General features: G+C 43.5%; 1 protein-coding gene across 5 annotated transcripts; it reads left to right on the plus strand.

Annotated features, from left to right (window-relative positions):
- Positions 21,315–31,488, plus strand: LOC8064919 (ent-copalyl diphosphate synthase 1, chloroplastic). 5 transcript variants are annotated; one of them, XM_021454536.1, is made up of 13 exons: positions 21,315–21,768; positions 22,364–22,561; positions 26,405–26,505; positions 26,649–27,354; positions 27,465–27,585; positions 27,736–27,848; positions 28,108–28,334; positions 28,507–28,622; positions 28,736–28,834; positions 28,928–29,164; positions 29,887–30,013; positions 30,097–30,342; positions 31,071–31,488. In XM_021454536.1, the coding sequence occupies exons 1-13, from the start codon at positions 21,696–21,698 to the stop codon at positions 31,293–31,295; spliced, it is 2,589 nt and encodes an 862-aa protein (XP_021310211.1). In that variant the 5' UTR covers positions 21,315–21,695; the 3' UTR covers positions 31,296–31,488. The 5 variants fall into 5 exon arrangements, with proteins under 5 accessions (XP_021310211.1, XP_021310208.1, XP_021310213.1 ...); XM_021454533.1 differs by having other exon boundaries at positions 21,316–21,768; positions 26,646–27,354; XM_021454538.1 differs by having other exon boundaries at positions 21,316–21,768; positions 26,414–26,505; positions 26,646–27,354.

A 72,089-nucleotide genomic window follows, 5' to 3' on the forward strand; every position in this document is an offset into this window, starting at 1 on the left:
ATCTTTGTAGCAGTAGTTATGGCTTGTTTACTGAGCTGATCTGTTTATGTGCTTGCTGTTATAAGTTAACTTGTTTAGTTTGTTTATTCATGTGGTTTTCTTGTAAGTTAACTTAGAAGTTTACTCCGTAAATGAGTGTCCAGTGGTCACTTATGTTATCGAGCATCCATTCTTTTGTATGCACACCTTCTCATTCACCGAGCATGCAATAGGTGTATCGGACGTGGCAGCCTCATTCGATCTGCAAGTGAATCCCGAAGGCCAGGAGGGCAACCCGAAGGTGGAGGCCCAGCAAGTCGGACTCGAGGAGCCCGAAGAAGCGGTTGAGTGCCCAAGTCACGAGCCAGCCTCGTTCGTGAAAGACAAGCCCCGGAGCATTCTAAGCCTCCCTTTACTTTTGAAAGTTTACTTAATATGTTATATCTATTGGTGCATTAAGTATAGGAGTTGTGATGAAACCTTTGCTGCATTTTACTCTATCCTTGTCCAGATAACTTACTCTACCCTGGTTATAGAGTTAGGATCGAGTAGCAGCTTAGCCATGCTTAAACGGTAGAAGTCGGGTGATTTCCTGTCACCTGCGCGATATAGGGTTATGTTGGATCACGATGGTCTATATGTGCTATCGTGGATGGAACCTGATTAAGTTGACTTAAGCCGGGCGGAGTTTTGCAAGTTTGTAGTAACTCCGTCTGTGGCAGCTAAGGACCGATCGTTGTACGTCCTCTTGTCATGTTGAACGCATGCCTAACACTTAGTTGGCCGGATAACTCGTTCCGACAGCGAAGCCGAGTAGTATGACTCAGGCCGGAAGACCGGCAAGTATAAAGCGCGCACTACCGGAGGAAGTGCGGTGTGCGGGGGACCATTGGCGTAAGCCCAAAGGCAGGTGAGTTAAAATTCCTGACCTCCCTGGCAGATTGGTAGCCCTGGGAGTGCGGCGCTGATCGGAGCTGCGATTCCTGAGTCGTACCAAAGGTGACCCGTTGGCTCTCCGACGGGGGATGCTTGGGTGAGTGCTAGGAATAACCCTCCAGCTGGATAGGAATTCGATTCGAATCGCCGTCTCTCCCGGTCAGTGAGAACTTGACAGAGCAGCGGCAAACGTAGCATCCACTAATGAACTTGGTTCATGATAATGATGATAGCAAGAAGAACATATGATGAACTTGATATGGTTATTATTGCTTGTAATAATCAAGTGATGTGTTGTAGTACAGGTGCCAATCTAGTGGTAGGCTGATGATAAATAAATATGATGCTCTTACATTGTGTTAGTCTTAATAAAGGCTTTTGGCAAAAATGTCGAGTCAACCAGCTCTACTTGTATATCTGAGCCTTGCATGATCCTTGGTGTCTTTTATGTTCTACTAGACGGGTAAGTCTAGCTGAGTACATTCTCGTACTCAGGGTTTATTTCCCACCTGTTGCAGATGACATCTTCTATGACGGTTTCTGCAAGACCTGTCTCCATCCCGCTGGGGATGAGGACTAACCGTTGGGCACGGTTCTCTAACAACTTCGTACCTGTTGCTTTTGGAAGGACGGTGTAGACTCTGGCAGTAACTCAAACTTATGAACTGAACTTTGGAATGTGTGTGTAACTATTTTGCTTCCGCTACTTTGGACAAGTGTTGTAATAACTTAAGACTCCGATGTGGTGCCGCTTCGACGGCATTGTTGACTATGTAACATTCGCTGTGTTTATGTTGAATTATTACGATCTTGGTTTGTTGCGAGTTGGTTTGAAATCCTTCGTGATTTCAATTGACTACCGGGATTATATGGGCTCAAGTTTGGAAACTTGATTGCTGGGCGATCGTTTCTACACTTGAACTCTTATAATTTGGTCGGTTCTGTGACACGATGGTAGAAGCTCAATCGGCTTGCCACTCCTGCTGACCGATGGTGGTGTGTCGTCAACCTGTATGTGACAAAGAAAGGGGATTACCGATTGAAAAAGGCAGTGAAGAAATTGAAACATCGGTTTTGAAATACTTACAGTATTATCAGGGACTTTGTACTGAGGATCGATCATGCCGCGGTATGTGAGAGCCCATCTGCAAAACAGATGTTCTTTCCATTCTTCCCACCACTGTTTGTATGCCTGAGTGATGAAGAGGGCTGGAATCCAATCTGAGAGATCGGCATCTGTATCGGCGGTTGATGGCAGTTGAGCTATTACGATCCACTCGAGAAGATTAGTGATGGTTTCCCTTGGTTTTATCACATCGGCATAACAAAGTGCAATTGGCAGTTGACCGAAAGCTAATTGACGAGCTAGTGCCGATGGGTTGTAGAATTCATAGGTCTGGATAGAAGCTTTTCCACCACCAAAGAAGTTCACTGGTATGGCTCTTGGGGTGATGATTGCCATCATCACGTCGTGATCCTTGTTGAGAGCATCATTGAAGGGATGGAAGACCAAAGGAAATCTGGTGTCTAGATCTTCATAAGGCATCCATGCTCGTTGTTCTCTGGTCAGGCCCTCGTACAGAGTCTTAAAGAATCAGCTAACCTGGTCTGCGTGACCACCTATGCTAGGCAAAACTATAGCAGCTTCACCAAAGTTTAGAGGAGAACGAGTTGCCGATTCTTCTTCATCCAGTTCATAATCCTCGGCTATATCCCTGGGGAAGCGTTGTGCAAAGAGGTCGAACTCAAGGCGCTTGTGCATGTGGAGGCTAAGCCACATGTTGATGAACCACCAGGGACCCCCTAAGTTGCCGATGGGTTGGCCGAGCAGGAGTTTCCTGGCTACTTGGTGGAGGAGGTGGTAAGCCGAGCCAAGAAAGTATCGGCCGAGGGGAAATCGGCTACCATTAGCTAATCTTTCTGCTGCTGCTAAGTAGAGAGAAGTTGGTCCTGCCGATCGACCATAGAATACAAATTTGTCCAACCACATGTTCAGGAAGGTGGTCTGTTCTTTTATATTGACAGGGCCTGTTCGTCGGTATTTCTGGATGTACCCTGACCAACCGCCGATGTAGCGAGTTTCTACCTTAGCACTGGGATTGGTGTCAAATAGGTGGGTGCTATCGGCAGTAGATACATCTAAGCCGGTGAGCATAAGCACATCGGCAAGTGTGGGGGAAGCAGGACCATGGCCGAACATGAAAGCATTGAGTGTGTCTGACCAGAAATACGATGCAGCAATCAACAGTGATTCGTTCCTATCCATATTGGCAAGGGACAACCTAATGCATTGATCCAGTTTTCGCTCGCCCCATTGAACCTCATTTGAATGGCTGACTCTCAAGAACCAATCCTTCCACCCCTTGGTAGGACTGGGCCAGGAACGGAAGGCATCTTTCCACAGATCTAGAGAAAAATTCTCGGTTCTAAAGGGGATTCTGTTTGTCTCTGCGTTTATCAGATCGGTGGGATCTGGGTCCCCTAGTGGGCCGAGACATTGGAGGTGTGGTTGATTAGTAGGGATGGCAATCTTATTAGACAAATCCTAGAAGTTTTTAAAGATAAAAAGAAGAACAAAAGAAAAAGGAGAGGAATGTTCAGTAAGATGAATTGCGGATGAACAAGGGTATGGTAAAAGTAAAGGAGACGGGGTGATGAACTAACCTCAGGAACAACGAAGTTGATGGCCATCTCCTCACAAGGAAGACGATCGAAGACTTGGGGGTCGGTGGAGAAAGGCCTTCGTTGGGGATCTTGGAAACCTTGGGTGGTGCCGCCGCCGGGAAAGTAATTTTAGGGTGTAGAATGACAAGGTGGAGAAGGAGTACTCAAGAAGGAAGTATTTATAGGACAAAACGGGCAAGGGCAAATCTGACTTATCTCTTTGCCGCATCCGTGAAATCCGAGAATGTTCAGATAGATATGGTAACTGTTTGCACGATAATCAAGGGATTGCACAGGTGATTTGACACTAGGCGGTCGTGGTTTTGGAGATATTTCACTGTGCAAGATCTCCTGGTCGGTCCATCAGCAGCTCACTCTAACGGTAATATTGCCGATGGGTAAGTAAAGTGGAGATGTCCAGTTTGGGAGGTTGAGGAATTTGAGGAATCTGCGGAAGAATCGGGTCAGGGTTGTTCGGCTTCAACTGTCGGTTACCAAATTGATAGAATTAATTGCGGAAAGGCATCATTACTGCAGAGAATTTTGGAGTATTAATGATTTCATACTCCGAAATTGGGGGCATGTGTTGACACCGTTTTTGGACACGTGCCTAGGGATCGGTAAAGTATAGATCGGCAGATGGGGCAACAGTAATTAGTCTGCAGGGGAGTTGCCGATGAGGACGGTTGCCGATGAAGAGATAACTGAATGTGACTAAGTCCAGAGATGGTGACGCGTTCGTGCCGATGGTCAGTGTTAGTCTTTGCCGATGGCTATGATGAAAAGTCTGCCGATGATTCAGAAGGGGAACGTGAAGGTTGCCGATTGACCTATGGCGGTGTCCCGGTTTGTCACGGGAGGATAATTTTATATTTTCCATAGACATTTAAATTCGTTTTGTATATGGATTCTGTTTAATTTGGAATTCGAGTCCTAGTCGTGTCTGATTGTAGCTCTTTGAGCAGGATATAAATGTAGACCCTAGGGCTTTGTAATAATGAATCAATCAATCAAACACAAGTTTTTACTCATATTCCAGCATGTACTTTTTCGACGACTTCGTCATATTTTTCCTTTTCATTATGAGTTCTTAGGAGTTCGTCGACTTAAGCTCGGCGTATTCTCAAGTTCCGCGTGAACACCTCTTGGCCGTGACATCCGGGCGCATCGCTGTTGTCGGGACCAAAGTGTTCGAGTTATCACCTTTGCCGATAGTAAGGTGAAATTGGCTGGCACACCTTAACGTTTGAATCGGGTATTAGCCCTTTGTGTTTGCAGATCTACTTTTGCATCAACAACTATGTAATACTTCTGGGTAAGAGTTATAATGATATCAATGTGCTTACAAAATTTTGTGTGTGTTAACAAATACAAACACGTGATATATGATACACTAGCTAGCAAGAGGATCAAGGGTGGCAAACTGAACCGAGCGAAAGTAGAAGGATCTGTTACAAATATTTTATCCGGGGTGATCTCATCTCCTCGGATTCTCTTACGGGAGATTTATCCTAACCGTGACTTCCCCCACGACCACCTACGGGATATCACCCACGACTCCATACGTACCGGTTCCACCTCCGTGATATCACCCACGACTCATCGTGGGCTCGAGCTTACTTGGGGGGAGAGGAAATACCATGATCAATGAATAAAGAAACATCGAGTTCATTCTACTTCCTCTCTGTTCTCGTTCTTTGGCATTCTACTCGTAACACGTTATCAGCACATCGCTCTTCCCTGCCCCCAGAGGGGAATATAGCTCGGTTGGATAAAACATCATTGAGGGATCGACCTTCACCCAGGGCTTCACCCAGAGGTATAATCATGTCATTCCCTCGCTGAAATTCCGCCTCAATGGCTTCACTCATCCTACAAGTCGTCTGGATGGCGATGAACCGAGCCCGGACCTTGGGCACATACTTCGGGGACAGTCTCGCGGCTATCGCTTTTAGGGTAAACGCCGTGACCTCGACAGGAACCCCGGGCATTTTCCTATACGACGTCGTTTTGGGGGACACCGACGTGCAAACGTCGCCCCTCTATCACGGCGTTCGGTGGTGTCATCCGCGGCTCCGCCCGTGGCACCACCGTCGAGGGCACCAACTCTACTGGTGCCTCCAGCGCCGGTCCTTGCCGTGCCGGCTCCACCCTGGCCAAGGTGCCCGCTCCACGGCGACGGCCCGTGCCCACCACCGCCACCATCCATGGTGGCCAGCCAATGGCTGTCACTGGGCATAGAGTCGCTGTCGCCGATCCGATACCCGACGCCGACACTGTCTCCTGAGCGGGCTGCGCAAAGTCCGCCTCCGCGCCGTCCATCTCCACCAACCATAGCGGCGCAGATGTCGGCACCGACTCAGCTACCGGCGTACTTCGTCGACCCGGCGCTCACTGCTCCACCACCACCGCCACCAACTGCGCCCCCGCGTCTCCACCACACGTGGATCAGCGTCCCCCACGGGCCTTCGGCTCGGGGACGCGCTCCTCTGGCTTGAGTTTGTCCATGGGGAAAGGGGCGAGGAGGAGGCAGCGCTGCACGTGGGCTCGACGAAGGACGGTTCCTCGCGCGGACGGCCATGGCACCACCGCGCATCCTCGCGCGGCCTAGCCCGGTGCGCACCGCACCACGGCACAGAGACGCTGGACATCTCGCGGCCACATTCGGCCCCGCAACGCACGCGTGACGGCCTCAGCGCGGCAGCTTCAGGCCCGCCCGCGACCGCAAACCGCCCCGGTGCCTCCGTCGCGGCACGGCACCTCGCGGCCGGCCCGTGCGCGACCTCGCCCACGACCGAGAGGCCCCCGGCCTCACCCGCCTCCACGCACGACCTCAGGCTCAGCGGCGTGGCACCCTGCTACGGGCGCCCGCACGCGCCCCAACCGCGCAGCGCACGCGGCTCCGACCGCGACCGCCTTGGCGTGGCGTTGCTGCCTACGGACGGTGGCCAGCCCCGACCACGGTGGCTCGCCCCGACGCGCCGCGACGCTCCTCTGCGAGCGTGAGCCGCACGCCCTGACCGCGGCCGCTCACTCCTCTATCGTGGCCACACACACGCGGATTGAGGTGGCCCCGCGGGCCCACGCGCGCACAGGGGCGCGCCCCCTGTTTCCAGGCGGTAGCGGTTGGGACGCTGCCCCTGGCGGCGGTGGCATGGCTAGTGCCCTTGGTGGTGGGCGGCTGGCTGGGGTTGGCCCAAATCCCCCCTTCAACGGGCCAAAATAACGGCCTAGGCCTAGGTTGGGGCCTGCGAGCTTCAGCCTGGGCCAGTTATCATTGGCTTTTTTATTTTATGAATTAGCTAATTTATTTCTTTATTTACATAGCATTTATTTTTCATTCCCTAAATTACATCAGCTTGTTAGTCTAATTTTTTTGTAAATTTAGACTCTGATGTACATTGCATTGTAAATATTTTTACATTTTGCAATCATATTATGAATGAAAAAATTGTTACATGTCGAATGTGTTTTGTTTTTACAATTCCCTATCACATGTACATATGTAATTATTTTTATGGTCAATTTTTCTCTCTATTTGGAATACTATTTTTCGCTAGATGTCACCTTACTTTATTATTATTTTAGCGACCACAAGGTAGTACTCATACTACTGCGGGATTTATTCCTCAAAGTGCTCTCCCAAATTTAATAATAAACATACAAGGACTACATCCCAAAGTGAAAAATATAAAATGGTCTACACCTCCATGGTGACTACCTATGTTCCACAAAATGAGAAAACAAAATACCATAAAACATATGCAAGTTTACCTTACTACACAAAAACAAGTCTATCTTGTTATTTACATACGCAATTTTACATTGCTTTACATACACAATTTTATATTGCTTTACATACGTAATTTTACATTGCTTTACATATGCAATTTTACATTGTTTTTATATACGCAATTTACATTGTTATATAAATATGCAATTACATTCTTGTTAATTTTACAACCCTGCAATTAATTAAATTTATACAAATAAACATGTAGGCAATGGCCACCAAAGAGTCTGATGCCCAAATTTCTTCTAAGAAGGAATTTACCGAGCTAGCTCTTGATGGACACAACTTTCCTACATGGGCGATGGATCTCAAAGTGAGTCTATTGTTACGCGGAATGTACAAGGCAATTGACACTCCCAAACAGGGAGATGCTCCATTGTCTGAACCATCCAAGTACCATATCTTATACATAATAAGGAACCACATCCATACAGATCTCAAAGCTGAATATCTGATGGAAGAGGACCCACGGGCTCTCTGGCTTGCATTGCAACAGCGGTATGAGAAACAAAAGGCAGTTATTCTCCCGGAGGCCACTGATGAGTGGAACCACCTCCGCATTCAAGATTTTAAATCTGTGAATGAGTATAACCATGCTATGCACAAACTCAGTTCTAAACTAAAATTTTGTAAAAAGGAGCCATCTGACGTGGAGAAAATTAAAAAGACTTTGTCTACCATGCTTCCTCCTCAAATGATCCTCCAACAGCAATACCGTGAGAGAGGATTCACAGTCTATTCTGATCTCAATTAAACATTACTTCAAGCTGAGAGGCACAATGAGCTCCTCATATGGAACTCAAATCAAGGCCCTATCGGTGCCAAGCCCTTGTCTGAAGTACATGCAAATGCCCAGAAACAGACACCAAAGGATGCGAACAAGAAAGGCAATCCTAGATCCTCCAAAGGCAAAAACAAACGAAAGAGACCCCGTAAGCCTCGAGGTGCTAAAAGCAAAGGCAACAACACTAAGTCAAAATACAAGTCCTCAACTTGTACAAAGTGTGGTTGCTACAACCACCTGACTAAGAAATGTCGCACCACTAAGCACCTTGTGGAACTGTACTTACATTCCGTGGGACCAGGACACTCCAACCAAGGTGGACAACCGTCTGAAGCACACTTCAATAATCTAGCAGCCCTAGGATGTTCCAACCCTGCCCCAGTGGGACCGAGCAACACAATGGCGCATCCTCCACCTGATGGCATGGAAAATGACTCCAACAACAACATGGTCATCGAATACACTTCTGATGATCTGTTCGGCGACTACAACTAGATTGATAGTCATTTGAGATTTTAATTTTATCATTTGCCTTCGGGATTATTGGGTATTTTAAACGCAAATAGAAAAATCCGCAAGCGCACGGATAGCGATGTAGCTTTCACCCGGGAGTATTCTAGAGTATCGATTTTCCACAGGGAACGTGAGTGTACTAATTAAGATTCAAGATCACCCAAGGATAACAATATAATTATTTTTGGTGGGAAGAAAGGAAGTTTCCTGAGAGTTCTCTAGTTGATCTAAGAATCAAGAATTACTTCAAAGATTATTTATTTTGGGACATCAGAACATTAACCACAGAAAGAGATGAGAAGGGGGGCTAGGAAGCTCTGACTACGGTCCTACAAACACCGATCCGAACGAGGTGGAATACGTCGACCGTTAGGGCTATCACTACCCTAGGGCTACCACAACAATCCGTAGGATTGGGTGCAATTCCAAGTAATTGCAAGACTAAACACCACGTCTAATCTATTAATTACTACTATAGCGTTATAAAGACTAGAGCACTTGATGCAAGCGGGAATCCAGTAAATAACTTAAATGTAAATAAAAGTAATTAAAGAACTTAGGAATTATGAATTGAAGAAGTTGGAGAACGATGAAGAACGAACCAGTTGCTGCAAAAGTACAATGTTGAGGAAGATCCGACAGATCCGGCTCCTCCTCCGCTCTCCTCTTCTTTCTCCCTATTTTTGAGATTACAACTAGAACTAGAACTAGATGAACTAGAGGGATCCTCTCTACTTGGATGAATAATTGAAACCCTAGCTTTGATTCTGTAGAAGAGGTATGTTCTCCAGGGGCCAGGGGGCGTGCTTATATAGCCCCTCCAAATGAATATGGGTCGTCGGATCAAACCGATCTTAATCGCACGGTTATTCTTGAAGTTTAAAGGCGGTGGAGCACGATCCGCGAGACCTGCCCTGATTGGTCACCAGGGCAGGGCGGGCGCACAAGGGGGGAGGGCGGGCGCCCTGGCCCTGGGCCCGCTCGGCCTCCCGTTCGTTCCCGTGGCTTCTGAAGTCTTCTAGATGATAGAAAATTGCGGCACAAGTTAATATCTCTATGTAAACCCGACGTGTGGGCCTTTCCTCCGTATTTCCTGATAACCCCCTGTAGAAATAGACAAACACCAAAACTCATGGAATTCTGTCAGATAGAACCCTAAGTCTGGGTGTTGGTTGCATTTGGATCTTTTTCTTTATTTATTTGATGATTATATTTGGTACTTAAGGACCGTCAACAAGCTCCCCCAAGCTTAACCTTTGCTCGTCCCTGAGCAAAGCTAAAATTAGCATAAAATAGGGGTTACTTTTATGCCTCTTACTACAGGGTTTTTAAGTTATCACTAAGGTCTTAAGTGATTGAAAAACAGAACGATCAAGTCAAGCACTATGTCTCAAGTTCTTCTGTCTTACCTTTATTCTGGAGTTTTTTTGTAAGTTTCCAAAATAAAACTGAGGCATTTGCCTTCTTCTCGAAAGATATATAAGTAGAGCTTTAAAAGTTTTAGCATACTTACTTTGCATTTTGCTATGTCAATGCTCGGAGCAAGGTAGAGGAATGTCATACTCCTAGATCAAGACCTTTGACCTTTTTAAAAAGTTTGTCATCTCTTACTCGCATATTGCTTTTTAGAGGGACCATGGGCTAGTCCATCCCACTTACTTCGTAGCTTACCATGCCCAAAGCGCTTAACTCTTGAATTGAATAGTAGAACCTTATCTCCAGGCTTAAACTCCTTGTGCTTGATTCTCTTATCATGCCATCGTTTTTTTCTCTCTTTATAGATCCTTGAATTGTGGTAGGCTTTCTCTCTCCATTCTTCTAGCTCAGATAGTTGCATCAGACGATTCTCGCTAGCGAGGTGGAGATCCATGTTCCATTTCTTGAGTGCCCAATGAGCCTTAAACTCTACTTCCATAGGCAAATGACAAGTTTTTCCATATACAAGTTGATAAGGTGACATGCCTATGGGTGTTTTGAATGCAGTTCTATATGCCCAAAGTGCATCAGGAAGTTTGTCCTTCCACCCCTTACCCATCTCATCTACGGTCTTTTGTAAAATATTTTTGATTTGTTTGTTAGATGTTTTAGCTTGATTGCTAGTCTGAGGATGGTATGGTGTTGCGACGTTGTGTCGAACTCCATGATCGGCTAGGTACTTCCGGAAGATTTTGTCGATGAAATGGGAACCTCCATCGCTTATAACTATCCGAGGTATACCAAAGCAAGGAAAGATTACTTCATGGAACATTCTCTTGGCATGTTTTGAATCAGCTGATCGACAAGGTAGGGCTTCTACCCATTTGGACACGTAGTCCACAGCTACTAAGATATACTCGCAATTCCCGGACATAAGGAATGGCCCCATGAAATCATTACCCCATACATCGAAAAGTTCTACTTGAAGATTATTTGTGAGAGGCATTTCATTTCCTGAGTTGATATTCCCATGTTTTTGACATCGGTGGCATCTCCTGACAAAGTCCTTTGTATCTTCATACATCGTAGGCCAGAAAAAGCCACTTTGCCAAATTTTAGCATGTGTCCGGAATACTCCGTAGTGTCCTCCATATGGCGAGGCATGGCATCTTTCCATAATTTGAGAAGCCTCAGCCATAGGAACACACCTTCTCAAAAGTCCATCAGCGTAGACTCGGAAAAGATATGGCTCATCCCAAAGGTGGAAACGACTATCGTGAAGCAACTTCCTTTTGTTTGTACCAGGTAGGACATAGCCTTTTACTATAAAGTTTACGATGTCTGCGTACTATGGATCTGCATGTGTTATCTTAAGCAGGGTGTCATCCCTTAGGTAATCATTTATAGGAAGCTCATCATGTGTTTCCTTATATTGAAGCCTAGACAAGTGGTCGGCTACGGAATTCTCTAGTCCCTTCCTATCTCGGATTTCTATATCAAAGTCTTGGAGTAGAAGAATCCATTGAATTAGACGAGGCTTAGCATCTTTCTTAGTGAGGAGGTACTTGAGAGCAGCATGGTCTGAATAGATGATTATCTATGCCCCCACTAAGTAAGATCTAAACTTGTCTATAGCAAAGACAACAGCCAAAAGCTCTTTTTCAGTTGTAGTGTAATTGAGTTGTGGTCCAGACAAGGTTTTGCTAGCGTAGGATATGGCATAATGCTTTTTATCCTTGGTTTATCCTAAAACAGCACCAACCGCAAAATTGCTAGCATCACACATGATCTCAAAAGGACGGTTCCAATCAGGTGGTTGGATAATCGAGGCTGAGATGAGTGCTTTCTTAAGAGTTTGAAAAGATTCATGACACTCATCACTAAAGATGAAAGGTGCATCCTTAGCTAGGAGACTAGTCAGGGGTCTAGCAATTTGAGAGAAGTTCTTGATAAAGCGTCTATAGAACCCTGCATGTCCCAAAAAGCTATGGATTCCTTTCACATTCGTGGGAGGTGGAAGTTTTTCAATAACTTCAAACTTTGCTTTTTCCACCTCTATACCACGTTCGGACACTTTATGTCCTAGCACTATTCCTTTCTGAACCATAAAATGGCATTTCTCCCAGTTCAGGATTAAGTGCTTTTCTTCACATCGCTGCAAGACTCTATCTAAATTCTCCAAACAATGATCAAAGGTTTTGCCATAGACGGTAAAATCATCCATGAAAACCTCCATGATCTTCTCAATCATGTCTGAGAAAATAGACATCATGCACCGTTGGAAAGAAGCTGGAGCATTGCACAGTCCGAACGACATTCGTCGGTATGCATAAGTTCCATACGGGCATGTAAAGGTAGTCTTTTCTTGGTCATCTGGGTGGATTGGGATTTGGTCATATCCAGAATAACCATCAAGGAAACAAAAGAAAGAGTGGTTTGCAAGTCGTTCCAACATTTCGTCAATGAAGGGTAACGGAAAGTGATCTTTCTTTGTAGCTTTGTTGAGTTTTCGATAGTCAATACACATACGCCACCCAGTGACAATTTGTTAAGGGATGAGTTCATTCTTCTCATTCCTAACGACCGTCATTCCTCCTTTCTTTGGCACTACTTGGACAGGGCTAACCCACTCACTATGTGGCACAGGATAAATAATCCCAGCATCATAGAGTTTGAGGACCTCTTTCTTCACAACCTCTCGCATAGCATTGTTAAGTCTCCGTTGTGGTTCCCTTGAAGGTGTAAAATTGGGATCAATAGGGATACGATGAGTGCAGAGAATGGGACTAATGCCCGTGAGATCTTCGAGAGAGTAGCCAAATATTGATCTATGCCTTTCAAGAACAGTGACAAGTTGTTGTGTTTCATAATCGGAAAGCTTGTCACTGATAATTACTGGAGTTTTTGGGTTGTTGTGCAAAAAGACATATCTAAGGCCAGAAGGAAGAGGTTTTAATTCTACCGAAGGAGGTGAAGGTTGTTCATTTTTGTTTAGCTCAACGGGTTCTACCAACTCTTCTTCTTCTTGAACAAGGTGTTCATAATTAAAGAATGGTTGGGCCATCTCTTCTTGAGTCAACATTAAGATCTCCTCAATAGGATCTGGTTCAAGTTTGGGTTCCACTATCGTGTTAATTGATCTAGCAAGAGGAACAACAATAGTGGAATTCCCAACCTTGAAGTCTAAATGACCTCGTTGTGGTTGTTCTTGTAGAAGTTTCATGATTGGTCTGCCAATCAAGAGAGGAATCTCTCGTATGTCAAAAATGTAAAAATCTAGACATATTCCAGAGTCCTTGATTCTAAAAGGAACTGCCCTTAATACCCCATGGCTTTCTAGAATTAATCCAGATGGACTTTGTAAAAGTTTCTGAGATGGGGTTATGGACTCGTTGGGATAAAGAGTGTCAGCTAACTCCTTGGAAATAACATTTATCCCAACATATGGATTGTAGTGGACCTTCCTAGCAGACCTTCTAATTTGGCACAGAAGAATGGTTGAAGGAGTGATGATTCGAGCTACCTCAGGAGACAGCTCAGCTTCTGTTAGCCATTCATAACTCAGAATAGCTGAAAGGCTTTTGATGTGTTCTATGTCAAGAGATTCTACTCTTAGAATGGATTGAGTGGTCCCTGCTAGAGGTCGTGTTTGGATAGGAAAATTTGAGGTGTTTCCATAATCTTCAAAAAGATCTTCCTCAAATTCAAAGGGATGCTCTAAAGGTGGTGGTTCATCATCCCTTAGTTGGTTTTGCATTCCCTTATCAGGAGGTTTCTCTACAACCAAATTAATAGATGGGTCAGGTGGAATTTCTAACTCGGTTGCAAGTTCCTCATCTTTTGGTTTAGGATCAGGCTCGACTTCTTTTTCTTCTTCAGGAGACTTATCATAAATGCCTCTGTAAGGGGTATTTTCAAGGATTCTCTCTAGGATAGCTCTCCCCTCATCTGTGAGTTTGTGTGTGAATGAACCTCCTGAAGCAATGTAGAGGTGAAGAGCAGCTTCCTTGTTTAGACCACGATAAAAGTGGTAGTACAATACATGGTTAGGCAGGGTAAGGTTTGGACCGGAATTGCTAAGGCTTGTGAACCTAGCCCAAGCTGCTCCTAAAGTTTCCTTCTCTCTTTGTTTGAATGTAAGAATTTCGATTCTAAGGTCAGCGATTCGAAAAAGTGGGAAGAAAGCGAGACAAAAGTTGTCCCGAAGTTCATCCCAATTTCCATTAACGCCTCCTACAGAATGAGCATACCACTTTTTTGCTCTTCCCAAAAGGGAGAACGGAAATAATTTCCATTTAAGGGTTTCTTGTGTCATGCCGGAAAATAATTTCCATTTAAGGGTTTCTTGTGTCATGCCGGAAATAGATCGGCAAGGGCACAACTGCTCGAATTCTCTAAGGTGGGTGTATGGATCTTTATCTACTTGCCCAGGGAAGGGTTGCTCCTGAATCATGGCTATTAGATCAGGCCCGAGGTCGTAGCCATCTGTAAGAATTGGATGTGATGATGGTGGTGGCTCTAATAAATCACCCTTTGGAGCAAAGAATTTATAGATAGGAGTGAAATCCATGTGGTATGGTGAAAATGGTAAGGTGAGTGTGGTAAAAAAAGGAAAAGAAAAAGGATACACGGACGACTTGGTTCGAAACTAGCACAGCTACTGTTCCCCGGCAACGGCGCCAGAAAGCTTGTTGGGTATTTTAAACGCAAATAGAAAAATCCGCAAGCGCACGGATACCGATGTAGCTTTCACCCAGGAGTATTCCAGAGTATCGATTTTCCACATGGAACGTGAGTGTACTAATTAAGATTCAAGATTGCCCAAGGATAACTATATAATTATTTTTGGTGGGAAGAAAGGAAGTTTCCTGAGTTCTCTAGTTGATCTAAGAATCAAGAATTACTTCAAAGATTATTTATTTCAGGACATCAGAACACTAACCACAGAAAGAAATGAGAAGGGGGGCTAGGAAGCTCTGACTACGGTCCTACAAACACCGATCCGAACGAGGTGGAATACGTCGACTGTTAGGGCTGTCACTACCCTAGGGCTACCACAACAATCCGCAGAATTGGGTGCAATTCCAGGTAATTGCAAGACTAAACACCACGTCTAATCTATTAATTACTACTCTAGCGTTATAAAGACTAGAGCACTTGATGCAAGCGGGAATCCAGTAATTAACTTAAATGTAAATAAAAGTAATTAAAGAACTCAGGAATTATGAATTGAAGAACTTGGAGAACGATGAAGAACGAACCAGTTGCTGCAAAAGTACAATGTTGAGGAAGATCCGACAGATCCGGCTCCTCCTCCGCTCTCCTCTTCTCTCTCCCTATTTTCGAGATTACAACTAGAACTAACTAGAACTAGAACTAGATGAACTAGAGGGATCCTCTCTACGTGGATGAATAATTGAAACCCTAGCTTTGATTCTGTAGAAGAGGTATGTTCTCCAGGGGCCAGGGGGTCTACTTATATAGCCCCTCCAAATGAATATGGGCTGTCGGATCAAACCGACCTTAATCGCACGGTTATTCTTGAAGTTTAAAGGCGGTAGAGCACGATCCGCGAGACCTACCCTGATTGGTCACTAGGGCAGGGCGAGCGCCCTGCCCCCGGGTCCGCCCGGCCTCCCGTTCGTTTCCGTGGCTTCTGGAGTCTTCTAGATGATAGAAAATTGTGGCACACGTTAATATCTCTATGTAAACCCGACGTGTGGGCCTTTCCTCCGTATTTCCTGATAACTCCCCACAGAAATAGACAAACACCAAAACTCGTGGAAATCTATCAGATAAAACCCTAAGTGTGGGTGTTGGTTGCATTTGGATCCTTTTATTTATTTATTGGATGATTATATTTGGTACTTAAGGACCGTCAACGGGGATTGTAATAATTGACAATTTTTTTGCTACACTCTGTTTGATGTTCATTGACTTATGCACAATTTAACATCAATAAATGTTTATATTTCATAATATTCATGTTGAGAATTTCATTCTCTATTATATTCTCTATTTTCATAGATTGTACGGGAGTCAATCCGATGGATGAGGAAATGTGCCTAATGGACAGTGGCACCACTAACTCTATACTCAGGGAAATAAAATATTTCCAAACTCTCACAAAGAGCAAAGGAAATGTTTTAACAATCGCTGGACGCGATGCCGTAATAGCAGGCTCTGGAAGAGCCATTATTACGCTCCCTATGGGTACAACGATTACAATCGAGGATGCACTTTTGTATCCTGATTCAACTCGTACCTTATTGAGTTATAGAGATATCCGCAAAAATGTGTATCATATAGAAACCCATCACCAAAATAATGAGGAGTTCCTCCTCATTACAAAGGATAACGGATATGGCAGAGATACTCTCGAAAGAATTCCCTCAACCTCGTCTGGATTGTACTATTTATACACAAAACCCGTACAACATGTTGCATACAAAGTAATTTTTCAGAATGTCAATGCATTCCAAACTTGGCATGATCGCCTTGGTCACCCTGGCATAGGATGATGAGAAAAATTACTAGCAATTCTATTGGTCACTCGCTAACCAATAAAAAATTTCCCCAATCCTCAGATTATACTTGCACCGCATGTGCAACATGAAAATTAATTTTGAGGCCCTCTTCCCTCAAAATAAAAGTTGAACCACTCAAATTCCTTGAACGCATTCAAGGGGACATATGTGGTCCGATAAATCCTTTATCGGGACCGTTCAGGTACTTCATGGTTCTAATAGACGCATCCACATGATGGTCTCATGTGTCTCTGCTATCGACACGAAACCATGCTTTTGCCAAAATAATTGCGCAAGTTATCAAACTCAAAGCGCAACATCCTGAACATCAAATAAAATCCATTAGGATGGATAACGCTGCTGAATTTTTCTCTCGTGCCTTCAATGACTATTGTATGGCATTAGGAATACAAGTACAACATTCTGTCCCATATGTCCACACACAAAATGGGTTAGCCGAGTCTCTCATCAAGAGAATCAAGCTCATCGCTACACCGCTATTGCAGAATTGCAATCTACCAACCTCATGTTGGGGTCATGCAGTCTTACACGCTGCTGAACTGATTCAGTTGCGACCAACTGCATACCATGCAACGTCCCCGTTGCAACTAGTACATGGAAATCCCCCAAGCATTTCCCATCTGCGAAAGTTCGGTTGCGCTACATACGTACCGATCTCACCACCGTAGCATACAACAATGGGCCCCCATAGAAAACTGGGGATCTATGTGGGATACAAATCTCCGTCGATCATAAAGTATCTGGAGCCCACCACAGGGGACCTCTTTACGGCCCGGTACGCTGATTGTATCTTCAATGAAGATCATTTTCCGGCATTAGGGGGAGACTTACCACATCACAAACAATGCCAGGAAATCAATTAGGATGCCCCAGACATACCCAACTCAGATCCACGTACTTTGGAGTCTAAACTCCAAGTTCAGAAAAATCATAAATTTGCAATACATTGCAAACAACGTGTCAGATGCATTTACTAATTATAAGGGTGTTACAAAATCCTATAATCCACCAAGAAATGTACCGAAAAGAGTAGAGGTACCAAACAAAACTACTCAACTCCCTAGTAAGAGGGGGAGAAGTACGGCTATCTCCACGGATACAGCTCTAAGCAAGCAAAGGAAACGGAAGACAAAATCTTCTGACCCAGTAAATGCAGCTTAACCTCATGTTGAGAAACACCCAGTGGAGGTTCAACCTTGACATCCCACATCAACAGTGCACTCAATTACTGATGCTGGGACATCAGAATACCCTGATGCGACCATCTCGGGAAATGATGATGCATCGGAAAGGGTCCATGAAATTTCCATCAACTATGCAGAAACTGGAGTCATTTGATAGAAAGACTACAATTGTCGACTCATATTTCTCCGCAATGATTGCCGAAATCCTTGAAAATGATCCAGATCCTAAGACCATAGTAGAGTGCAAAACGCGCACGGACTGGAACCAATGGAAGGATGCAATCCAAGCAGAAATATCCTCGCTCACAAAAAGACAGGTATTCTCACAAGTAATACCTACACCTCCACAAGTATTCCGTGTGGGATTCAAGTGGGTTTTCATCCAAAAGCGGAACGAGAACAATGAGGTGGTGAGATACAAAGCGAGGCTTGTAGCACAAGGGTTCGCGCAGAGACCCAACATTGACTTCAATGAAACATACTCTCCAGTCATGGGTGGAATAACATTCCGATACTTAATCTCTCTGGCTGTACAAAATCGTCTATCTACGCAGTTGATGGATGTAGTGACTACATATCTCTATGGGTCACTCGATTCGGACATATACATGAAGGTTCCTGATGGAATCCCAATACCGAATCAAAACGCAAATCGCAACATGTATTGTGTAAATCTACAGAAATCACTCTATGGCTTAAAGCAGTCGAGAAGAATGTGGTATAACCGACTCAGTGAGTACCTTCTGCAGAAGGGCTACTCTAACAGGGATGATTGCCCATGTGTCTTCATCAAGAAATCCCAAACAGGATTTTGCATCATATCGGTGTATGCTGATGATTTAAATATCATCGGCCACAAACAAGATATTGATGAGGCATCCAAACATCTTAAGACGGAGTTCGAGTTGAAGGATTTGGGTAAAACCAAATTCTGCTTAGGCCTACAGCTTGAACATCTTTCAACTTGAATCTATGTGCATCAATCTGCATATGTCCAGAAAGTATTGGAGAGATTCAATATGGACAAAGCATATCCTTCCCAAACCCCTATGGTTGTTCGGTCTTTAGGACTAAACACTGATCCATTCAGACCACAAGATGAGGGGGAGGAAATCCTAGGACCTCATGTCCCATACCTTAGTGCCGTTGGAGTACTGATGTACCTTGCCAATAGCACCAGGCCTGACATCGCTTTCGCAATGAATTTGCTAGCAAGGCACAGCGCTGCTCCTACCAAGAGACATTGGACAGGAGTAAAACAGATCCTCAGATATGTTAATGGCACAAGGGATCTTGAATTATTCTTCCAAAGAGGAACAAATTCTAAGATGATAGGATACACCGATGCTGGATATCAATCAGACCCCCATAATGGCAGATCACAAACCGGTTTCGTATTCTTACAAAATGGAACCGCCATATCATGGACATCATCCAAGCAAACCTTGGCAACAACGTCCATGAATCATTCTGAAATAGTCACACTATATGAGGCCTCACGTGAATGTGTTTGGCTTCGCAGAATGATCAACCACATACAGTAGTCGTGTGGTATTAAAGCTATCACAGCTCCAACCATTATCTATGAAGATAATGCGGCTTGTGTTACACAGATGGAGACAGGCTATATCAAGAGCAATATCAACAAACACATCTCCCCAAAGTTGTTCTATCCTCATGAATTACAACAAAATGGAGAGATTGATATCTTGAAAACCAAATCATGCGAAAATCTCGCTGATCTATTCACTAAGTCCCTACCAACTTCCTCATTTGAAAAATGTGTCAAAGGAATTGGTATGCGATGACTTAGGGATTTGCAAAGTTCAGGGGGAGAAATCCCCTACACATTGGCCTGTCTACACCGTCATATTATACTCTTTTCTCTCTATGAGTTTTTCCTCACAAGGTTTCTCATAAGGAGTTTTTAATGAGACAATATTAACACAAAAGTGTCATATTCCTTGTTTTCCCCACAGGGGTTTTTAAAGGAGTATCAAAGACACATATTGTCTTCTAAACTACAATATGAGTTTTCTCCTGTAAAGGTTTTCTCATATTAGTTTACAATGAGGAGGCAATCATTAAGTGCTATAACTTTCTCCTTATTTTCCCAAGCGGTTTTAAGGAGTTTTACTATAGCACATATACACACGTATTTTTCCTCGTTTTTATCCTATAGGAATTTTTGGAGAAGCAATACGATTCATTGATCTCAACAAGTGATTCGATCATGGGAGAGTGTTACGGATATTTTATCCGGGGTGATCTCATCTCCTTGGATTCTCTTACGGAAGATTTATCCTAACCGTGACTTTTCCCACGACCACCTACGGATATCACCCACGACTCCGTACGTACCGGTTCCACCTCCGTGATATCACCCACGACTCATCGTGGGCTCGAGCTTACTTGGGGGAAGAGTTTCCTCTCCCCCCGACTTGTATAAATACCGTGATCAATAAATAAAGAAACACTAAGTTCATTCTACTTCCTCTCTGTTCTCGTTCTTTGGTATTCTACTCGTAAGAGGATCAAGGGCGGCCAACAGAACTAAGAGAAACAGGAAAGAGAATCAGCTGCCTCGTATATTCAGCTGGCTGAAAAAAAGCTGCTGCTGATGTTAATGCTAATTTATTATGAGAAAAAAATTATTATTTTATAGCTAAAAATAATGCTGATAAGTTCAAACTAACAGGGCAACACTATGTTATTGGATTGCGCTGCGATCGACAGCGCATTGGCAGTGGCACCTCACCTCTGCTGCCCAGCCTTTTTCTGCTTTGGCAACTGGTTGAGTTCGGTTTCAATCAGGTCCATACCGTATCTGCTGCTAAAGCAAAAATGCATTCAGCGGCAACGGCGTGTGGGGGGATGTCCGACTCCAATCCCTTCCTTCCTCCTTGCTTTTCTGCTGCTGCTGCCTGCTGCATGCACCTGTCGCTTTTTTTTCCTCTCGTCAAAATAAAGCAACCAGCAAGCTTCCATTGTTGAGTTAAAGAAATATTATTTATCCGTCCCACTGTACGTCCTAGTTTGCCAGGCATCTTCCCTAAAACAAAAAGGAAAACACCCGTCTCAGTTTCGCGATCTTGCTGCTAGCTAGCTTTTGGTGTCGTCGTCATTGCGTGTGTATACGTACGTACGTGTGTAACTGTATATATATACTCTATTTTTATATATCGGCTAGGCTAGCCGTGGACGGATTATGGAGGGTATCTTGTTGTGACTGGGTGACGAATGTCCGTCCCTCACCACCCGTTCACAACACAGCGCACGCAGCGAGAGGAAGCCGGGAGCAAATTAGGGAAACGTTGGTGTGTTTTTGTCCACTAGCCGCTGCGTCCCCGCACGAGAATCATTCCGGCTCCGGCCTATGCTGCTGCTCCTCCCAGTCACAGTCCTCCGTACTCCTCGCATCGCAGGCAGCACAAGCACAAGCACACGCGCGGGCACACTCCCTCGGTCGCTCCCTCTGCTCTTGACTCGTGCTATATATACACACACACACACACGCTATATGCTAGCTAGCTCAGAAAGAAGCTCACACATACCAGGAGAGTATCCAATATCATCCTCTCTTTGCTGGCTGCCAATGAAATTGAATGAAATGATTAGTTGCCATACTTGCTCCGCCTATTAATAGCTAGCGCGCGTTTTTTTTGCCTTTTAACCAACTTCCAGGGGGGAGTTTCTGTGTTTTACCTGGCACAAATTAAGCATCCATCCATCCATTCATCGATCCTTATCGTCTCGCGCGCGGGGCCGTCGTCGGCCGTGCCGGTGCCGGTGCCGGTGCCGGAGCCGGCCGGTGCGTGCCTGCATTGCAATAATTGCAACGATCGATTGAGGGGCGCGGGCGCTCCGGCGGCGGCACCATGCAGCTCCTCTTGCCGGCCGCATCACCACCCTCGTCACCTTCCTTCCCTCCTCGCGTCGTCCTCAAAGCAGGTACGTACGGTGAACTAGCTCCGCCGCGCCGGCCGGCCACCCGGCCGGTTCCATGTCTATATCTATATATATGCCTGCGCCCCTGCTTGCCTGTGTCATATATTTTAGCATGGCCGCAATAATCCAATTCCAATCCAAACGACAAAACCTCGATCTGTTTCATCAAAGTTCAACTTTGCAATTTGCATATAGACACTGCTATACAAAACATTCTCTTGGCTGGGTTTAAATATAAATAAATATAATATAATTAAGTTGTACGTTTTCTCTAGATTTGGTTCGTCGTCGTCTTAGGTTAGGCCGATGAGCAATCGGACAAAGAAACAAACATAAGCATGCAACAGACAAGCAAAGAGGGGAGGCAGGGAGGCCCTGCGCTAGCTGCTGGCTGCTGGCGCTGTTGCTGCCCAATCAATATCTCCTGTAGCTCGCTCGCTAGTCTCCTGTAGTGCTAGGAGATGCTTTGTGCCTTTGTCTGTCCTGATGAGTCCCTCCCTGCTCGACCTGCTCCTGTTCCTGACCGTCCGGCCTGCTTCCTCACCATTGCTTTTTTTTTTTGCTTTCTTTTTTCTGCTTTCACTTGATCATCAATCAGGTCCATCCCGTATCAGTATCCATGGCAAAGCAGGTGCTGGTGCTGGAGGGGGAGGTGCGGGCGCGACGGGGCCCCGCGGCAACCTCAGGCTCGGCGGGCTCGCCGGGTGGTGGAGACGGCAGCAGCAGCATCCGCAGGCCCCGTCCCCTGCCCCGGCGACGACAACGCAGCAGTCCGACAACGTATCCAGTGCTAAAGGTATAAATTTAATATATAGTTGCATGGTCATTTGACTCTCATCATCCTATTCCTATCGTCCCAGTCCCAGTCAGTCACACACACACATAGATAGACAGATAGATGCTCTCTCTTCTATTTTTTTTTTTTTGGAATTCTTTCTTGCATTATATTACGTACGTACGTATTGATGAACGAAACACTCAGAGATGCTGTGCTGCGCCCGTAGCCTCTCTCTTTCTCTGCCATGTCCTCCTGCTGCTTTTCCTAAAGCCCCAGAACAAAAAGTTATGCTTTTCGTAATTTCGCTTTTATTATTAATCAACCTGTTTTGTTCATATATACGACTCTATTATTAGCTTCTAAAGTGGGACTACTTAGGTCCTATTTGGATCCATTATCTGCTAAAAGTTAGCTTGCTAAATAACTCATATTTAATATTAGCTACCAATTAGTTGGAGGGTTTTAGATGTATATATATATATAGCCAGTGAAAAATGCTACTAAGATAACTATTATAGTTGCTATTATCTAATTTGTGCCGACTATAGAGAGATAGTTATTATCTAGATGTTCAGCTAACAATTAGCTATTTTATTAGGTGCATCTCTATTTGGATCCAAAAAAGATAACTATATATTATAAGATAGCTATTATCTCTATAGGGATGTAAAAGGGTATAAGCAAGTCAAACTGCTTGTGTGTTTTCACCAACAAAACTTAGGGAACTATATAGGATTGGAGTTGTATTCCCCAACAAAATCTAGCTAATTAATTATTTTGTCTTTCTTGTTGGCCGTGTCCATCTCCCGCTTTGTTTTCTTTGTTTGTTTCTTTTCTGTTTTTCCAAGTAATATACTCCCACCGTTTCACATTGTAAAATAGTTTTGAATTATTCTATATACATTGTTTATATTATTATGTATCTAGACATAGTGTATTTCTACGTGTATAGTAAAAACTATGTATATATCCATAAAAGCCAAAACGTCTTATACTTTAAAGTAGAGGAAGTATAATAATGGGACTAGCTGGTACATCCCTCCCAAAAATACTTTCATCTGTTAGCTAGCAACAAGGGAGCTAGATACTGCATAGCCAGCATCCTACTTGATAGAAGCACTTAAAATATACTCCCTTTGTTCCAAATTAAAAGACGTTTTGGCTTTTCTAGATACAAATATGAGGGGGTTGCTTACGGTTTTATGCAGGTCGAACTTTTTAAAGTTTGTCTAGATTCATAGAAAATATTAGCATATTATTTGTACCTCAAATAAGTTTATTACATGAAAATATATTTAATTGTTAATTTAATGATACTTAGGCCAGTCTCAATGTAATTTCATCAGAGTTTTATGGACATTAAATATGCTGATGTGGCACCATATTAATGAAGTGAGAGATAATAAGAGTTTTATGGGAGAAGAGAGAGTTTCATCCCCATGAAATTCTTATGCACGGTTTCTAAAATCAAATGTGTTGGAAACTGGGACATGAAACTCTCCATTGAGACTGGCCTTATTAAGCACTTTTTGGGAATGAGAATGATACTTTCTGTGGGACGAAGGAAGTAACATGTACCATGTTTACTACTGTTATGGTAACATGAATATGTGGTATCCTGCACTATATCGATAAATTAAAGATTTTCTCAATAAATTAAATATTACTGCAAAGATTTCAATTTTTTCATTAATCTCACAAGGTTCATATTTTCATTATTTATTTTTAATAAAAAATCTGCTAGTTTTTTCAATTTATTTGAAAAAATATCTTCCAATTTATTTATGAGCTAGGTCCATAAGGTTCTAACGTAAAAAAAGGAACTTTAACCCATTCACGGCGATCGTTCGATGCATGTATGGGTGATGGAACGTCGATTGCTATCAACCGTACTGCTCAACAGTAACTGACTGCGAAATTAAGATTCTTGATGTGTGATTGATTCTAACTGTCCTCTTTGTTTCTTGACCCCAAATCCTTAGGGGATTTTGCTCTCAATCACAAAGGTATCTCTATGTGTGGATGCAGCATGCTAAGGGATCCTGTCCTCTTTAATTGTACCCCGCTGTTCTTTTTAGCCAAGTGACCAGTGGACCAACTTGGTGATTGATGAAAACAAAGATCAAATATCCGATCAGGAATATCATAGATATGGGCATATGGCACTTACAACTAACTGTCCGATAGAAATGATTAGACTGGACCGCAGAGGTATCTTTAGGCCTTGTTTAGTTCGTAAAATTTTGGTTTTTTGGCTACTGTAGCACTTTCGTTTTTATTTGACAAACATTGTCCAATCACGGAGTAACTAGGCTCAAAAGATTCATTTCACAAATTTCAGATAAACTGTGTAATTAGTTTTTATTTTTATCTTTATTTAATGCTCCATGCATGAGACCAAAGATTCGATGTGACGAGGAATCTTGAAAATTTTTGCGAACTAAACAAGGCCTTAGTTTTTGCCAAAAGATCATGCTACTCTGATTGGGTATATAACTGTAAGGCCTTGTTTAGTTCCCAAAATTTTTCAAGATTCCCCGTCACATCGAATTTTGCGGCACATGCATGAAGCATTAAATATAGACGAAAACAAAAACTAATTACATAGTTTGTCTGTAAATCGCGAGACGAATCTTTTGACCCTAGTTAGTTTATGATTGGACAATATTTGCCACAAACAAACGAAAGTGCTACAGTAGTGAAATCTAAAAATTTTCGCGAACTGAACCAGGCCTAAGTGATGAGCAAAGAATTTTGTAAGGAAAAAATTTTAGAGACGGGTCTGGGACGTAAACTAGAAAAGTTAAATCTAATTGATTTTGGTTTCTTATATCAGGCGAACATAAGTTTTTATAATTATTGGGTTCGTTCAAGTCTAGCTTACTACTTGTATGGGGAGAAAACAAGTGAAAATGGGTAGTGGATAAGGATGGCAACGGAGCGGGTTCGGATCGAGCGAAGTCTATGTGCACCCGAACCAGAAACCCGATCGAAACCCGAAACCGAACCGAACACCGATTCGGGTAATAACCCCTCCCCAAAACCAAACCCGCGGATACCCGAAACCCGAATGGATACCCGAAACCCGCTTTCTATGTCAACATAATAATAGCAATAAAGACTTTTTATAAATATATACATAATATATATGTACATATTTACATGTATAAACAAGAGGCAATAAAACATAAATATTTTTATGAGTTAGCTTAAAATAAATTTCATAATCTAAGTAAAAAGTTATTATTATCATATTATAAAATATGAAAATTAATTCTAATGACTTATTTCGGATATCCATTGGATATCCACGGGTGGAAAACCAAACCCGAAACCGAACCCGATGGGTTTCGGGGCCCCGAACCCGAAAACCGTGGGTGAAAAATCATCCCAAAAACCGAACCCACGAGAACCGAAACCCGCGGATATCCGATCCGAAACCGCCCCACTGCCATCCTTAGTAGCGTAGTGCTGAATGTTCTGATGCTCCAATGTTATACTATAGTTGGTAGTGGGAATTGGACGGCACTACTCTTCTCAGGCCAGGTTCTTGAACCTTTGATGCATGTCGCATGCTGAACAATTACTAATACAGATGTAAGTGGGTTTGGGTACCCAACACCAACTGACCAACAGTAGCTCGATGTGGTCACTCCTTTAGATCATTTTCTTCAGTTTTCTTGCTTGGAAATTAAATCCAGTTTAGTTCATTTCAATGAGTTTCAGTTTCAGGTCAGCCCAATGGCCTAGAAACTACTTGTAATCAAAACTTACTTCCCGGCAAAAACTACTTGTAATGTACAGAAATGTTTCAGTGTTGGTGTTGGGTTTGAAGAAAATAAACTAACTAAAAGTTGTCAGGACCTGCAGTGTTCCAGACCACCCGTGTCGAAACCGAGACTGAAATTACGAAATGGCCAGGGAAACCACAAGATCTTGATGAGTACCAAGTGATCCCTGAGGTACTCTTCTTTTTACAGATGTTGTTCCTTTCTTTGTTTCTTTCTTTCTGGACGACATTTGTTTTCTATATATAACGATAATAATCATTCCCATAATTATATGTTTAGCTGTTGCTGAAATTAAATCTGCATCTATATAGCAGGCTGATGAGACAGAGTTGCAGCCACTTATCGATCAAGTGAGGGCGATGCTAAGATCAATGAACGACGGGGACATCAGCATCTCGGCGTATGATACGGCGTGGGTGGCGCTGGTGCCGAAGCTGGACGGCGGCGGGGGCTCCCAGCCCGAGTTCCCGGCCACCGTGCGTTGGATCGTCGACCACCAGCTGCCTGACGGCTCCTGGGGCGACCCGGCCTTGTTCTCTGCCTATGACCGTATGATCAACACCCTTGCCTGCGTCGTTGCACTCACGAAATGGTCTCTCGAGCCTGAAAAATGCAAGGCAGGGCTCTCGTTTCTCCACGAGAACATGTGGAGGCTAGCCGAGGAAGAGCAGGAGTCGATGCCCATCGGCTTCGAGATCGCGTTCCCTTCTCTCATTCAGACAGCTAGGAACTTGGGTGTTGAGTTTCCGTATGATCACCCGGCTTTGCAGAGCATATACTCCAACAGGGAAATCAAGCTGAAGAGGATCCCAAAGGACATGATGCATAGAGTTCCTACGTCCATTCTGCATAGCCTTGAAGGAATGCCTGATCTGGACTGGGCAAGGCTTCTGAATCTCCAATCAAGTGATGGATCATTCTTGTATTCTCCTTCAGCTACTGCATATGCACTTATGCAAACTGGTGACAAGAAGTGCTTCGAATATATCGATAGGATTGTCAAAAAATTCGATGGAGGAGGTAAGTCAATCGTCCATGACATAGCATGTGTAGGTGAATGCTCATAATATTAGATACTCATCTCAAATTGTACGTGTCTCGTCTCAAACTGTTTGTCATCTCCATTTCAGTCCCCAATGTTTATCCGGTTGATCTTTTTGAGCACATCTGGGTCGTCGATCGATTAGAGAGACTCGGGATCTCCCGCTATTTCCAACGAGAGATTATGCAATGCATGGACTATGTGAACAGGTTTTTGCTTCTGCAATCGATCCCCTCTTTTCACTACTATTCTTTTTCCATTTAAAGATAGATATATCATGCATGGCAACACTAAGCTTCAGTGACAGTGAGCACCGAACCTTATGATGAATTCCTTTGACTTGTCTTCTCATTTTGTAGGCACTGGACTGAAGATGGGATTTGCTGGGCTAGGAACTCTAATGTAAAAGATGTGGATGACACAGCTATGGCTTTCCGACTACTAAGGCTACATGGATACAATGTCTCCCCAAGTATAGACACCATTCCCCTGTTTAATTTAAATATCTCATTGACTTATGTTTAATTAGTTGAGTGCAAACACAAATTGAATAGGCTTAAAATTAGTAGCAAGTTTCTGGTGAACCAACCGATGCTCACCTAACTAGTGATGAAGTGATACATATAATGCACAGTATGATATAAATGTCGTATTTCACTCATCTATCCCCTCTGCTATTTAAACTTCATTAAGTTGTTACATCTCAGACATAAGTCGACCGTGTTCTGTAGGTGTGTTTAAGAATTTTGAGAAAGATGGAGAGTTCTTTTGTTTTGTGGGACAATCAACTCAAGCCGTCACTGGGATGTACAATCTCAACAGAGCCTCTCAGATAGCTTTTCAAGGGGAGGATGTATTGCACCGTGCTAGGATTTTCTCATATGAGTTTCTCAGACAAAGAGAAGCCCAAGGCATGCTCCGTGACAAATGGATCATTGCGAAGGATCTAGCTGGCGAGGTAATCCAAACTATTCTACCATTTGATGATCTTAGATTGATTAAAACATGAATAGAGGTGAAAATTATTTTCCATAAAGGTCATGATTGTCCTTTTATACAGATATGCTATGCACAAAGATATTTTCCAAATAATATATGACAACACATGTGTCTATTATGTTCATCAATAGGTACAATATACACTAGACTTTCCTTGGTATGCAAGCTTGCCTCGTGTCGAGGCAAGAACCTATCTAGATCAGTATGGAGGTAAAGATGATGTTTGGATTGGAAAGACCCTCTACAGGTGCACACTTATACTTCATAGCCAAAAAGTTGTTAATGAACTATGCTGCATATTCATTAATTAGTGAAAGTAAGAGAGATGCTTTACCTATATGTGCGGACCATTTTCGGCAGGATGCCTCTTGTGAATAACGACATATATCTTGATTTGGCAATAATGGATTTCAACCGTTGCCAAGCTGTACATCAGCTTGAGTGTAATGAGCTTCAAATGTAAACTCCATAATTTCTTTTTTTTCATTTCTTGAATTTTATTTTGGAAGGTTAACTTTCATTTAATTTGAAATATTTTGGCACTATGTTTAGGTGGTACATAGAGAATTGCCTTGACACTTTTGGAGTGCAACCGCAAGATGTTTTAAGAGCTTATTTTTTAGCTGCATCTTGCATTTATGAACCTAGCCGTGCTGCTGAGCGGCTTGCATGGGCTAGAACATCAATGATTGCCAATGCCATTTCTACACATCTTAATGACATTTCGGCAGACAAGAAGAGATTAGAATGTTTCGTCCACTGTCTCTATGAAGAAAGTGATGTATCATGGTGAGTACTACACCTTACCTTAGTTGAGCATTGTATCCATTTATGAATCATCATATGGCATATGTCATGTACCAAGCATCATTGAATATGAAAACTAGAAAAGTAATTTGAGTAATAGAACAAATAACTTCCATAATTATAGGAATATCAATAATGATCATTTTAGCTATTAGGAATTATGTACTTACATAATAGTGGTATACTCATCACATGATAGATATAACAATTAATTGTACCATTATTCTTTGATATTCAGAATGTGCATTGTTCTTTTATAATCCTCACACTTATCATTTATTGCATGAGCTAATACTATGGGCTTACATATATTACAAATGCGGTAAAGATGGTATCATATTCTTCGTTAGCCCTATATATTATGGTCAGTAGTGGTAGCTATTTAACCTTCCATTTTGTCAAGTCATGTGGATTGATTGTGCATTTGTGCTATACATGGCCAATATGGCAGTAAATTTTGATGTATTATGGACGCTTCATAAGTTGTGACCACCATGAAAAGTTGCATAAGTGTATTATTGGTATATACTCTAGATGCTTTTATATGGATGATGTAATTTTTAATTCACATTGCTTTCTACAGTGACCTATTTGATTGTTAGGTGTCATATTTAACATTTGTATTCCATTTTCACTATGGCACCTATTACGTACTATGTAAAATTGAGAAAAGATTATTTCACTGACATAAACGGTAAATTTAGGCTTAAAATAAATCCTAATGATGCTATTCTCGAGAGGGCACTTCGAAGACTTATTAACTTATTGACGCAAGAAGCATTGCCAATTCATGAAGGACAAAGGTTCATCCATAGTCTACTAAGTCTTGCGGTAAGTTATCCTCACTTGTGCTTAATTAGATTATACCAACGTCTTCTCAACAATCATTCTAATATCTTTGTCTACACTTCCAGTGGACCGAATGGATGCTGCAAAAGGCAAATAAGGAAGAAAACAAATATCACAAATCCAGTGGTATAAAACCACAATACATGATTCATGACACACAAACATATTTGCTTTTAGTCCAGGTTATTGAGATTTGTGCTGGACGAATTAGTGAGGCTATATCAGTGATAAACAACAAGGATAGTGATTGGTTTATTCAACTCACATGCAATACTTGTGATGGTCTTAACCACAAGGTGTTACTGTCCCAGGTATACCCTTTATCACAATAAAATTGTTTTTATTCTTTGTGCATAGCTAGATATATGTATGATATAATGATTGTTCCCTTAGGGAAAAATAATAATTTGAGAATCAAACCATTAAAGAGTAGAATTTATTCCTAGTTCCTTGCAACCTCAAGTTAGGGGTCATGTCAACTATTTCTGTAGATTTTCTATACCTTTCCATGGCTTAATGAGTTTAGAAACTAAGTTTATGGCTATGTTTAACTTCAATATTTCGTGAGTTCAGATCTTCAAAATTTCTACACTAGCAAATTACCTCAACCTTATTCAATGCAATATCGTACAAAAAAACTTTATTCCCTACAATTTAGATACTAATTAAATATCCATATATTGTTCTACTTTCATCATCGCTATCCTCACATGTATAAGTAATCCTTCCTTAATTCATATTTCAATCTAAGGACAAGAGAGTAAGTTTATATTTAAAATGCTATTAAATATATTTTTATTTACTTTTGAATCTCTATATGGTACATGACCAAAGTAATATCAAATGTTTCTTTTTTGTAATATATATTTAGAAAAGTATAGATATTTTCTTTCTTGACAATTATAGCAATCATGAATTCTAATATGTTATGTGACCACTAATTTAAAATTCTAATATGTTATGTAATATAAATCATGTTTTCCGTAAAATCTATTTAGTTTTGCATGCCAACATGTTGAACTAATCATACCATGCGCAGGATGCTGAGAAGAATGAAGCAACAATAAATTGCATTGACAAGGAAATCGAGTTGAACATGCAAGAACTTGCTCAATCTCTGCTCCTGAGGTCTGATGAGAAAACCACCAATAAGAAGACCAAACAAACTTTATGGGATGTCCTAAGAAGTTCATACTATGTTACTCATTGTCCACAACATATCATCGATAGACATGTTTCTAGGGTTATCTTTGAGCCAGTTTAAAAACATTTAAGTGGTAGATCATTAGGTTTAGGTGCAAATGTGTACATAAAGAAAGTATCTAAGGAGTAGCGGTAGTGGAAGCATGCAATTGTAAGTTTATTTGTAGTCACTTAGGAAGGAAATTAGTGTAGTTGTAATATCAAGAATGTTCTATATGAGTAATCATATTATAGAGGTGTTCATTTGAATAACAGTTTTGTACGGTAAGTGTTATTCTAGTTCATTCCTAGAACCTTTTGAATTGTTTGGAGAACTTCTCGGATTTCTTAGCATCAAAATACATTCCATAGTTATTAAAGGACTAATAAGAAAGATAACAGATTTATGAAAATCTTGCGAATAAATTCTTGGATTTTCTAGTATTTCAAGAGATATAAACCTTTAAACTAGATTTTTTTTTGTAGAAATCATTAAAATTTCTAATTTTTTTGTACAAAACCTTGTCCATAGTTAGAGAGAACCACAAAGCCATTTGCTTCTAGGTTGTGACAACAGTAATCTCTATCTTTAAATCACATGAAGCCCTTATCACATCGCCTAGGTCATAGCCCACTCACTTCAATGCACTACCCTTTGTAGCATCCCTTTCCTAAGTTTTTTCTTGTGAGAAAAAAACCACCATGATGCACTTGATGTACCCTAAGTGTAATTCACATTTATTAAACATTTGTAACGATAATATCTTCTTATGTCAATTTTTGTTTATTGATTTTTCTCACACATGTATAAGCTTTGTGCCATTTCATTATAAAAAAAGAAAGAAAGTACAAAACACAACATCAAAAGTAAAAGGAGCAAAACGATTATAAGAAAAGAACACATTGCGAGAACAAAACCAAGAAAAATAATATAAACAACATGACAAATAGAGGTTGTAGAGCAAGGTCATCTAAGCCCTAGCGCACTTTCATAGGACATTGTAGATGTCACACCCGGCCTAATTTAGAATTTAGCCCATAGCCCATGTGCATGTTATGAGATAATAGTGGAGGATTTAGTCCCACCTTGATTGATAAGGGTGGGTTAGACCAACATATAAGGCTTCCGGAGTCCATCCCACCATCCTCAGGTTAATCCTTTTACGCGAAGCGAGGATGAAAGCGTAAGTTGGATGATGATAGGTGTGGTTCGCTCAACGTGTAGAGTAGATCTAAGTTGTTTGGACTCCGGGGCATTACAAATGGTATCAGAGCCAACCTTTGTGCCATGGGCGTGTGCAGGTCAGGGGCGCGGACATGGGGTTTATTGTGCGTGTAGGCCCTGCGGGGTACACAGCATGGCACATGTGCCGCACTGGACATACGATCGAGTGTGCTAAGAGGAAACGTTTCTGGTCACTGTTTGCCTAGTTGTGGTGTGTTGGGTTGAGGGGGGTGTATGTCACACCTGGCCCAATTTGGAATTTGGTCCGTGGTGACCTATGTGCATATTATGAGATAATAATGGAGGATTTAGTCCTACCTTGGTTGATAAGGGTGGGTTAGACCAACATATAAGACTTCTAGAGTCCATCCCACCATCCTCGGGTTAATGGTTTTACACGAAGTGAGGACAAAAGTATAAGTGGGTTCGCTCAGCATATAGAGTGGATCTGAGCTATTTGCACTCTAGGGCATTACAGTAGAATCTTGTACATATATTCTACATGAGGGCTCTAATGAATATTGTACAATCATGTGGTAAGTACGTACATTGCAGACTTTCCCGAGTTCTCATGCATGCACCCATGCCAAATGAATCACCAGCAAGTGAGCACTTTTTCAATTTCAATGCTACTTATCAAGAATTGAACACGAAATACAAATACAGTGCATGGGATCCCCTCCCTCCCCATTTTCCATGCATCCCTTATCCTCCTATGTTTGTTGTAGGACCTCTAATATAAAAGCTACTACATGCACCCCAAAGTATATTATATACTAGATAACTCATGCATTCCTACAGGAATTTTGTAGTATTATATGAAAGGATTCATAGGGTGAGAAATAATGAAACCCTGAAAGAACATATGCACATATTTATTTTGAGCACTGTAACGATCGTATGTTGTCCCTTCGGCCATTCATTCAGTGTCTTGATTCGAACTACATGGATGAACACACAAGAAAGATGATATGTTATCATTGAGAGTTTCACAGAGTACATTTGTGATACTACATAAGAGAAACTGTGGAGTGGACGTCGATCTGTTCATGGAAGGTTTCCTCCATGGACTTGATCCTAATCATATAGACATTGTTTGGAATATATAGCTTATCATAGAATCAATTTTAGTTTGATTAAGATTTTCTGATAAGCTACGGTCTAAAAATCTACCATGTGAAAAACTAGGCTTTATTTAGCAATTTTGATTATTGTCCCAGGGATTTTTTGTCCTGACTGTAAAGAACTCATATGCCCTTAGGTTGATAATAAATAATTTGTTGATCAAATAATAGTTGAAAATGATGAGGAAAATATTTTTCTTATTTGTTACACCACATAACATAAATAGAATTTGGATAGAAGTTGAAATGAATAATTGATAAAATTCACGTACCTAGGTTCACTTATATATAAGGGTCCACTTCTAATAAAAAAATGACTTTGTCCCAGCTGCTGGCTCTGATCATCAATCTCCTTTGCAGCTCCAATTTTTTGCAATGGCGGCGGCGTCGATGAAGGAGGCCCAACTCAGACATCAGGTTAGGCAGCTTCATCGACATCCCCTGCGGGCAGCGGCAACTCCGATAGGCGGCGCCAGCGTCAAGGAGGAAGGAGGCCCAACTCTTGTACACGTCAAAATTCTGCAGCTTCATTGATCTCCTCTACATGCTTGCGTGGTCAAGCGGGGCGGCCTGATGAGCGGGAGGTCAGTAGGAGCGGACGGTCTTCCAAGCAGGAGCTAGTGGAGGTTGGGCGAGCGAGTGGCTGAGCGACCAAGCACATCGAGCGGGGGAGCCAAGGATTCAGAGTACAAAAATAGCATCTCAACTTCCTCATAGCTGCAGGTGGGGATGATTTATTTTATAAGAATGATTGGCCGTAGATGTCTCACATCATGATGCATGCGTGGAGCCTGGAGGAGAACCGCAAGCGTCAGGAAGTACCACAGTGGTGAGCAAGGCATGGATGAAATCTGATGACGTGGCTTCATGAGAAGCTAGAAAAATCACCTAGTGGGGATCACCTATTTAGGTATATATAGGAGATAGGAGATAGAAGATATGAGATTTCTAGCTTGTCAATAGGTCTGAGAAGATAATGGTGTCAAGCTATGGTACCAAAACATATTGTTGGCAAATCTTAACGTCGTCACTAGATATTAGCAACGACACCAGAAATGCCAGCTGGGTAATTCTATAACTATTGGATATTCCACAAGCGCACAGAATGTAGTGATGTAGCACTTCACCGAGGATTAGTATTCCAAGGTATCGTTATTTATTTATCCCAAAGGAAAGCGATAGCTAGGAATGCTAATAGAAAAGAGACCCCTATCTCAATTTAGAACAACTAGTGCAAGGGGGAGATAATCGATAGGTAGAAGGATGGTGGTGATTCAAAGATAATTGATTAAGACAACTAAAAGATAACTAGTGTAGATAGCTAGGTGGGAGAACAACGAGTGAGAAAGGTTCCTGTGACTCTACTTCTACTTTTGTGTTCTAATGTAATCGAACAATAGAAACAACTAGAATTGCTACCTTACTGCTTGGTTGCTAGGGATAGCCGAGAAAGCAGGAGACAGAACCCCTGCTAAAGCGACTATACTCTTATGGATGTCTTGCCTTTTAAGGACTAGTTTGTACGTGAGGAGATCCTAATGCCGAGCATGACCTGTCATGTCCTGCCAGTGCGCTCCTACCGTCCGTCCAAATCAGCGGCCACCAATGGTGAGCCTTAGCCTAAGCATCGCGCTTACACTAATTCCCACTACTCTAACCGAATGTACGATTCAACTAGAGCATCTTGTTATAGGCAATGGAAAACAACCAAAGAGTTATTTATAGGATCACAATCTAGCGTGTATCTACTATAAAACAAGATAGACCACTACAATACTATTGTAGGAATAATATTGCACAAAGTAAATACTTAGAAAAGTAGAATAAGAATAATATATTAAATAAGAAAAGTCTTACAAGAGAAAGATACAAGAGCAATACCAGACTCTCTAGTAGACGACTTTAGAGACTCCAAGCTTCGCTCGACTCAACTCTAACTCCCACACTAGACTATACTACAACTAATGAACTAAGAGAACCTTTTTGCTTGTTGAATCACTTAAATCACACCTTGAGAGGGTGGATACAGCCTCTATTTATAGGAGAAGATGAGGGGGTGCCACGTTAGCGATCCATGTGTTCCATGCTTCTCCACCCTTGGATAAACCGACCTTGTAACCGCCATGGATGGATTGCAGTGGTTAATCCAACACGTGGGATGCATGCTTGAGTCGGTGGGGAGACAATCGACCTAGCTAGGCACCAGAGGGGATTGGCCGATCCCCCTATGACAGGTGGGCCCAGCCAGGGTCTTCTAGAATGTGTCCCCATCTGTCATAGGAAGTGGCTCCTCCAAATCTTAAATGTTTGTCATGTTGCTTGCTTCCTTGTGGGCCCATGAATCCATGTGCAATGATCTTTTGCCCTTGGAAGTTGATCTGAGGGTGGGGAGTGACTTTGTGAGCCTTCACATGGATCATGCCACATCACCAAGCCTTGGACATCCCCATGGTGGGGTCGGCCAACCCCACCTTGGTGGGTCCAGGTGCTCATTTCCTTCTGATTTGCTTGCTCCTATATTCAAATACCAAGAGTACATGTGGAACCATTTATTGATAAAAATATATCTATGTCATGGTATTCTTCATCTATTTCCAAGACAGATGATGGTGTTCTGATGTGGATTTTTATGGTATATCCACCGTTAACAAGATCCCCCAAGCTTAACATTTGCTCGTCCTAAGAAAATAATTAAAATTAGTCTCGGTGGATCAGGAGTTGCTTCAATGTTCATATTGCTAGAGTACCATGTATGCAACAAAATATTTCTCATAAGCATGGAAAATTTAGCTATGAAAAACTCACTTACCTTAGTTCTTTATGGGGCTTATGGCCTTTCCTTTGTCTTGAGTGGTTGAGAGATAGAATAGTTAAACTTGAGCACTACTTTCTCATTCATTGCAAGTTTCATATCGGAGGTTGTTGCAATAATAATTTTTTTAGAAAACTTAATGTTCCTCATATGGTACTCTCATGTCGCTCAGATGGTGTATGATTCCTCACCAAGGCACAAAGCAAGATTGCCTTTTCCTAGTCTATCCTACTTCTAAGAAGGCTTATATGGAGCTCAAGGTAGGGATAAAAGGGGATAGCATACTTACTTTGCATTTATTGTAGAGTCAAAGCTCAGATTCTTGAAGAGAAGTGTCATACCCCTAGATCAATATGTGCAAGTGTGTGGTATATAATGGACTAGATTGCTCCTTTATTTGATAAGATTGTTGACACCGTTTTTGGACACGTATCCAAGATCGGTAGGATGTGGATCGGCAAGACAGGGTAATAGTCATTGATCTGCAGGAAAGTTGCCGATGAAGGTGGTTGCCGATGAGGAGACAGTTGAATGTGACTAAGTCCGTAGGTGATGATGTGCTTATACCGATGGCCGGTATTGATTGATGCCAATGGGGAGTCTGCCGATGACATGGGAGGAAGACTCGAAAATGGCCGGTTGATCCGTGGTGGTGTCCCAGTTTGTCACGGAAGGATGGTTTTATGTTTTCCTTAGTTATTTAATCATTTTGTACACGGAGTCTGTTTAAATTTGGAATTCGAATTCTAGTCGTGTCTGGTTGTAGCTCTTTGAGTAGGGTATAAATGTAGACCCTAGGGCATTGTAATACAGGACATCTATCAATCAATCAAACACAAGTTTTTACTCATATTCCAGTACCTACTTTTTCGACGACTTTGTCATATTTTCCTTTTTCATTACGAGTTCTTAGGAATTCGTCGACTTAAGCTCGGCGTATTCTCAAGTTCCACGTGATCACCTCTTGGCCGTGACATCCGGGCGCATCGCTGTTGTCAGGACCAAAGTGGTCGAGTTACCACCTTTGCCGATAGTAAGGTCAAATCGGCTGGCACGCCTTAACGTTTAAATCGGGTATTAGCCCTTTGTGTTTGTAGATCAGCTTTTGCATCAACACATCTTTTGGCACGCCCATTGGGACCAATTCAAGATCAAGATCAACATGTCGACTACAGAGTTCGATCAGGAGAACGTCATCCCCGTGACGGAAGCCAATCTCAAGGATGAGCAGAAGCAAGCTATTGCTAAAGCCATGGAGGATTACAAGCAGCAATGCCTGAGGTCCTTCAGCATGAACAGGAGCGGCGAAGTGATCCAGAAGGATGCGTTGCCGATGCCTCGGCAGGTTACTTTTGAAGCCAATCCTGGTAAACTTCAAGAGATGGTCGATAGTGCTATCAACCGTGCCTTGATCAACCAAGCTGGTGTGCTGTCCAATACGGTTTTCAATGCCGTGGCTAGAACTTTCAAGGAAGGACAATTACCACCAGATTATGTGGGCCCCTCTCATCATCAGCCAGGATCACCGGTGGTCATAGCTCCATCGGCTGCTATAGCCGTTGCGGGTACACAGACTACCGTTCCTCCAAGCACGTTGGGAGTCACTAATGCACAATCTACGCCAATGATAACTAATCCACCGACTTCAGATGAGCAGATTAAGCTCACTATAGATCTATTGGCATCGGCAATGTCAGGACCAGTCCCTCCTCCTAACTGGTGGGGTTTTGGTATGCCCCCGGAATACTTGAAGACACCTGGCACATCTCAGGCAACTGATATGAGAGGCAAGGCTCCTATGGCATCGGCACCCCCAAATATGCCGATGAATCAGAGTCCCCAGTATACCACAACCACCACTGCAAGACCTTACACTGGGAATTCTCAAGCTCCAACGTTCCAGATGCCTAACGCATCGGCAGACTCAATGCTGATGCAACAGAGGCTTATGACTCAGCCAGGGTATGTCAATTCAATGATGATACCCAATTATCAGTCATCGGCAGGGCCTATGCCGATGAATGCTAATAGTGGATGGATTGGACAGCAAGTTTTTCCACAATTGCCCCAAAAGAATCATCAGGCTACAGGGTTTCAGCAAGGCCAGATCTACCCCAGGTTCCAGAATCAGGGATTGCCCAACCAGCCAATGAATCTTGGGCAGCAGATCGGCGGGCAACAGTTTGGCGGTCAGCAGATGGGTGGCCAAATGATTAACCCAATGTTCCATGTGGATCAGGCACCAAATAGACACATGGAAGCTTACCAGCAGATGCCGGATCCGCAACCACCTCATCGGCAAGACGCCGATGCCTATTGGACCGATAAGATTGCTGAAGTAATGAGAGATCAATTTGGAATAAAACCCAAAGTCAACACTTACTCTTATCGGACACCGTATCCTCCTGCATATGATCTAATCCCGCTTCCAAATCGGTACAAAGTGCTAGATTTTACTAAGTTTTCTGGACAGGACGACACGTCAACCATGGAGCACGTCAACGGGTTTATCATCCAATGCGGGGAAGCTGCTAATAGGGACGAACTAAGGGTTGATCGGCTTTCATTTGGTTTATATCATTACCTCCCAACTCAGTGATTACTTGGGCCGATTTGGAAAAACAATTCCACAAATACTTCTTTTTTGGGGTCCATGAGAAGAAGATCACCGATTTGGTTAAATTAAAGCAACGCAATGACGAATCGGTTGAAAGTTTTGTGCAGAGGATACGAGAAGTCAAGAACAAATGCTATAGCCTGGTTCTGGATGATCGACAGTTAGCCGATTTGGCTTTCCAGGGTTTGCTGCCACATATCAGGGATAAGTATGCATCTCAAGAGTTTGAAAGCTTAAGTCATTTGGTGCAGAGAATTTCTGATCAAGATATCAAGCCTTTTGAGCCCAAGAGAGCATGGAACAAAAAGGTATCGTTCGTTGATGAAGCAACAAGCTCGGATTCTGATGAGGAACCAGTCATCGGCTTGGCAGAATGGGTGAAAAATAAGAAGCCGATGTCTTGTCCTTTCGGGCACAAGGAGCCAGAAAAGTTTGCGTTTGACATCACTAAAGCCGACAGGATATTTGACTTTCTACTTCAGGAAGGTCAGATCAAATTATCACCTAATCATGTGATCCCATCGGCTGAGGAATTGAAAAGTATGAAATATTGCAAATGGCACAATGCAACCTCTCACAGCACCAATGAGTGCAACGTTTTTAGGCAACAGCTGCAATCGGCTATAGAGTCTGGAAGGATCAAGTTCGACAGCTCCAAAACTCAGAAGCCGATGAAGATTGATCAACATCCTTTCCCAACAAACATGCTGGATGCTAAGGGAAAGGCCAAAGTCTTGACGTCGGAAGCAGCTGAAAGAAGTGCATCGGTACATCCCTAGCATGAGGTCACTACTGCCGATGCAAAAGGAAAAGGCTTAATCCAGGAGGGGACTAACTCAGGAAGGCCTCCCCGATCTGGTATCGTGATAACTCACAGAAGGCCTCGGGAAACTTGGCAACAACGTGAGGATCGGTATCGGCGCCAGCAGGAAGATTATCCTCGGGAAGAAGAAAGACGCCGACAAGAGTGGAATCGGCATAGGGATCACTGGAATTGTCAGTTCTTCATCCATTGTTGGGAGGAGAATATCAAGCTTCCTACTGTCAGAGATTGTCCTGAGTGCAACGGTTATGATCGGTATGACAGATCCGATAGGCGCTATCGCGAGAATAATCGGCGATTTAATGGGCCGATTAGGGGGAGATCGTCCGTTCATGATCGGTTGGGAGGCAAGCTCAGTGTGCACGACAGACTCGGTGATCGTGTTGGATATTTTCCCAGTAACCAGGAGGAACTTGAAGAGATGGCTAATGCACGGGTTCCCGATGAGTTCATCTTCTGCAGGGATGCCAATACTTATCGGATGGAGTCAAGAGAATATCATCGCCCATCGGTAAGGCAGCAGCAACTCCCTCCATGGTGTCCAGAAGGGTTGACCAGGACACAAAAGAGAAGGCTGCAGCGCGAAAGGCGAGAAGAGTTAAGCAAGGGTGAGAACTCTGGCCAGTCTGGGGATCATCAACAAGCAGATCCTAAGGGGAAAGGGCCATCGGCAGATGTCAACATGGTATTTATGTTGCCGATGGAATTCCTTGCACCGTCCGGCGATGACGAATTGGAGTTTTCCGATCAGATAGCTCAGTTGGCTCTAGATCCGATGACAGCTATCTTTGAAAAGTCTGTCGATGATGAAAGGCAACATCTTAAGGCTCTTTTTGTCAAAGGAAGGGTTGATGGTCAGCCAATGACCAAAATTCTAGTTGATGGTGGAGCGGCTATCAATATTATGCCGTACGCAGTGTATCGGAAGCTTGGAAAAGGAGATCAGGACTTGACCAAAACCGATATGATGCTCAAAGACTTTGAAGGCAACGTGTCTCCAGTTAAGGGAGCGATATGCGTTGAGTTGACCATCGGCAGCAAAACCTTGCCGACAACCTTCTTCGTGATCAGTGGAAAGGGGGCTTATAACTTGTTGCTGGAAAGAGATTGGATCCATGCCAATTGTTGCATCCCGTCTACAATGCACCAGTGCTTGGTCCAGTGGGTAGGTGACAAGATTGAGATTGTCCCGAGAGATTCTTCCTATGTTATTGCATCGACAGAGGCAGACACCTACGAAAGGACTAGGTGTATTTCAGGAGAAGTTTGGGAAAAAGATTTTCTCAAGGTTGCCGATTATGAGATTCCACCGATCCAAGCAGTCGGCTCTGACGAAGGTTTTTAATGGATAGGTTCGCCGATGATGGAAAGTTAGGCCAGGGATTCACGTCGACCGATGATTTGGTAGAAGTAGATATAGGTAATGGTGATAAGCCTAGGCCTACTTTTATTAGTGCTAAGTTGAATTCTGAGTGTAAGCAACAGTTAACTGATTTGTTAAAAGAATACAAAGATTGCTTTGCTTGGGATTATACTGAGATGCCTAGTTTGGACCGATCAATTGTTGAGCATCGGTTGCCTATTAAGTCTGGATTTCGGCCACATCAACAGCCAGCTCGCCGATGTAATCCTAATATTCTTCCTGATGTTAAAGCCGAAATAACCAAACTTATTGAGGCTAAGTTTATTCGGAAGTGTCGGTATGCCGAATGGATTTCCAATGTTGTTCCAGTCTACAAGAAAAATGGGAAGCTTCGGGTCTGCATTGATTTTAGAAATCTTAATAAAGCTACACCGATGGATGGTTACCCAATGCTAGTTGCTGATATGCTAGTTGATGCTGCGGCTGGGCATCGGATCATCAGCTTTATGGATGGCAATGCAGGATACAATCAAATATTCATGGCTGAAGAAGATATTCCAAAGACTGCATTTAGATGTCCTGGTCATGTTGGGCTGTTTGAATGGATAGTCATGACCTTTGGCTTGAAGAATGCTAGTGCTACTTATCAGAGAGCCATGAATTTTATATTTCATGAGTTCATCGGTAAGCTGGTGGAAATTTATATTGATGATGTGGTGGTTAAGTCTGGAGACTTCACAAAGCATCTTGCCGATTTGCGAAAGGTGTTGGAATGCACAAGGAAGCATGGTTGGAAGATGAATCCCAATAAATGTGCATTTGGTGTATCGGCAGGACAATTCCTTGGTTTCATGGTGCATCAGACGGGGATTGAGATTAGTCGAAGATCCATTGATGCCATCAACAAAATAGTTGCTCCTACCAACAAGACTGAGCTCCAGTCCTTGATCGGCAAGGTAAATTTTATCAGGAGATTTATGTCTAATTTATCTGGTAAAATTAGTGCTTTCAGTCCTTTGCTTAAGTTGAAAGCCGATCAATAATTCGTTTGGGGGAAGGAACAACAATTGGCCTTGGATGAAATCAAGAATTATTTGGTGAATCCTCCAGTCCTGATTCCACCTCAGCAAGGGAAGCCCTTCAGATTGTATTTGTCTAACGATGGGATGGTCATCGGTTCGGCTTTGATTCAGGAATTTGAAGGAAAGGAACGTGTGATTTACTATTTAAGCAGGAGGTTGTTCGATGCTGAGACTAGGTATTCGGCTATTGAGAAGCTGTGTTTATGCTTGTACTTCTCCTGTGTCAAGTTGAGACATTATTTGTTATCGGCCGAATGCACTGTCATATGCAAAGATGATGTGGTACGATACTTGCTGTCTATGCCGATCATGAGCGGCAGGATCGGTAAGTGGATTTTGGCGCTATCAGAATTTGACTTGCGTTATGAATCGGCTAAGGCGGTTAAAGGACAGATTATGGTCGATTTTGTAACTCAACACTGCGGTACAGTGGAGGTTTTGGAAATTGTACCTTGGACGCTCTTCTTTGATGGATCCATGTGTGACCGGGGGGCAGGAATCGGCATAGTATTAATTTCCCCTCGGGGAAGGAAGTATGAGTTTTCCTTGCCGATTGTTGCCACATCTACAAATAATCAAGCTGAGTATCAAGCTTTGATAAAGGGTTTGGAATTGCTGAGGGAAGTTCATGCTGATGCTGTTGAAGTCTTCGGGAATTCTATGCTGGTTATAAATCAATTGGCTGGAAGCTATGAATGCCGAAGTGAAGTCCTCATAACTTATTACGAAAGGAGTATGCAACTGTTAAAGGAATTCAAGGATTTCCGATTGGAGCATGTTCCTCGATTGCATAATGAAGAGGCCAATCGGTTGGCTCAACATGCCTCAGGATATCAGCCCGTGATTAATGCGATATCGGCAATCGGTGCCGATGATTGGAGGAAAGAAATCATTAATTATTTAAAGGATCCGTCCAAGAAAGTTGAGCGACGTATTCGGTTTCAAGCTACCAAGTACGTGCTCCATGAAGATGAGTTGTATTACCGAACTATTGATGGGATTCTTCGCAAGTGCTTAGGTGATGATGAAGCCAAGAATTTGATGGGAGAAATCCATGAGGGAGTGTGTGGAGCACATCAATCGGCGTTCAAGATGAAGTGGATGATCAGAAGAAATGGGTATTATTGGCTGACTATACTTGAGAATTGCTTTAAGTACTTCAAAGGGTGTCAACGATGTCAGAAGTTCGGCAATGTTCAAAGAGCACCTGCATCGGCCATGAATCCTATCATCAAGCCTTGGCCGTTCCGGGGATGGGCTATCGATTTAATCGGCCAGATTTATCCGCCATCCAGCAAAGGGCATAAGTTTATCTCGGTTGCCACCGATTATTTCACCAAGTGGGTTGAAGCTATTCCTTTGAAGAAAGTTACATCGGCCAATATGATTGATTTCGTGAAAGAGCATATTATCTACCGATTTGGGATTCCTCAAACAATTACTACCGATCAGGGTACTATGTTCACATCGGGGGAGTTTGATGAATTTGCAATCGGTATGGGAATTAAAGTATTAAATTCTTCTCCTTACTATGTTCAAGCTAATGGGCAGGCCGAGGCATCTAACAAAGGGATTATTAAGCTTATTAAACGAAAGATTGAGGAAAATCCTAGGAGGTGCCACACATTGTTGAATGAAGCTTTATGGTCATACCGAATGGCTTCTCATGGATCGACCAAGGTTTCACCTTACCAGTTGGTGTATGGGCATGATGCAGTGTTACCTTGGGAAATTAAAACTGGGTCTAGGCGATTATCTTTTCAAGATCAATTGGCTGCCGATGATTATGCTACTTTGATGACAGATGAGTTGGATGATCTAGCAGGGCATCGGCTAAGGGCTTTAATGAATATAGAAGAGAATAAGAAGATAGTTGCCAGATGGTACGATAAGAAAGTGAAGGCTAAGGAGTTTGCCGATGGAGACTTAGTATGGAAATTAATCTTACCGATCGGGACTAAAAGTTCAAAATTTGGAAAGTGGTCTCCCAATTGGGAGGGTCCCTATCGGATAAATCGATCGGCTCCTGGTAATGCCTACATTTTAGAAACTCTCGAAGGAGTTGAGTTTCCCAGAGCATTAAATGGCAAATATCTAAAAAAGTACTACCCCAGCATATGGGTCGATGCATAAAAGTTAAGTGCCGATAACATCCCTATCGACTGGGTCAAAATGTATCTGGGACCAGACTTAGTGTTTTAAAAGGTGCCGATAACAGTCCTATCGGCTAGACCAAGTATCAGGAAGGTCGGAAAGCAGAGAGGGGCAAGTGTGTTGCCCATGAAGAGCTCACATGTCTAGCAGCGCCTGGATGGCCGATATGGGACGCAGGCGGATTTGGTTGGCTGCTTCTATCTCCTTGATGTCTTCATCGGTAGAACCTTCCATCGGCTTCAACTTCTTCTTCAGCTGCAGTGCTTTACGGCCATGGACATTCCGCTCTTGATCAAGAAGCTTGATTGTCTCCAGCAGTTGGCTTTCGTCTTGTCGGGCTTGGGACAAGGCGTCCTCTACCTGCTTGAGTTCTGCCAACAAGGTTTCTCTTCTCGCCGATAGATCAGAAATCTTCTTCTTCAAAGCATCTCCTGAAGACTGTATGATGCCGATGCTCTTGTGCTTCTCATCGGCAAGGAGCTTCACTTTCATCATCTCTTCAGATAGTTGGGCATGAGCAGCTCTATCGGCAAGACGTTGGGCAGCCCTCTGGTACTGCAGCTGACGGCTTTCTAGGTGTGCAGCCTGAAAGAGGATTTCTTCGGCATCGGCAGGGATCTGGCCTCTGAGGGTCTTGAACAAAGCCTTGGCTGGGTCAGAGTCATCGACCAGCTAGGCCGTGTCTTGATGAAGGAGGGCTGATAACTCTTCTAGCTTTGCCCTGACTTCTGCCGATGTAATTCCGACTGCCCGGGAAGAACTTGCCTCATCACCTTCGTCTTCAAAGATGTTGATGGCGAAGGAAAATAGACTATTGGGAGAATCCTGTTCCTGAAAAAGGAGAGAGAGTGAGTCATTCCATGATCAAGTGTTGACAAATGATACCAATGGAGATTGGATAACTTACTTGCTTCAAGGCAATTTATCGCCTTTGACTGGAAGATGCCGGTGGAACTATAGACTGATCGGCCGGAGTTGCCGATGAGACTATGTCGGCTAAAAAAACAACAGAAATAATTGTAGAACAGAAGAAATGAGTTCATCGGCAGTGATTTTCTAGGAAGTGTGTTACCTTAGGGAGGTGCAGTGCTTGTCTGGATCGAGGAAACTACCGATGATATGATAGATCCTGCTGGATCGGTAGTCTGCTCGCCTATATCAGCCGATGTGTCTTCTGGCTGAGGTGCTTCTGGTTGGGGCTCTTCTGGTCGGGGTTCTTCCATTTGAGGTGCTTCTTGCGGCTGAGGGGAAGATGGTACTTGCTGTGTCTGTGTTTCTAGAGAAGAGGGAGAAGACTCTACTGGAATTGGAGATACCGGGGGAGGAGGAGGTGTACTCTCTGGCGCTTTGTTTGTGCTCTGGTACTCTTGGCACCTTTTCTCTTCGGCTAACTAGACTGGGGGGCATCGGCACTTTTGCTTCTGGTCCTTGCCGATGCGCTGGTGTGCTGATACAGAAAGAGAGATTCGTAAATACAGGTACATCAGATATAAGAGTGAGATCGGTATGAAAAAGTTTGAAAATGTACCTTGAATGCCTGTGCCAAGGTAGAGGCAGCTACCGATGGAGATATCTGAGTCCTCTTGGTGGTAACTTTCTTGAGGCGTACACCTCGATGCATGATGGTAGCCAGAGTGGGAGCATTGTTACCGATTGAAGAGATCGGTCCTGATGGAAATAGATCAATCGGCTTGCCGCTCCTGCTGACCGATGGAGGAGTGTTATCGACCTGCAACATAACACAAAGAGTATGTTACCGATGAAAATGAGAATGAAAGGATTATGGCATCGGTTTGGAAGTACTTATAGTATCATCGGGGACTTTGTACTGAGGATCGATCATGCCACGGTATGTAAGGGCCGATCTGCAGAACAAGTGCTCCTTCCACTCCTCCCACCATTGTTTGTATGCCTGAGTAATGAAGAGGGCTGGAACCCACTCTGACAGATCTACATCTGTATCGGCAGTCGGTGCTAGTTGGGCTACTCGGATCCACTCCAGGAGGTTAGTAATGACTTCCCTAGGTTTTATCACATCGGCATAACAGAGTGCAATCGGCAGCTGGCCGAAAGCTAGTTGACGGGCTAGTGCCGATGGGTTGTAAAACTCATAGGTTTGGTTGGAAGTTTTCCCACTGCCGAAGAAGTTCACTGGTATAATTCTGGGGGTGATCAGTGCCATCATCACTTCGTCATCCTTATTAAGAGCATTGTTGAACGGATGGAAGACCAAAGGAAACATGGTGTCTGGATCTTCATAGGGCATCCATGCTTGCTGTTCTCTGGTTAGGCCTTCATACAGGGTTTTGGAAGAATCGGCTGACCTGGTCCGCATTGCCTCCTGTACCGGGCAGAACTATGGCAGCCTCACCAAAGTTCAGAGGGGGACGAGTTGCCGATTCTTCTTCATCCAGTTCGTAGTCCTCGGCTATATCCCTAGGGAAGCGCTGTGCGAAGAGATCAAACTCAAGACGCTTGTGCATGAGGAGGCTGAGCCACATGTTGATAAACCACCAGGGACCCCCCAAGTTGCCGACGGGCTGGCCGAGTAGGAGTTTCTTGGTTCCTTGATGAAGGAGGTGGTAAGCCGCGCCATGCAGGTATCGACCGAGGGGAAATCGGCCACCATTGGCTAATCTCTCTGCTGCTGCTAGATAGACGGAAGTTGGTCCTGCCGATCGACCACAAAATACAAATTTGTCTAACCACATGTTCCGGAAATAGGTCTGTTCCTTTATGTTGACAGGACCTATTCGTTTGTATTTTTGGATGTATCCCAACCAACCGCCGACGGAGCGAGTTTCTTCCTTGGCACTGGGTGCGGTATCGAAAAAATGGGTGCTATCGGCAGAAGATACATCCAGACCGGTGAGCATAACCACATCGGCAAGTGTAGGGGAAGCAGGGCCGTGACCAAAGACGAAAGCATTGAGTGTGTCCGACCAGAAATAAGATGCAGCGATCAGCAGAGATTCATTCCTATGCATATCGGCAATGGACAGCCTGATGCATTGGTCCAGTTTTCGCTCACCCCACAGAACCTCGTTCGAATGGCTGACCCTCAAGAACCAATCCTTCCATCCCACGGTAAGACTGGGCCAGGAACGGAAAGTGTCTTTCCACAGATCTAAGGAGAAATTCTCAGCTCTAAAAGGGATCCTGTTTGTCTCTGCGTTAATCAAATCTGTGGGATCTGGGTTCCCTAGTGGACCAAGACACTGGAGATGTGGCTGATCAGTAGGGATGACTAGTTTGTTGGACAGATCCTAGTGGTTTTAGGGGTAAAAAGAAGAACAAGAACAAAAAGAGAAAAAAGGAGGATGCTCAGTAAAATAAATCGTAGACGAACCAGGACATGGTAAAAGTACACGAGATGGGGTGATGAACTAACCTCAGGGACTATGAAGTTGATGGCCATTTTCCTCGCGAGGAAGAAGGTTGAAGGCTTCGAGATTGGTGGAGAAAAGCCTTCGCTGGAGTTCTTGGAGTTCTTGAACAGCGCTGCCGCTAGAGAGGCAGAGTTGGGGCTATAGAATGGTATGATGGAGAAGGAGTACCCGAGAAGGAACTATTTGTAGGACGAAGTGAGCAAGGGTAAATCTGACTTATCACTTCGCCGTATCTGTGAAATCCGAGGATACTCAGGAAGATATGGTAACTGTTCGCACGGTAATCAAGGGATTGCGCAGGTGATTTGACAGGAAGCGGTCGTGATCTGGGGATATTTTACTGTGCGAGATTTCCTAGTCGGTCCATCGGCAGTGCCTTGTAACGGTAATATTGCCGATGGGCGGATAGAGTGGAGATATCCGTTGAGGAGGATAAGGCACGTTACTGTACGGGATGTCCTAGTCAGTCCATCGGCAGCTTTCTGTAACGGTAACATTGCCAATGAGAGATTGAAGTGGAGATGCCCGTTTAGGAAGTTGAGAATTTCGAGGAATCTGCGGAGGAATAGGATCGGAGTTGTTCAGATTGAGGCTATCGGTTACCAAATTGGGAGCATTAATTACGGAAAGGCATCATTACTGTAGAGAATTTCGGAGCATTAATGATTTCATACTCCGAAATTGGGGGGCATGTGTTGACACCGTTTTTGGACACGTATCCAGGATCGGTAGGATGTGGATCGGCAAGATAGGGTAATAGTCATTGATCTGCAGGAAAGTTGCCGATGAAGGTGGTTGCCGATGAGGAGACAGTTGAATGTGACTAAGTCCGTAGGTGATGATGTGCTTATACCGATGGCCGGTATTGATTGATGCCGATGGGGAGTCTGCCGATGACATGGGAGGAAGACTCGAAAATGGCCGGTTGATCCGTGGTGGTGTCCCAGTTTGTCACGGAAGGATGGTTTTATGTTTTCCTTAGTTATTTAATCGTTTTGTACACGGAGTCTGTTTAAATTTGGAATTCGAATTCTAGTCGTGTCTGGTTGTAGCTCTTTGAGTAGGGTATAAATGTAGACCCTAGGGCATTGTAATACAGGACATCTATCAATCAATCAAACACAAGTTTTTACTCATATTCCAGTACCTACTTTTTCGACGACTTCGTCATATTTTCCTTTTTCATTACGAGTTCTTAGGAATTCGTCGACTTAAGCTCGGCGTATTCTCAAGTTCCGCGTGATCACCTCTTGGCCGTGACATCCGGGCGCATCGCTGTTGTAAGGACCAAAGTGGTCGAGTTACCACCTTTGCCGATAGTAAGGTCAAATCGGCTGGCACGCCTTAACGTTTAAATCGGGTATTAGCCCTTTGTGTTTGCAGATCAGCTTTTGCATCAACAAAGATATCTCTCTATATATTTTTTTCTATTGAGACAAGGTCTTTCTCTTTTTTTCTTTCTCTTCTCTTTTTTTCATGGACCTTCATGTGTCATGTATATTTATTTTGCCTAGCCCTTTTTCTTGTGTCTCATCTTATAAACAATATTTGGAGAGATCTTCTAACAATTAGAGCACGGAGCAACTTATTTAGTGGGAATGGAGGGCATATTTTTGCATACTCCCAGTGTAGGAGCAGCAGTGTGGTGTGTGCTTGATCTTGATCTTGGGAGCATGATAAGTCTCTAAACAAGGGTCAACAAGACTTGACAACACTCAACACAAAGTAAATAGCTTTTGTAGAAGGTTTGTAAACTTGTAAAGCATATATGGCTATGGTAGGAATTCATCACCATTGAGGAACAATTAAGATTTTGATTATTTTTAGGAATAATTCTTTGGTAACCATACATGCCTAGATTAATATTATAGCAGCTTTTGTCTTAGTATCTCATATCTCACAACTTAGACTTAGTTCCAGCACTTACAACCCACATAAGCATTCAAGTTCATGGCAGTCTTATATCAGCTAAGTGACCCATACTTAGAGAAATATCAAGTTGTATGCTAGGTACTAAAGAAATATTAACAGAGCAACTATTCATCATTTCCAAGAGGAAACTAATCATGCATTACATACATAACATAAGAAGGCATAAACGAAATATTTTTGGTATTTTATAATTTTCATTTTTTTAGTTGATCTTGACAATAATTAAACTTGCATGATAACAAGTGAGAATACTTACCTTAGCGGGGGAGAGAATCTCCCCCAAGCTTGCCTTTTGTCATGACTCCTCACTGAGGTGGATAGGATGGGTATGGTGGATAATGAGGTGAATACTGTGGAGGATATTGTGGAGGCGGGTATGGTCGTGGTTGTTGCTGTGGATACTGGGGAATATATGGTGGTATTGGCATGTTGTGGTGTGCATATAGATTGGACCAGTTTCTACTACTTGTTTCTTGGAAATTTTGGAGCTGCTGCTGGGTCTGAACTGTGATGTTGTGAATAGCTCAATGACTAGTGCACAGTGAACTGAATTGATTGCTTAGCAACTCCATGTCATGATGACTGTTGTGGGTCCTCGTTTCCTGCAAAGAAGAAAGAGAAATTCGAGCATTGTGTGTTCTGGACCTAGAGGCATTTGAAGTGCCTGCATAGTCGCTATCGTCGTCAGAGTCATCATATTGTCTAGCTCGTGCTTTCCTCGTGTGAATGGGCCTGAAAAACTAGCACGTCCTCCAACTCTAGGAATATTAGGCATTAATGGGTGGCCTCATATAATTTTAGTTCTAGACATGGCAAAGCAAGTCTTGTTTGCCACTTACAGATTTTAAATTCAATTGTGTTATTGGGGCCTCCCGCAATAATGAGTGCTTGGATAAAATATTATTTCTTCAAGACAGTTCTAGGAGTGGTTATGTACTAAATAGAGTCATCAATTATATTAACATTGTTGCAAAACTTGGTAATTATAGAGGTGAAATCAAATGACCCTATCCTTATTGGTGCAGAAATCCAGTGTTGTACCATGGCTTTCACAGGTGATATACAAATTTTACGAACCATGGCATAGAGTATTCTACTATCAATTTCTCTAATGGTTCGTATGGCATCTCTAGGGAATAAAGTGACACCCATTCATTTATGCATGAACCGTAAAGTGGGATGACAAATATGGCTAGTGCGTGGTTGTGCTTTCCCAACTATATTTTCCCTAGTTCTCTCATACCAAAATTCTTGCTTATTAAAATTCTTAGTGGCTAGCTCAATATTGGTTGTATAGTTAATAGAGCCAAGACATGCAGAAAATTGTTCCCATTCAAAATTAAATTCATGACCACGTAAATGAAAATAAATGGAAGTTTTAGTTTTTTTACCATGCTCATAAATTCTAAGGTAAGAAGCTTACTACTAGGGCATTCAGAGAAATCCCAAAACTCACCCAATCCTATTGCACCAAAAACTTCAAAGAACTCCTCATCCATACCTGTGTAGTGGAGGAATTGAGGGTCAAAGTGGTGTGTTTGAATTCGTGGTGGCGGATTTTGTTAAGGGTGACCATCTCCTCAGTAGTGAGCCATATTCCGGTTTCCTGGTCTTGTATCTTTAGGGGTTGTGCTTCTTTATCTGGTTCTTGTTCATCTTGCTGCATGTCCTCCTCGTATATGTGTTCCTCTGTGTCATGGACGGATTGTTCGCCTCTAGAGCTGATGGATTAGCGTGAAGTCCTTGATGAGCTTCCTCTAAGGGCTAAGCATGCCTTTATTGCCACGACTTTGAATGGGTTCTTCATGCCTACTAGGGAAGAAAGACATACACTATTTGGACAAGAGAGGTTACTGTTAAGTGATTTACTCACCGGTGTTTACCACTTCTTGACTCCTCTAGCAATGAATGTATCACTTTGAGAAAGAGATGGGGAGGATTTCGATGTTTTTGCTGGTGGTCTTGAGTGTAGCAAAGTGTGTGTGTGCATGGGAATAAAAGGAGTGAAGAGCATGCACAAGGAAGGGATCGGCCGATCCCTGCACTCCCTCCAGTTTTGCTAAGTGACAAAGTATGGTGTCATGGTTGTTTACTCCATGTGTGGTGGAGCATCTAGCACTTTTATCCTTTGGAATCCTTTCTTGAAGTAAGTGGTGAAGGGAATAAAGAGTAAAAGGAGCGAACAAGATGTGACAATGGTTGGTGGATGCTTGCTCAAGAGATGCTTCACAGGAGGATTCCTCACAAGAGTGATTTGCTTAAGGACTTGGATAAGCATCTTTCATTATTAGCAAGGAATGATTTGGTCAAGGGTTGCATGAGTAGAATTAAGAAGAGGGGATGGATTTTGTCTTAAATTACTTATTCTACTTCTTAAGTCTACTCATGATTGCTTATGTACCACTCCATAAATTTTGTTAAAGCAAAAGACAAGAGAGATTTAACTCCTAGAATGAGTGTCAACATTTATCTGGTTTTATTCCAAGAAATATTCTTCTCACACATGTGTACTAGTTTATTCTAGACAATGGTGGCAGGGGCTACCCACAGAGGGATCGGGCGACCTCCACCATGGCTCCCCATGGTGCTCAGGCTAGAGTGGATGGCACAAACATTCAAGTAGTGGCACTCAAATTGATTGGAAAGGACAAAAGTTTGCCAAGAATGGGTCAAAAAGATGCTCAAGTAGGTCTATGTACCATCATATGCTAGTAACTATGTTCTATAGGAAAGGGAATATCATGGAATATCTAGCTTTGCAAAGGATAAACATGTAGTAGGTGGAAGACACCAGGGAGGGGTCGGCCGACCCCTCCATAACTTGGTGTCGATTTTGCTTAGCATGTATTTTGATTAGCCTTTACAATTGATTAGATTGACAACAAGGGGAGTTGGGAAGTAAATGGAGTAAAATTTAATTGAGTGTCAGTATACTTACCTTGTTGGAAGGGTTATTCTTAGGTACTTGCAACAGGACCTCCTTCTTGGGTTGATGTAGATATTTTCTTTGAAGGTATCACTAGTTGTATTACCTTTCTCTTCCATATTTGTTTGTTCTTTGGTCATGGTCTTGGATTGGGTTTCTTCTTGGTTTTGGTTATGAGGGTAACTGTCGCCAAATCCATTGCCATGATCAATGAGCACTACACGACCTTGGGTTTGAAGTTGAATTTTTCTTGGGTCCCATTGATGGTGAATTGAATTTCTCTGGCTCCAACATCAATATGTGCATTGGCGGTGCTGAGAAATGGTCTCGTGAGGATGAGTGGAGTCTTCTTATCTACTTCCATATCAAGGACCACAAAATCCATGGGGACAAAGAATTCGCGTATCTTAACGGGGATATTTTTAGCTACCCCCGCTAGATGGTGAATTGACTAATCCACCAACTGCAAATATATTGACGTAGAGGAAAAAATAGCATGATTTAGTTTATCAAAGACCACCTTTGGCATGACACTGACGCTTGCTCCCAAGTCACAAAGTGCATGTTCAAAGTGTTGTGTCCCAATGGAGCAGTCGTTGGTGGGACACCTAGGATCCTTCTTCTTTTCTGGCAATTGGTTTAATATAGCCGCATTGCATTCTTCAGTTAGTTTAATTACCTGTATTATGGGTAGCGGACGTTTATTGTTGAGGATGTCTCTCAGGTACTCGACTTAGGTTGAAACCTGCATTGCATCAAATAATGGAATATTGACATATAATTGACGAATTAACTCAATAAATTTTCCAAATTGCTTATCAGTTGTTTTTTCCTGGTCCTTGGAAAAGGCAACAATATGTTGGTGTCATAGAACTCATGTGGTGTTGTCTTCCCATGGAACCTGGTATTTTCTTCTTTAAATGACGGTTCCTCCTCATCTTCTTCTTTTTCTTCCTCATCTTCTTTATCCTTTCTTGTAGTCTTCCTTGTCATGTTAGGATATGGTGGATCACGAGTGGTCTTACCCCCTCTCGTGGTCACCACATTTAGAGTATCACAAGAATTTACAGAAGATGGAATAGTAGCAGCAATTAGTGCTATTTGAAACTCTAGTGTTTTATTAAAGTTTAATTGATCCTTAACAGAAGAAGCAAGGGAATCCATCTTAATGGTTAATGATTTAAGAGTCTTGTCATTGGCTATCAATATGTTATTCATATCCTCATTGATTTTAGCTTGATTTATGACAAGATCTCTAAGTGAAGGCTAGTTGGATTTGCTAGTGTTACCTTGGCCCTTGAAGCACGAAGTCATCCCTCCTTGCTGAGATTGTCCATTGTTGATGGCGTTCATGACTTCTTGGCTTGCATCTTGCACCTCGCACCATCGATTTGTTTTACTGGCATGTGCAGAGGCGTATTGTTGGATGGCCTCTCAATCTTTCTTGAATTTGGCTCGTTCATCCAATTTCTTCATCAAGAGCTTCATCTTTTGAGAGATGGCATTTACCTCTTCGATGGCTTTCATGCCTCTCTTCTTGTGTTGAGGATGTTCTTCACTCCATCCTTGATTTGTCACTATGTTCTTAACGAGATTATTGGCTTGCGTGACATTAAGGGAAGTGAATGATACTCTTGTAGCGACATCAAGGTGAGTACGAACTACTAGAGTTAGCCCATGATAGAAACCTTGAAGTAGGAGCCATTCCTTAATTCCATGGTGTGGACACTCTCGAATGTACTCCTGGAGACGTTCCCATGCTTCAGGAATAGTTTCGTCTGCTTGTGGTTGGAAGCTCAAAATCTTGGCCCTTAGAGCAGATGTCTTGCCCATCGAGAAGAATTTTGTGAGAAATGCATTGGCACACCTTCTCTAGGTATTGACATCATTGGGCTAAGCATAAAACCATTGCTTCACTTTCCCAAGCAAGGAGAATGGGAATAGGCGGAGACAAATGGTGTCATATGTGACCCCTTTGATGGCAATGGTGCCACACACCTCTAGAAAGTGCTGGAGGTGTGCATTGGCATCATTGTGTGGCTTCCCACAGAATGTGCTGGCGTGCACCATGGTGATGAGTGATGGCTTAATCTCAAAGTTGACTTCTTCTACCTCCACCCTAGGTCCTATGGTCACATGGGCTACTAAGGGGGCTAAGAAGTCTGAGATTGATGAGGTAGCCACGTTGGTGTTGAGCCTCCTTGAGTGAATTCAAGTGTGAGCTGAACCTCTGACGGGACACTAGATGATGTCTAGAGCTCTATCGGGATATCTCAGGATTTTTAATGTGATTGTCTTGAATTGGAACTCACTCATACACTTCCTTGCCTCACAATATGGAGGAACAAAGGCAAATGGTAAATTCCCCTACAACTACTTGATACTAGATTGATGATAGATTTTCCGGATTCGATCTTATTAAGATTTCTAGGCTATGCTTTCCCCGGCAGCAGTGCTAGAAATGCTTGTTGGCAAATCTTAATATCGTCACTAGATATTAGCAATGGTGCCAGAAATGCTAGGTGGGTAATTCTATAACTATTGGATATTCCGCAAGCGCACAGAATGTACACATGTAGCACTTCACCAAGGATGAGTATTCTAAGGTATCGTTATTTATTTTATCCCAAAGGAAAGTAGGAATGCTAATAGGAAAGAGATCCCTATCTCAATTTAGAACAACTAGTGCAATGAGGGAGATAATCGATAGGTAGAAGGAAGGTGGTGATTCAAAGATAATTGATTAAGACAACTAAAAGACAACTAGTGTAGATAGCTAGGTGGGAGGACAACGAGTGAGAAAGGTTCATGTGACTCTACTTCTACTTTCGTGTTCTAATCTAATCAAACAATAGAAACAACTAGAATTGCTATCTTACTGCTTGGTTGCTAGGGATAGCCGAGAAAGCAGGAGATAGAAACCCCTACTAAAGCGACTATACTCTTATGGACGCCTTGCCTTTTAAGAACTAGTTTGCACGTGAGGAGATCCTAATGCCGAGCACTGTTTGGAATATGCCCTAGAGGTAATCATAGAGATGATGATATTACGATTGTATCCATGACATATATTATGAGTTTGAAGAATATCCATTGTAGACAAACTTATATTGATTGACAATTATGTGAATTTTTTGTGAAACTCTTTTACTTGTATGGTTATTCTAAAGTTGTCCCTGATCAGAGTTCATGTGTGGACACGCGTGAATATTAGATTAGCACATGTATTAGTTGATGACTGTGTTTCACAAGTCATAGATATAGAGATGTCAAACTAATAATGTGGGCACATGTATGACATGGGGCTGGACTGACCCAACATGAGATATTCTTATTATCTCTTTATACATCATTATGTATGTTATGTCCTTAGATCTGAGATTGTCATATGTTCTCAAGATGTGAAATGACCTACTTAGGGACTCTTAAATGCTACTCCATAACAGGGTAGGTATAAATGGTGGTCTTCGGGTTTGTCGGGAAACATGCTGTGAGACATAGATGATCAAGATGGAACTTGCCTCTCTCTATGTGAGAGAGATATCACTGGATCACTCAAGTGATTGGATCAACAAATGCATGGTCGTGCTTGGGTTAAGTGTTAACCCATGAGTTGGACCAAATATTGTGTGACAAGGAAATAACATGTATATGTACATAGTGGTTCGTCTGATATGATCTTTATGTGCGTATAGGAGTTGTCACGCCTTGCTAAAGGCCACTGTCAACTATTGGGTGAGTAGGAGTGCTCGACCCATGTCTATATGTATGTGAACCCATAGGGTTGCACGCTTAAGGGCTGGAAGCCTAATTCGAGTTGGAACCGAATTAGATAAGGCTTAGAGTTTTCTAATTGGGCCTCCAACTCGGGGCTGATTGAAGGACGTCTATATAAGAGAGGGAGCGGGCACGGCCAGGGTGATCTCACGCCATTAGGCAGCCGCCGCCGCTCACCCATGCTCACGCCTATTGCTCCTCGTGGACCTAGCAGTCCGGAGGCGCAACGCTTCTTCCCCACATGTGTAGGATACCTTGGAGGTGCTACATCTGGAGCACAAGGACAAACCGCGTGAGAGGGATTGACATGGTGGACGACCATGCAACTACATGACACTGCTACTACGCGCACGACTACACCGAGTCGCTTTCGCTACACCTGCGCGTCTAGTGGTAATCCCGTGATCTATAACTGACAGTTGATCCTATTTTATGAGGTCGAAATTTTGTTTTATGGCTAGCGTAGTGTCCTCATAATCCTTCAGTGGTATCAGAGCCATTACTGCATTGTTATAGATTCGATTAGGTACATATAGAGATATGTGCAATTTTAGATGAGTTTGTGATCTTGATTCATGGTCTTGCTATGTTGGTATTGTAATGATCTACTCATACCGGTCGGAGTTTTGCCATTCGAGTTCAGTGATACATGTAAACCCAATCATGGCGAGATAGAGATCAATCAGATTGATCTAATTGAACCCTAGGTCAAGTGCCGGACGCATATGATGTGCGGTGGTAGTAGATGAGATCTACTGTCGGGCGACGGATTGCCGGGAAAAGTGTTGTTTGGTAAAACAACTGTAACTTTTGATCTATAACTCGAATTGAGACGATCTCTAAACGAAAATTGTAGCAAGGTCCCATGACCGGTGCAGTGGCCCAAACTTTATTTCCTTGTCTTGTTGCACCTGACTAGGCTTGAGGAAGGGCCAGCTTGTACGCCTTCTGGTTCCCTATGGTTGAGCATTCTGGTTTCTTCTCTAGGGTGGCTTGAACTTTGCACCTAATGCGGGAGGATGATATGAGAAACACCTCGCTACAAGTGGTTTTTCTTGTGAAGAACTTGCCTCCAAAGCTCTTTGTGATTCTTCGAGGCACTGTAGATGTTATTGTTATTTTCTTAGGTCATACAATCATTGATGAAGTCATTGAATGCAGTCCTGGTAGTATTGCCCATGGTTTTTAGCATTTTAGAGCTAAGACCCCTCTAGAAACTTGTAATCTTCTTAGCATCTGTATTGATGAACTCAAAAGCATAGCGAGCAAGATTGTTGAAGGAGTACAGATACTCCTTCATAGTCTTTGTGCCTTGAGTGAGCTTCAAAAACTCAGCGATCTTCATTGGAGTCAACCCAGGTGGAATGTAGTTCCCACGAAAAGCAGTGGTGAAGCGATCCCACGTGATAGGGGTGTTTGCATGAAAAGTGGTGCGATGATGAGACCACCAGATCCCCGCCGGCCCCTGCAACACGGTATACTCTGCTTTAAGCTCTTTAGTCATTCTGAGCAAGCAGAACTTCTGTTCCGTGTATAATTATGTCATACTAAATTTACTCGATAGAATAAATTCATACAATAAAATAGAGGCACAACCATTCATTTCCAGAACACAACAACATCGCTAATTAGATTACTCAAATGCATCACATCGCGTTCACAGATGTGTAATTAGTTCAATGATGAAGCACTGTTCGTCACGGATTTAATGGAGATCATCATAGATGAGTCGCGCACGTGCCTGTTTTCGTCATAGAATTGGAGGGTCACATTATTATCACCACTTATCTATGACGAAACAAAAATTTTCATCATAGAAAGTGATATTTTGTGATCGTTTTGAAATCATCATAAGTAAATTTATCATGGAAAAAGTCCGCATTACTCCCTCCTCGTACTAAGTTTGTCCACATAACCCCCTAAACAATTTTTGCGTTCATTTCACCCCCGTGGTTTCACAAACCAGAGCACTTTTCACCTTTAGTAGCTAATTAAAACCAGATTAGCTAACCCATGGCTGGTTTTGCCAAAATGAGGTGCCACGTAAGCGTACGATGTGGCAAAGAGTTACGTAGCGCACATAAACTCCCTCGGTTTTCCCTAGGGCCTAGCCCAGCCCATCTCGTCTGTTCTTGTTTTCAACTGTGTCGCTTTGTTCAATACAGGCAGCTGATAGGGCACCATTTGGAGCATGGAATTAGTGGCTACTAGCGTGGACAGGAGTTGGGCGCACAAGCAGATGCTCACCATCATCAGCAGGCACAGTTGAAAGCATGAGTAAGCACGCACACACTTGCTGCACGTGATCTCTCTTTGAAACTGACATAACTCAAGTTGAAGACTGAACAAAGTTCCAATTGAAATTAAAGTTGTGGTTCAACACGAAACTGACTAGTTGAGCACATTGTATTTGACTAAAAGGTCTGTTGAGTTCCTAACATTTAACTTTTTTCACTGCAAAACAGAGCTGCTAAGCTTAACACACAACTGAATACTTAGTAGTTCACTGGCTTGCTTGAGCCTTGCGAGCACCATTGAGCCTTGGAGAACTAATTAATCTTCACGCTGCTTTAGGAAAGAACAGTACGAACATCACCACGAGTCCTGCTCTGAGAACGCACGCCTGTAGCATCATCTCCATTTAGTTTAGTCTTCTTTTGTGGCCTTCCCTCCTGTAGTACCTGCAAGTTTCAGTAGGTAACACAAGAATATATTTTTTAGTTTATAGGATAAGGAATGGTTCAGTTTACATCAGTGCGATAGTATATTAGAACTTGCCTCTTTGCCTTTCTCCATAATGCTTCTTTTTTTGGATTTACTCTTGCCACATGTTCTTGAGTTGTGACCTGTTTTGTGGCACTTACTGCATGTAACTTTGATTCGAACTTTAGAAAGCTTTTTTGCCTTGGTAGATTCACCTTGTTCTCTTCTTCTCTCTTTTCTTGGCCTGCCTGGCATCTTCACATATGCAGGAGGCTTTGGTTTGCGTTGGTCCATTGGCCACTAGTGCACCCCCTCCATTGGCATCATGCAATGATCATAAATCCTATTGTAATTCTCAACGGAATAGCATTCTGCTATGTAATCTTCAGGTGACTTAGAGCTCAGATATAAAGCAGTGATGGCATGAGCACAAGGGATACCTGCTAGTTGCCAGTACCTACAAGAACATGTTCTCATATCTATGTCAATGTTATACCTCTTGTCCCATTCTTTCACCTCAAAGTCATCCTTTCCATTCCAAATGGCAGAACATTTCTGTGCTAGATTGATGAACTTGTTGAGCTTCTTAAGAATGTTTGGACAAATCGTTGAAGTCCAGTTACCAGATTTAGTCCTATTCTGTTGTATCTGTACAAATACCTTAGTCCTAATGCCCTCAAGCACGGAAACAATTGGAAGAGCCCTGACATCAACTATCCAATTGTTGAAGCTTTCACACATGTTGTTGTCTACACTATCACAGTTGGAGCCAATGTTGAACCATGCTCTACTCGAGTGCTTGGGGTTCATGTTCATCATGTCCTTGGCACCTGCAGATGTTAACTGGGCTAACTTAGCTCTACAAAAGTTGAAAAAAGGCACACTTGAAAGCCCAAGTTTGGTTTTGGTAATTAATGACACCAAGTTGCTAATGCCTTGTGTTTAAGTGATTTGAGTTAGGCATAGCAACACATGTGATGAAGGTGTAAGGTGACATGGAAAGGTGGCCACATGATTACAAAGAGACGAAGCATGAAGTGAAGATCATGGTGATAGACGAGGAGCAAAGTTATCAAGGCAAAGGTATAAACATAGGGTTTTACTTTTGCCGGTCTAAGATGAGTAGAGAAGTGATTGACCGGGTTTAGGATAGATAGTCGACTATCAAGAGGGGAAATCACGGTCATCTCTTGTTGACACCGTTTTTGGACACGTATCCAGGATCGGTAGAATGTGAATCGGCAAGACAGGGTAATGGTCATTGATTTGCAGGAAAGTTGCCGATGAGGGTGGTTGCCGATGAGGAGACAGTTGAATGTGGCTAAGTCCATGAGTGGTGATGTGTTTATGCCGATGGCCAATATTGATTGACGCCGATGGGGAGTCTGCCGATGACATAGGAGGAAGACTCGAAGATGGTCGATTGGTCCGTGGTGGTGTCCCAGTTTGTCACGGAAGGATAGTTTTATGTTTTCCTTAGCTATTTAAATCGTTTTGTACACGGAGTCTGTTTAAATTTGGAATTCGAGTTCTAGTCGTGTCTGGTTGTAGCTCTTTGAGTAGGGTATAAATGTAGACCCTAGGGCATTGTAATACGGGAATCAACCAATCAATCAAACACAAGTTTTACTCATATTCCAGCATCTACTTTTTCGACGATTTTGTCATATTTTCCTTTTTACTATGAGTTCTTAGGAATTCGTCGACTTAAGCTCGGCGTGTTCTCAAGTTCCACGTGAATACCTCTTGGCCGTGGCATCCGGGCGCATCGCTGTTGTCGGGACCAAAGTATTCGAGTTATCACCTTTGCCGATAGTAAGGTCAAATCGGCTGGCACGCCTTAACGTTTGAAATCGGGTATTAGCCCTTTGTGTTTGCAGATCCAGCTTTTGCATCAACATATCTTTTGGCATGCCCAGTGGGACAGATTCAAGATCAAGATCAACATGTCGACTACTGAATTTGATCAGGAGAACGTCATCCCCGTGACGGAAGCCAATCTCAAGGATGAGCAGAAGCAAGCTATTGCTAAAGCCATGGAGGATTACAAGCAGCAATGCCTGAGATCCTTCAGCATAAACAGGAGCGGCGAGGTGATCCAGAAGGAAGCACTGCCGATGCCTCGGCAGGTTACTTTCTAAGCCAATCCTGGTAAACTCCAAGATATGGTTGATAGTGCTATTAACCGTGCTTTGATCAATCAAGCTGGTGTGCTGTCCAATACGGTTTTCAATGCTGTGGCTAGAACTTTCAAAGAAGGAAAATTGCCACCAGATTATGTGGGCCCCTCTCATCATCAGCCAGGGTCACCGGTGGTCACAGCTCCACCGGCTGCTACGGCCGCCGTGGGCACACAAACTACCGTTCCTCCAAGCACGCTGGGAGTCACTAATGCACAATCTACGCCGATGACGACCAATCCATCAACTTCTGATGGGCAGATCAAGCTTGCTACAGATCTATTGGCATCGGCAATGTCGGGATCGGTTCCTCCTCCTAACTGGTGGGGTTTTGGTATGCCCCCGGAGTTCACGTTGAAGACACCTGGCATATCTCAGACGGCTGATATGAGAGGCAAGGCTCCTATGGCATCGGCACCTTCAAATATACCGATGAACCAGAGTCCCCAGTATACTACAACTACTACTGCAAGACCCTACACTGGGAATTCTCAAGCTCCAACGTCCCAGAAGCCTAATGCATCGGCAGATTCAATGCTGATGCAACAGAGGTTTATGACTCAGTCAGGGTATGTCAATTCAACGATCATGCCCAATTACCAGTCATCGGCAGGCCCTATGCTGATGAACGCTAATAGTGGATGGCCTGAGCAGCCAGTTTTCCCACAAATATCCCAACAAAATCATCAGGCTACAGGGTTTCAGCAAGGCCAGATCTACCCTGGATTCCAGAACCAAGGGGCAGTCAATCAGCCGATGAATCTCGGTCAGCAGATCACTAGTCCGCAATTGGGTGGTCAACATCTGGGTGGCCAGCAGCTCGGTGGTCAGCAGGTTGGTGGCCAGATGATTAATCCGATGTTCCATGCAGACCGCGCACCACACAGACACGTGGAAGCTTACCAGCAGGTGCCAGATCCGCAACCGCCTCATCGGCAAGATGCCGATGCTTATTGGGCCGATAAGATCGCTGAAGTAATGAGAGACCAATTTGGGATAAAACCCAAAGTCAACACTTACTCTTATCGAACACCGTATCCTCCTGTGTATGATTTAATCCCGCTTCCAAATCGGTACAAAGTGCCAGATTTTACTAAGTTTTTTGGGCAGGATGATACGTCGACTATGGAGCATGTCAACAGGTTCATCATCCAATGTGGAGAAGCTGCTAACCAGGACAAGTTAAGGGTTCGGTTGTTCTCGTCATCGTTGTTTGGATCGGCATTCACCTGGTTTATATCATTACCTCCTAACTCAGTGATTACTTGGGCCGATCTAGAAAAGCAGTTTCACAAATACTTCTTTTCCGGAGTCCACGAGAAGAAGATCACCGATTTGGTTAGGTTGAAGCAACGCAATGATGAATCGGTTGAGAGCTTTGTACAGAGATTGCGGGAGGTCAAGAACAAGTGTTATAGCCTAGTTCTGGATGATCGGCAGTTAGCCGATTTGGCTTTCCAGGGTTTGTTGCCACACATCAGGGACAAATATGCATCTCAAGAGTTTGAAAGCTTAAGTCATTTGGTGCAGAGAAATTCTGATCAAGATATCAAGCCTTTTGAACCCAAGAGAGCATGGAATAAAAAGGTATCATTTGTGGATGAAGCGGCAAGCTCGGACTCTGATGAAGAACCAGTCATCGGCTTGGCAGAATGGGTGAAAAGCAAGAAGCCGATGTCTTGCCCTTTTGGGCATAAAGAGCCAGAAAAGTTCGCATTCGACATCACTAAGGCCGATAGGATATTTGACTTTCTACTTCAGGAAGGTCAGATCAAACTGTCACCTAATCATGTGATCCCATCGGCCGAGGAGTTGAAGAAGATGAAGTACTGTAAATGGCACAATGCGACTTCTCACAGCACCAATGAGTGCAAAGTTTTTAGGCAACAGCTGCAATCGGCTATAGAGTCTGGAAGGATCAAATTCGACAGTTCCAAAACTCAGAAGCCGATGAAGATTGATCAACACCCGTTCCCAACAAACATGCTGGATGCTAAGGGAAAGGCCAAGGTCTTAACGTCGGAAGCAGCTGAAAGAAGTGCATCGGTAGATCCCCAGCATCAGGTCACTACTGCCGATGCAAAAGGAAAAGGATTGATCCAGGAGGGGACTAACTCAGGAAGGCCTCCCCGATCTGGTATTGTGATAACTCACAGAAGGCCTCGGGAAACTTGGCAACAACGTGAGGATCGGTATCGGCGCCAGCAAGAGGACTATCATCGGGATGAAGAAAGACGCCAACAGGAATGGAATCGGCATAGGGATCACTGGAATTGTCCGTTCTTCATTCACAACTGGGAGGAAAACATCAAGCTTCCTACCGTCAGAGACTGCCCGGAATGTAATGGCTATGATCGGTATGACAGATCAAATCGGCAGTATCAGAACAATAACCGCCGGTTTGACGGGCCGACTAGGGGGAGAGCATCGGTTCATGATCGGCTGGGGGGCAGGCTCAGTGTGCATGACAGGCTTGGTGACCGTGTTGAATATTTTCCCAGGAACCAAGAAGAACTTGAAGAGATGGCTAATGCACGGGTTCCCGATGAGTTCATATTTTGCAGGGATGCCAATACTTATTGGATGGAGTCAAGGGAACACCATCGTTCATCACCAAGGTAGCAACAACTCCCTCCATGGTGTCCAGAGGGGTTGACTAGGACAAAGGAGGCTGCAGCGCGAAAGACGAGAAGAGCTAAGCAAGGGTGAGAACTCTGGCGAGTTTGGGGATCAGCAGCAATCAGATCCTAAAGGGAAGGGTCCATCGGCAAATGTCAACATGGTATTTATGTTGCCGATGGAATTCCTTGCGCCGTCCAGCGATGATGAGTTGGGGTTTTCCGACCAAATAGCTCAGTTGGCTCTGGATCCGATGACAGCTATCTTTGAAAATCCTGCCGATGATGAGAGGCAACATCTCAAGGCTCTGTTTGTCAAAGGAAGAGTGGATGGTCAGCCGATGACCAAGATTCTAGTTGATGGTGGAGTGGCTATAAATATTATGCCATATGCAATATATCGGAAGCTTGGAAAAGGAGATCAGGACTTGACCAAAACCGATATGATGCTTAAAGACTTTGAAGGGAACGTGTCTCCGGTCAAGGGAGCCATATGCGTTGAGTTGACCATCGGCAGCAAAACCTTGCCGACAACCTTCTTCGTGATCAGTGGAAAGGGTGCATATAACTTGCTGTTAGGAAGAGACTGGATTCATACCAATTGTTGCATCCCGTCTACAATGCACCAGTGCTTGGTCCAGTGGGTAGGTGACAAGATTGAAATTGTCCCGGGAGATTCTTCCTATGTTATTGCATCGGCAGAAGCAGACACCTATGAAAGGACTAGGTGTATTTCAGGAGAAGTTTGGGAAAAGGATTTTCTCAAAGTTGCCGATTACGAGATTCCACTGATCCAAGCAGTCGGTTCTGACGACGGTTTTTAATGGATAGGTTCGCCGAAGATGGAAAATTAGGCCAGGGATTCACATCGGCCGATGATTTGGTAGAAGTAGATATAGGTAGTGGTGACAAGCCTAGACCTACTTTTATTAGTGCTAAGTTAAGTTCTGAGTGTAAGCAACAGTTAATTGATTTGTTAAAGGAATATAAAGATTGCTTTGCTTGGGATTATACTAAGATGCCTGGTTTGGACCGATCGATTGTTGAACATCGGTTGCCTATCAAATCTGGATTTCGGCCACATCAACAGCCAGCTTGCCGATGTAACCCTAATATTCTTCCTAATATCAAGGCCGAGATAACTAAACTTATTGAAGCTAAATTTATTCGGCAGTGTCGGTATGCCGAGTGGATTTCCAATGTTGTCCCAGTTTATAAGAAAAATGGGAAGCTTCGGGTCTGCATTGACTTCAGGAATCTTAACAAGGCTACACCGATGGATGGCTACCCAATGCCAGTTGCCGATCTGCTAGTTGATGCTGCGGGTGGGCATCGGATTATCAGCTTTATGGATGGCAATGCAGGGTACAATCAAATATTCATGGCTGAAGAAGATATTTCAAAGACTGCATTTAGATGTTCTGGTCATGTTGGGTTGTTTGAATGGATAGTCATGACCTTTGGCTTGAAAAATGCTGGTGCTACTTATCAGAGGGTCATGAATTTCATATTCCATGAGTTCATCGGTAAGCTGGTGGAAATTTATATTGATGATGTGGTGGTTAAGTCTAGAGACTTCACAAAGCATCTTGCCGATTTGAGGAAGGTATTAGAATGTACAAGGAAGCATGGTTTGAAGATGAATCCCAATAAATGTGCATTTGGTGTATCGGCAGGACAGTTCCTTGGTTTCATGGTGCATCAGAGAGGGATTGAGATTAGTCGAAGATCCATTGATGCTATCAACAAAATAGTTGCTCCCACCAACAAGACTGAGCTCCAGTCCTTGATCGGCAAGGTAAATTTTATCAGGAGGTTTATATCTAACTCGTCTGGTAAAATTCATGCTTTTAGTCCTTTGCTCAAGTTGAAGGCCGATCAAGAGTTTATCTGGGGGAAGGAGCAACAATTGGCCTTAGATGAAATCAAGAATTATCTGGTGAATCCTCCGGTTCTAATTCCACCTCAGCAGGGAAAGCCCTTCAGATTGTATTTGTCTACCGATGGGATGGTCATCGGTTCGGCTTTAATTCAAGAATTTGAAGGAAAGGAACGTGTGATTTACTATTTAAGCAGGAGGTTGATTGATGTTGAGGCCAGGTATTCGGCTATTGAGAAACTGTGCTTATGCTTGTACTTCTCCTGTATTAAGTTAAGGCATTATTTGCTATCGGCCGAATGCACGGTTATTTGCAAAGATGATGTGGTCTGATACATGCTGTCTATGCCGATCATGAGTGGCAGGATCGGTAAGTGGATTTTGGCGCTGTCGGAATTCGATCTGCGTTACGAATCGGCCAAAGCGGTTAAGGGACAGATTGTGGCCGATTTTGTAGCTCAACATTGCGGTGCAGTGGAGGCTTTGGGAATTGTACCTTGGACGCTCTTCTTTGATGGATCCACGTGTGACCGGGGGCAGGAATCGGCATAGTATTAATTTTCCCTCGGGGAAGGAAGTACGAGTTTTCCTTGCCGATTGTTGCCATGTCCACAAATAATCAGGCTGAGTATCAAGCTTTGATAAAGGGTTTGGAGTTGCTGAGGGAAATTCATGCTGATGCCGTGGAGATCTTCGGGGATTCTATGCTAGTTATAAATCAATTGGCTAGAAGTAATGAATGCTGAAGTGAAGTCCTGATAACTTATCATGAAAGGAGTATGCAATTGTTAAAGGAATTCAAGGATTTCCAGTTAGAGCATGTTCCTCGGTTGTATAATGAAGAGGCCAATCGGTTGGCTCAGCATCCCTCGGGATATCAGCCCATGATTAATGCAATATCGGCAATTGGTGCCGATGATTGGAGGAAAGAAATCATTGATTATTTGAAGTATCCATCTAAGAAAGTTGAGAGGCGTGTTCGGTTTCAAGCTACCAAGTATGTGCTCCTTGAAGGTGAATTATATTACCGAACTATTGATGGGATTCTTCTCAGATGCTTAGGTGATGATGAGGCTAAGAGTTTGATGGGAGAAATCCACGAGGGAGTATGTGGAGCACATCAGTCGGCCTTTAAAATGAAATGGATGATTAGAAGGAATGGGTATTATTGGCCGACTATACTTGAAGATTGTTTTAAGTATTTTAAGGGGTGTCAAGGATGTCAGAAATTTGGCAATGTTCAAAGGGCGCCTGCATCGGCCATGAATTCCATCATCAAGCCTTGGCCGTTCCGGGGATGGGCTATTGATTTGATCGGCCAGATTCATCCGCCATCCAGCAAAGGACATAAATTTATTCTAGTTGCCACCGATTATTTCACCAAATGGGTTGAAGCTATTCCTTTAAAGAAAGTTACATCGGCCAATATGATTGATTTTGTGAAAGAGCACATTATCTACCGATTTGGGATTCCTCAAACAATTACAACCGATCAGGGTACCATGTTCACGTCGGGAGAATTTGATGAATTTGCAATCGGTATGGGAATTAAAGTATTGAACTCTTCTCCTTATTATGCTCAAGCTAATGGGCAGGCCGAGGCATCTAACAAAGGAATTATTAAGCTTATCAAGCGGAAAATTGAAGAAAACCCTAGAAGGTGGCACACGTTGTTAAGTGAAGCTTTATGGTCATACCGGATGGCTTGTCATGGATCGACAAAGGTTTCACCTTATCAGTTGGTGTATGGGCATGATGCAGTGTTGCCTTGGGAAATTAAGACTGGATCTAGGCGACTGTCTTTTCAGGATCAATTGGCTACCGATGATTATGCTACTTTGATGACAGACGAGTTAGATGATCTAGCAGGACATCGGCTAAGGGCCTTAATGAGTATAGAAGAGAATAAGAAGAGAGTTGCCAGATGGTATGATAAGAAAGTAAAGGCTAAAGAGTTTGCCGATGGAGACTTAGTATGGAAATTAATCTTACCGATCGGGACTAAAAGTTCGAAGTTTGGGAAGTGGTCTCCCAATTGGGAAGGTCCCTATCGGATAAGTCGATCGGCTCCTGGTAATGCTTATATTTCAGAAACTCTCGAAGGGGTTGAATTTCCCAGAGCATTGAATGGCAAATATCTAAAGAAGTACTACCCCAGTATATGGGTCGATGCATAAAAGTTAAGTGCCGATAACATTCCTATCGGCTGGATCAAAATGTATCTGGGGATAAAACTCAGTGTTTTAAAAGGTGCCGATAACAGTCCTATCGGCTAGACCAAATATTAGGAAAGCTGGAAAGCAGAGAGGGGCAAGTATGTTGCCGATGAAGAGCTCACATGTCTAGCAGCGCCTGGATGGCCGATATGGCGCGCAGACGGATCTGGTTGGCTTCCTCTATCTCCTTCGCGTCGTCATCGGCAGAGCCCTCCACCGGCTTCAGCTTCTTTTTCATCTGCAGCGCCTTACGACCATGAATATTTCGCTCTTGCTCAAGAAGCTTGATTGTCTCCGGCAGTTGGCTTTCTTCTTGTCGGGCTTGGGACAAGGCATCCTCTACTTGCTTAAGTTCTGCCAACAGGGCTTCTCTCCTCGCCGATAGATCAGAAATCTTCTACTTCAATGCATCTCCTGAAGACTGTAAGATGTCGATGTTCTTATGCTTCTCATCGGCAAGGAGCTTCACTTTCATCATCTCTTCAGATAGCTGGGCATGAGCAGCTCTATCGGCAAGACGTTGGGCAGCTCTCTGGTACTGCAGCTGGCGACTCTCTAGATGTGCAGCTTGAAAGAGGATTTCTTTAGCATCGGCGGAATTTGGCCTCTGAGGGTCTTGAACAGGGCCTTGGCTGGGTCAGAGTCGTCGACTAATTGGGCTGTGCCTTGATGAAGAAGGGCTGATAATTCTTCCAACTTCGCCCTGATTTCTGCCGATGTGATCCCAACTGCCCGTGAAGAGCTTGCTTCCTCACCTTCGTCTTCAGAGATGTCAATGGCGAAAGAGAACAAACTATCGGGAGAATCCTGTTCCTGAAAGAAAATAAAGGGGGTCATTCCACTGTCAAGTATTGACATGTAATACTGATGGAGGCAGAGTGGCTTACTTGTTTCAAGGCAATCTCTCGCCTTTGACTGGAAGATGCCGGTGGAAGTATAGGCTGATCAGCTGGAGTTGCCGATGGGACTATGTCGACTGAAAAATAGCAGAAATAATTATAAGACAGAGAAGATAAGTTCATCGGCAATAATTTCATGAGAGTATGTTACCTTGAGGGGAAGCAGTACTTGTCTGGATGGAAGAAACTACCGATGCTATAATGGAACCTGCTGGATCGGTAGTTTGTTCATGCACGTCAGCCGATATGTCTTCTGGCTGAGGTACTTCTGGTTGAGGCTCTTCTAGTTGGGGTTCTTCCACTTGTGGTGCTTCTTGTAACTGAGAAGGGGATGGTACCTGCTGCGTCTGTGTTTCTGGAGAGGAAGGAGAAGATTCTACTAGGATTGGTGATACTGGGGGAGGAGAAGGTGTTGCTACTCTTTGGCGCTTTGTTTGTGCTCTGGTGCTCTTGGCACCCTTTCTCTTCGGCTGACTGGACTGGGGGGCATCGGCACTTGTGCTTCTGGTCCTTGCTGATGCGCCGGTGTGCTGATAGAGAAAGGGGAATGTGTGAGTATAAATGTAACAGATGTAAGGGTAGAATCGGTATGAATGAAAAGGTTTAAACAATTACCTTGAAAGCCTGTGCTAAGGTGGAGGCAGCTACCGATGGAGATGTCTTAGTCCTCTTGGTGGTGACTTTCTTGAGGCGTACGCCTCGATGCATGATGGCAGACAAGGTGGGAGCGTTGTTGCAGATTGAAGAGATCGGACTTGATGGAAAAAGGTCAATCGGCTTACCACTCCTGCTGACCGATGGGGGAACGTTATCAACCTGCAATATAATACAGAAAGTGAGTTACCGATGGAAATAAAATTGAAGGAATTGAGATATCGGTTTGGAAATACTTACAGTATTGTCGGGAACTTTGTACTGGAGGTCGATCATGCCACGGTACGAAAGAGCTGATTTGCAGAATAAATGTTCCTTCCATTCCTCCCACCATTGTTTGTACGCTTGAGTAATGAAGAGGGCCGGGATCCACTCTAATAGATCTACATCTGTGTCAGCATTCGGTGACAGCTGGGCTACTCGGACCCACTCGAGAAGATTAGTGATGGCCTCCCTGGGTTTTATCACATCGGCATAACAGAGTGCAATTGGCAACTGGCCGAAAGCTAGTTGACGGGCTAGTGCCGATGGGTTGTAAAACTCATAGGTTTGGTTGGAGGTTTTCCCACTGCCGAAGAAGTTTACTGGTATAGCTCTGGGAGTGATCAGTGCCATCATTACTTCGTGATCCTTGTTGAGAGCATTGTCTGGATCTTCATAAGATATCCATGCTCGCTGTTCTCTGGTCAGGCCTTCATACAGGGTTTGGAAGAATCGGCTGACCTGGTCTGCATTGCCCCCTGTACCAGGCAGAACTATGGCAACTTCACTAAAGTTTAGAGGAGGGCGAGTTGCCGATTCTTCTTCATCCAGTTCATAGTCCTCGGCTATATCCCTGGGGAAGCGCTGTGCGAAGAGGTCAAACTCGAGACGCTTGTGCATATGGAGGCTGAGCCACATGTTGATAAACCACCAGGGACCCCCCCAAGTTGCCGATGGACTGACCGAGCAGGAGTTTCTTGGTTACTTGATGAAGGAGGTGGTAAGCCGCGCCAAGCAGGTATTGGCCGAGGGGAAATCGGCCACCATTGGCTAATCTTTCTGCTGCTGCTAGGTAGACGGAAGTTGGTCCTGCCAATCGACCACAAAATACGAATTTGTTCAACCACATGTTCAGGAAACTGGTCTGTTCCTTTATGTTAACAGGGCCTGCTCGTTTGTATTTTTGGATGTATCCTGACCAACCGCCGATGGAGCGAGTTTCTACCTTAGCACTGGGTTTGGTATCAAAAAAGTGGGTGCTATCGGCTGAGGATACATCTAGGCCGGTGAACATAACCACATCGGCAAGTGTAGGGGAAGCAGGGCCGTGGCCAAAGACAAAGGCATTGAGTGTGTCTGACCAGAAATATGATGCAGCTATCAACAATGACTCATTCCTATGCATATCGGCAATGGACAACCTGATGCATTGGTCCAGTTTTCTTTCGCCCCACTGGACTTCATTTGAGTGGCTGACTCTTAAAAACCAGTCCTTCCATCCCACGGTAGGACTGGGCCAGGAACGGAAGGTATCCTTCCACAGACCCAGAGAGAAGTTTTCGGCTCTGAAGGGGATTCTGTTTGTTTCTGCATTGATTAAATCAGTGGGATCTGGGTTCCCTAGTGGACCGAGACATTGAAGATGTGGCTGATCGGTAGGGATGACAATTTTATTGGACAGATCCTAGTGGTTTTTGGGATAAAAAGAAGAACAAAAAGAGAAAAAGGGAAATATTCAGTGAAATAGATCGCAGATGAACCAGGACATGGTAAAAGTACACGAGGTGGGATGATGAACTGACCTCGGGGACGGTGAAGTTGATAGCCATTTCCTCGCAAGGAAGAAGATTCAAGACTCTGAGATTGATGGAGAGAGGCCTTCGTTGGAGTTCTTGGAGATCTCGACACAGCGCCGCCGCTAGGAAAGTGGAGTCAGAGCTGTAGAATGATGCGATGGAGAAGGAGTACCCGAGAAGGAACTATTTATAGGACAAAATGGGCAGGGGTAAATCTGACTTATCACTTCGCCATATCCGTGAAATCCGAGGATACTCGGGAAGATATGGTAACTGTTCGCACGGTAATCAAGGGATTGCGCAGATGATTTGACAGGAAGCGGTCGTGATTTGGAGATGTTTTACTGTGCGAGATTTCCTGGTCGGTCCATCGGCAGCGCCTTGTAACGGTAATATTGCCGATGGACGGATAAAGTGGAGATATCCGTTGGGGAGGATAAGACACGTCATTGTACAGGACGTCCTGGTTAGTCCATCGGCAGTTCTCTGTAACGGTAATATTGCCGATGGGCGACCGAAGTGAAGATGTCCATTTAGGAGGTTGAGGATTTCAAGGAATCTACAGAAGGATTGGATCAGGGTTGTTCAGATTGAGGTTGTCGGTTACCAAATTGGGAGAATTAATTGTGGAAAGGCATCATTACTGCAGAGAATTTCGGAGTATTAATGATTTCATACTCCGAAATTGGGGGGCATGTGTTGACACCGTTTTTGGACACGTATCC

The sequence above is a fragment of the Sorghum bicolor genome, chromosome 1 (assembly GCF_000003195.3).
Source record: "Sorghum bicolor cultivar BTx623 chromosome 1, Sorghum_bicolor_NCBIv3, whole genome shotgun sequence".
In the NCBI taxonomy this organism is placed as follows: domain Eukaryota; kingdom Viridiplantae; phylum Streptophyta; class Magnoliopsida; order Poales; family Poaceae; genus Sorghum; species Sorghum bicolor.

Excerpts from the sequence above, each read along its gene's own strand:
- LOC8064919 (XM_021454533.1), top strand. The coding sequence starts at position 21,696 with ATGCAGCTCCTCTTGCCGGCCGCATCACCACCCTCGTCACCTTCCTTC. Across the intron at positions 21,769-22,363 it reads TCGCGTCGTCCTCAAAGCAG|GTCCATCCCGTATCAGTATC; the intron begins GTACGTACGGTG and ends ATCATCAATCAG. Across the intron at positions 28,835-28,927 it reads GAGTGTAATGAGCTTCAAAT|GTGGTACATAGAGAATTGCC; the intron begins GTAAACTCCATA and ends CACTATGTTTAG.